The sequence below is a fragment of the Diabrotica undecimpunctata genome, chromosome 9, assembly GCF_040954645.1.
Source record: "Diabrotica undecimpunctata isolate CICGRU chromosome 9, icDiaUnde3, whole genome shotgun sequence".
Classification (NCBI taxonomy): domain Eukaryota; kingdom Metazoa; phylum Arthropoda; class Insecta; order Coleoptera; family Chrysomelidae; genus Diabrotica; species Diabrotica undecimpunctata.
This window is the reverse complement of record NC_092811.1, coordinates 19,395,216-19,467,304: the sequence shown is the minus strand read 5'-3', so window position 1 is coordinate 19,467,304 and position 72,089 is coordinate 19,395,216. Positions and strand designations below refer to the sequence as shown.

Below are 72,089 nucleotides of genomic sequence, written 5' to 3'. Positions count from 1 at the left end.
AAAACAAATAATGAAAAATTAATAAATCGGTAAGTTATCTAAGTGTCCCAATGTTAGATTTGGCAACAGTGATCTATTGCACAAGGTTAATGAAATGTCATCTGCAGGAGGGAGGCATATATCGTAATATACATACTTATCAATATTTTATACATTTTATATATTTTATCTTATTATTATCCATAGATTTCATAAAATAATAAAGTATTTAATTTAATGTTTATAGAATTTTTTCCTTTATTTGCTTATTAATGCAATAAATCATAATAATAATGAGTAAAAAACTATTCATAATTATATTCTTCACTAAGAATAAATGCGCCGCTTGACCTTCACTTCCCGATACAAGTGTATAACGTCTGGAACTACATCCAATGTTGCTAGATTTCCAGTAGCTACCTGTAATTGCGCAAATGCAAACTTTAAGCCGTGTTAACACTACAGGGTAAAAATTATCCATTGAATATTAAAAAATAATATACTTCATATATAACACTTGAGTTAAGAAAAAATATAAATACGTACTATTTATATAATTTAGTAAGTATAAATATATGGGCTTGTAAGCGCATAAAATAGGATGTTTGTTTATCATGTAGAAGGTCTGATTTTGATTCTTGACATCGAGGATAAGATCGAAGTACTTTTTAACTGTATTGAAAGAGCCCAGGTTTAATAAAATGCATCTGTTTCTTCTAGTACTTATTTTATTTGGATTTTTAGAAAAGTTACTTTCGATCTGTACATATTCTTCTTCTTCATCTCTATATGCAGTTAGGCTTGTTCATTAACGGATTGATAATTGTATGAAAGGTTAGCACTTTAACGTTTACGTGGATGATCAATACTTCTACATTTTTGTAATTTGTTTTTGTTGTCTTGACTTTAGTTTATCATATTCTACTTATGCAATCGTTATATTCTTTTTTCGTTCAGTGAATTATATTTTCTTCTACATTTTCGATCCTACAGAAATTTACTGTATTTCGTCTTAATAATCTCATCTCCGGTCACTCCAATAGTCTTTGTTTTTGCGTTTTTGGGTTTTTTGTCTAATGTATATGTCATTATTGGTATTCTAAAAAGGGAATTGAGCAGGGATGATAGCAGGAAGATAATAATTCTGATAAAGCAACTGTAGAATGTAGCGAAAACATTAACAGAATCAAGCGAAAACCAGAGTTTCGCAATCAACGCATCAATAACCAAAGTTCTTGATTAAGTAAAAGCAATAATCATATACCAACAGCAAACTTTCACATAAATGAATGAGATTTGATCAATGCAAGCATTATATATAGTAGGTTTTGCCAGATGGAGTTAACATGACGTCTTGCTGGTCTTCTGTGGATGTGTAGTAGATCTTTCTTTTGTCTCACCACGTATTAATATCTTGACAGTGTATTTATACTGTCTACTGTATTGCATGTTTTGCATTTTGGAGGTTCACTATTTGAGAAAAGATAGGCGTGAGTATATCTACAGTGTCCAAGTTGTAGACGTGTAATAATAGTTTGGCATCTTCTACTTCTGGCTGTGGACTTCCATGAAAAATGTCACTTTTGATGGTTCTGAGTTCCACTCCCGATTCCACTCACTTAACACCTTATTTTTGAAATAAACTTTTAGATCGCCTGCGACACTCCGACACTCTGTTTCTAATGCGTCACTGGTGATAGCGTTACGCGCACTAGTATCTGCTTCTTCATTCCCTTCTATGCCTATATGAGATGGTATCCACAGGAAGTGGATTCTTCTGAAATTTTCTTAAGCTTTCATTAATTCGGCCTTAATAATTTTCTCAATGGGGTGTTTAGGGTATACATTTTGCATAACTTTGACTGCGCTGAGAGAGTCAGAGAGGAGTAGACAACAAGGGATGTTTTTAATATTTACTTGCTTGATGGCTTTGAACAAACCAAATAGTTCTGCAGTATAGATGCTGGAATTTGGATAAAGTTTAAATTGAAAAGTGTCATTTGGGGTTAACACTGCTGCTCCAAAGCCAAGGACTAGTTTCATGTTTATGATATATACTAAACGCTGTAATGACTTTGGGCTGTTCGATAGTCCAAGGTAGATAGTTATTGGTATTCGTTTTAAATACTGTTGGGATGTGAATGTTCAGTCTGGAACTATATAATCGGATTCTCTCGTAGTAAGGTTTGAGGGCACGGGGCTTATTATTGTAATAATTGATTTATTTGTTATTAAAAGTATTACAGAAGGGTTTTTTTATATTTGAGGCTATAGATGTAGCATGTGCTAGAGCTTCGGTAGTTTAGAGGTGGTTCGACGGCTTCGCTCAGTATGCTTTCGAGGGAGTTGTCCGGAAGGCTCCAAGTGCAATTCTAATACCGGCGTTGTGTATGCTGTCAAGTTTTTTAAGTAGTGTTTTTGAAGCAGATGCATATGCAATTGATCCGTAATCTAATTTAGATCTAATTAGTGTTTTATATATATTCTCAACAGAGTTTCCTGATTTGATTATCAATTTCGGTTTGCTAAGGTTTTCATTATGACATGTTAAAATTGTTTGTTTTATATGTTCTTGCGAAGTAAGTTGTTGATCAAACCACATACCTAAGAACTTTGCGTTGGTTTAAATGGGAGCATAGTATTGTATAATTTTAATGTAGGGGGCATTGATGAAGATATTTTTATTACTGAAAATTTGAATCCAGTCGTTAGAGACCATTGTTTTAATTGGTTTAGAAAATATTGCAAAGCGTTTGTCATTGATGCGGTGTTATTTCCTTTAATATAGACAACCAGGTCATCTGCGAAAAGTCGAGCCTTTAGAAGTTTAGTAAGGTTGTTAATAATATTATTTATTGCCACTAAGAATAATGTAGGGCTTAGGACTGATCCTTGGGGTGTTCCATTTTCTTCACTTTTCTCCTCTGAGTGTATTATGTACTCTCTAGCAAAAAGACCGGTTCTGTAAAAAGTTTTTAATAAATTTCAGGCAATATCCACGAATATTCCATGAATGTAGTTCTTTCAGAATATTGAATTTTTTCAACAAGTATTAAATGCCCTTTTCAAGTCGAAAAATATTGCAATATAGATGAATGTCAGATTCTACAAGTCAGATTTTAGATCAAGAATATTGTCAATGCCCGAGCGATTTTGTCTGAAACCGTTTTGTTCCGGAACTAAACGATTTGATAATTCTAATGTCCACGTTAATCTAAGATTTACCATTTTTTCCATCAATTTGCTCATAGAGCATGTTAAGCTCTAAGAAATTTATTATTTTGCCAAATTAAGTTAAAAAGTTGAAGAATAAATAATTTTGCTGAGTAAGGAAGATGTTTTAGAAATATTACCGGGATATCTGGGACAGGGCTACTGTTTTTTAATTCGGATAAAGCATTTTCCAGTTCTTCAAAAGTAAAAGGTAGATCTAATGGATCATCTAAACTGTCCTTTGCAAAAAGATCAGTATTTTCTGTTATTTTCCTTTCAATTAATGTATCATTGTAGTTATCTTTTTTTATAGAAGAATATAAAAATGAAGTAGAAGAATAAGATAGTTTATTTTAATTTATATGAAATAGTATCTATCTATATATGTCTAAAAATAATATATATACAGATTTTTTATTTCCACACTTTCAAGACTTTTCAGTGTGGACCACCCTTAACGCTGGTAACTATTATCCCGCGATTTCCAAAAAATGGCGCAAAATTTTTAGTATGCAGTTAAAAAAGGACAAGAAGCTATAACATACAAAGTGGTTTGTTTAGTCTTAGTTTATCATTGAGCGAGACAGGTGTATTAGTTTTTTACAACCTAATTTTCGGTATTCAGTTAATAAAAAGGCAAAAAGCCAAATTATAAAAGAAAAAGATTTAGTTTTCAGTCTATCGTTGAACGTAACAGGTGATAAAACAACGCAATTTTTAGTATTCACTTAATAAAAAAGTGATAAAGCCAAAGCCAAAGAAATAAATTCAGTTTTCAGTGTATCAGACGCAACAGGTAATGTAACAACGCATTTTTCAGTATTCAGTTAGGGTAAACTATAAAGTTATTGGCCAGTTAAGAAGGTGATTGCAATTAATTTCATTATTTTAAATAAAGTAGCACTTACAGATACCTTAATATTTTCTTTTGGTTTTTTGGATTAGTCCTAAAGGATTTAAAAAAATATTTTTGCCATTTAAATCAATGTTTATTTGTAATTTTAAACATATTGTTGTTCGTAAAATATTCAAAGATTAGCCAGTTAATTTCAATTGTAGTTGAATACGAATAATTGGCATAATCAAGTCATATTATTATAGCCCAGTCTGGTTAAAAATAAGTCGAAAAATGTTTCGCAGATATCTGAAGCTTTTAAGACATAGGTACGTGGGGTTAATAGATGACGAATAGATGAAAAGGTACTCGTATTTTTACCTTGCGTTTTTTTTTAAACAATAATTTATGGTCACAATTTGATTTTTTGTCTATAAGTTTTTTCCTATCATTTTTTTATATCAAGAGTATCTTCCCGTTTATTCAATTAAAATTGATAAATAATTTACGGAGATATTTGCAAAAAAGCAGTTTTTTTTGCATTAATGTATAAATTTTATTATTTTTTTTATTAACAAAATAATATGTTATTAATACATTTGAGCATCGAGACATTACCGTCTTTTAAATTTGTGCGAAATTTCCCCCCGATCGGTCAAATACTTTAAAAAGTTATTTAATTTATTTATCCCTGAGGCTAATTATTTAAACTATTGAACTTGCCCTATGAATGGTGCTAAACACATTTTTAGCCTATTTCATAGGATTCTTTAAGACTTAAACTATCTCAGAAGTTAAATGCAATATCTCGTTTTCATCCAAATTATTTACGAAATAAACGTTTGAAAAAGGGGTATGTTTTTTACTTATAAACAAATGTAATAACTTTTATATTTTTCAAACTACAGACTTATACGTACAACCATTGGATAGCTGGTAAAAAAACTCACATTAAAAAAATCTTCTATGACCAATAGGAACGAAGTTAGGGACTATTTTTTAAAAAAATCATATCTCCATTGTTTATAAACATTAAGAAGTAAAATTTGCACAAATTTTGAATGAAAATCTAAACTTTATATTGAAACTTATAGCTATAAAATTTATCAAATTTTTCAAAACTTACAGCCCTTCAAAACGAAGGTACTTTCGAATGATCGACATAGGAAAGTGGAGTGGATAACTGTTTCAGCTCCGTTTTTTTTTTCGGCATCGGAATTTCAAATTGAAATTCACCGCAAAAACTTACTTTTTTTAATTTGGCTGGAATAGTCTGTCGCAGTATTAATAATGATGACATAATTTTCACCTCCCCGAAAATCTCGGAAAATCCCGGAAAATCAACATATATTTTTTTTCATTTTATATCAACGTATCATAATATGTACTTATATATTTTATAAATTAAATTTCAGGTAATTTTTTACACATTATATTATTATATTCCTTATATTAATTACAATTGTTTGTATTTTTATAATTAACAATATTGATTTTTATTCTATTTTTCGTACAAATTTAATATACAATATTATTCTAATCTGCGTTAGTGCTTTGATAAAATTTTTTCATCACTAGTCTTAATAAATTTTGCAATGTTTATTGAACTTTACTTTTTTTATTTTCTTTACAAACATTTGTTTAAAAGTTAAAATTTTTTTCATTCATTCGACTTTACTGTCAGCTCTGAACCTTTTTGTTGCAGGTTGTTTATTAAATCAGTCTCTAAATATACATCTTCATTATCACTGTCGTCAAACGTAACTGTACCGAGGTTGCAGCATATTTTCTCGTCTACTTTTTCCTCAGTAAAATTTATGCTCAAGTTCGTACAATTCAAACCACGTTTTCTGCACCCACATCTAGTAGTTTTGCAACCTGTGGTGCATTTGGATGTAATGCACCACAGAGATCACCACACAGATCTTTGTCTAGAGTATAAATTGGTTCAAAACCAGTGGCACTTTGTCTCCAACCATAGGCACAAGCATCTAACTTATTACCTAACCACATTTGTAATTGATAGTAAACTCGAAGAACATGCAGTTTGGCTGCACCTTCAGTTGGTGGCAGAGTTTCTAGTTTAAAAGATGATTTACCGATATTTCTGTTGAATTTTAAGTATCAAATCATATTCATTCAATAGTTTTAAATATTACTTACAATTTTCAATCAAAAAGTAATTAAATACGTTTAGTTAAAAATTTTTTTTTCAAAATACACAAAATATTTTACTCAAAGAAGTATAAGTATATTTAGGTAGGTACCTCCGTCTCGAAAGGCTGTAAGTTTAAAAAAATTGGATGAATTTTATAGGCATAGGTGTTTCCGTATAAAGTTTAGATTTTCATTCAAAATTTGTGCAAATTTTACTTCTTAATGTTTATAAACAATGGAGATATAATTTGTTAAAAAATAGTCGCTAACTTCGTTCCTATTGGTTATAGAAGGTTTTTTTTAATGTGAGTTTTTTACCAGCTATTCAATGGTTGTACGTACAAGTCTGTAGCTTGAAAAATATGGAAGTTATTACAATTGTTTATAAGTAAAAAACATACACCTCTTTTCAAACGTTTATTTTGTAAATAATTTCGATGAAAACTCAATATGCATTTATCTTCTGAGATAGTCTAAGTCTTAAAGAATTCTATGAAATTTGCTAAATGTGTCTAGCATCATTCATAGGGCAAGTTCAATAGTTTAAATAATTAGCCTCAGGGATAAATAAATTAAATAATTTTTAAACTATTTGATCGATCGACGATAAATTTCGCACAAATTTAAAAAACGGTAATTCCTCAATATTTAAATGTATTAATAACATTTTATTTTGTTAATAACAAAATTAATAAAATTTATAAATTAGTGCAAAAAGAACTGCTTTTTTGCAAATATCTCCGTAAATTATTTGTCAATTTTAATTAAAGAAACGGGAAAATGAAGATATTCTTGATGTACAAAAATGATATAAATAAATATTGTTTATTTAAAATGTAGGGGAAAAAAATTATAGACAAAAAATCAAATTGTGGCTATAAATTATCATTAAAAAAAACGCAATGTAAAAATACGAGTACCTTTTCATCTATTCGTTATCTAGTAACCCCCACGTAGGTCTTAAAAGCTTCAGATATTTGCGAAAAATTTTGCCGTGAAATCGATTATCTTGGCATACCAGAGTGGTTACAACAATAGGTAGTTACCTAGCTGTACTATACAAGTAATTTATTTTTAATAATAGAATAAAAACAATTTTTTCAGAAATTTTGTTTTACACAAGTCTTACAATAAAAAATTTTATCCTTATCTACAGAAGGACTAATTTTTATAATGCATAAATTATGATATGTTCGGCTGCACTAGTGGCATCGGATACCTTTGTTTGAATTTATAATAACTTTATTACAATTAAAACAAAGTTTTTCGACAGCTATTGAATTATAAGGTCATTCTGTTATGGTTCATTATCACTTTCAGATCTTCTTTTTTTTTTTTTTTTATTATATTAACGCATCAACCACGCAGGGTCATTAGCGTATTTAGATTAATACAATATAGATACAATAAGTAAAATATACATTAGTTTACAATAATAATAATAATAATATCTTTGTATGTTACAATGTTCATTTTAGATCTTTTGAAGGAGTTGGCAGTCTTTAAGATAGGAAAATATTTTTCGGGTGTCTGTATTTTCTTCTAGGGCATCTCTTAGGGAGTTGGGTATGTTATATTTTAGTCGTTCACTATTATATTTGGGACACTGTATTAAAAAATGTTTAACCGTTAGAGCACTGTTGCACACTTCACACACTGGTTTATTTTTGCGCTGGAATAAATAGTCATGAGTAAGTCGTGTATGGCCGATACGGAGACGGGTAAGTATCACTTGCTCTCTCCTGTCTTTTATTTTTGGTTTCCAAAGATGTGAATGTTTGTTGACTTCGTATAGCCTTGATGGAGTGTTGTTCCAAGATTCTTGCCATTTTTGAATTATTTTTTGTTTTAGGTATGGTTTTAAATCGTTTTGTACCAATATATTACTTTCTTCGGACATCGGGTTAGTTGGTGCGTTCTTAGCCAGTTTATCTACAACTTCGTTACCTTCAATTCCTATATGAGAAGGCACCCATAAAAAGTGAACTTGGATGTTCTTATTTGCAATGTTTTTAAGTTCTTTTTTAATTAGAAGTAGAAGGGGGTTGTCACAGTACAATTGAGTCAGTGAGGATAATGAACTTAAAGAATCTGTGATTATTATATATCTTTCTTTGTTTTTGTTTTGTATTAACAGTAGTGCTTTTAGGATTGCAAATAATTCAGCCGAAAAGATGGTTGTAATTGATGGCAATTTGAAACTAACTGAGGAGTCTTCCGAATAAATTGCTGCTCCAACTCTGTCTTCATTTTTTGACGCATCGGTGTATACGTTGTAGGTATTGCCATATCTGTTTAATAGTGTATAAAACTTTTGTTTAATGACGGTTGATGATATCTCTGATTTTCTTAGGCTTGTTAGACTGATGTCGATATCAGGAATAGATATTGTCCATGGTGCTGGGTTGTAGATTGAAGAGGTATCATAGGTTTTTGGAAATTGAAAATTTAATTTGGATAAGTATGATTTTATACGAAAGTAAAAAGGATGATCAATTTGATGTGTTTGTTGGAATTTATTTGTAAATCGATCAGCAAAAACGTTATGCAGTACTGGATTATTTCGGTTTGATGACACTGCCGCTGCATATGTTAGGCTTAGATATTGTCTTCTGAAAGAAAGAGGAAGTTCTCCACTTTCCCAATAAAGACTTTGAATGGGACTTGTGTAGTGAGCACCTAAAGAAATACGTAGACATCTATTTTGGATAATATCCAGTGACTTCAAATGTGTTTTTTTGGAGGAGTTGTAGACGATGGCTCCATAGTCAAGTTTTGATCGAATTATGGATTTGTAAATAAGTATTAAACTTGAATAATCGGCACCCCAGTTTTTAAAGGCAAGGGATCGTAGTAAATTTATACCAGGTAGACAGGATTTTTTCAGCTGTTGAATATGTGTCTTCCAAGTTAATTTTTTATCAAACGTCATACCCAAAAATCGGATTTCTTCTACATAATCTAGTTTTTGTTCGTGTAGATATAATTCTTTTGTTTGGATTTGATTTCTCTTTGAGAAACATATTGCTTTCGTTTTTGTAGTGTTAAACTGAAGTCCACTTGTAGCTGACCATTTCTCAATGTGTGTTAACGCTTTTTGAATGTGATTGTGAATCGTTGCTATGGTTTTTCCTCTACAGAAAATAACTAGGTCGTCAGCGTATAATCTAGCTTTGACGGGGTTTTCAATTTGTGTTAATATCGAATTTATTGCTACTAAGAATAAAGTTGTGCTTAAATTTGATCCTTGTGGTATACCATTTTGTTGAATTTTTGTTTGAGAATATGTTCCGTCAACTCGAACTTGAAATTGTCTGTTTTCAAGAAAATTTGAAATGTATTTTAATATGTTACCCCTTATTAACCAGCTGCTGAGTGTTTTAATGATTGAATATTTCCAAACTGTATCATATGCTTTGCTTATATCAAAAAATATTCCAACACAATGCTGTTTTATTGCAAATGCTTCGTGGATTTCTGATTCTAAGTCAACGAGATTGTCTAAAGTTGAGCGATGTTTTCGGAAACCACATTGTTCTGGAATAATTAATTTGTTTGCTTCTAAATACCACATAAGCCTATTGTTTATTATCTTTTCTAATATTTTACCTATGCTACATGTGAGTGATATCGGTCGATATGTTTGTGGATCTGATTTTGGTTTAGTTGGTTTTTGAATAGGTATTATGACTGAATTTTTCCATGATTTAGGAAATACGTTTCTGGATAAGATTATATTGTAGATTTTGAGTAGGTGTTCTTTAGATTGAGGGCCTAAATTTTTAAGAAATATAAACGGTATATTGTCGGGTCCAGGACAAGTGTTCTTACAATTCTGAAAAACATTTTCTAATTCTTCCTTTGTTATTTGTATATTGAGATCGTTATTGTTTTGATCGTAATATTCTATAGGATTTTTTTCTTCTTTTATTTTTATTTTTAAGAAATTGGAAGTATAATTTAAGTTACTTGAGTTATATTCATAAGTAGATGCTAGTATATTGGATATTTCTTCTGGGCTTTTATAAATAGTGTTATTTTGAGTTAAAAAGTTTATTGATTTATGGGGTTTGGGACAAGACATTTTGTTGACTTTTTTCCATATAGCTGTTATAGGAGTTGAACTATGTATTGTGGTGACATATTCTCTCCAAGAGTCACGTTTGGCTTTTTTAATGGTATACCTAGCGACTGCCCTTAATTTTTTGAATTCTATAGAATTTTCTTGAGTTTTTTGTCGTTTGAATTTATTAAAAGCTTGTTTCGATTGTTTTAATGCTTCTTTGCAGTCATGATTCCACCAAGGTACCGACTGATGTTTGTGATCGTACTTAATTATTCCAACGTACTTTTTTGCTGATTCTGTGATTACGTTTGTCAGAGAGTATATTGTTTTGTCTATATCTACATTGTCATTTAGGTTTTGCAGGTTGTTTTCAACGTAATTTTGAAATTCTGTCCAATTTGCGCCTTTTAAATTCCATTTTAGTTGTTGCGGGGTAGTTGATTGTAGTTCATTGCTTATTATGATAGGGTAGTGATCACTATCATATAGATCTGGTAACACATCCCACGTAAGAGTATGTGTAATTGATGGTTCGCAAATACATAGATCTATACAAGAGCCTTCACCTGTTCTTGTGTCAAAGCGCGTATGTTGTCCGTCGTTAAGAATATTTAGGTTGACTTCTTCTATTATTTTTTCTATTTTTCGACCTAGAGATGTTAGTTTTGCTGAACCCCATAACGGATTATGTGCATTGAAATCTCCAATTATTATCCTTGGAGCAGGTAGTTGATTTAATAAGTTTGAAATTTCTTTTGAATCGGGTTCTTTATTGGGGGGAATGTAAATATTGCAAATTGAAAAAGAAATTGTGTCTGTGACTCTAATTCCAATTGCTTCAATAGTTGTTGTGAGTTTTATCAGTTTAGCGTCAAAGCTATCTTTTATGTAGATTGCTACCCCTCCGCTTGCAATTTTCGAATTTTCTCGATTTCTAAAAAAACAATTGAAATTCTTCAAGTCATGAGCTTTGTTGTTTTTGAAGTGGGTTTCTTGTAAACATATCAGACTAGGTTTATGTTTTGAAATTAGTAATTTTAACATTTCTAAATGGGTGTAATACCCATTTATGTTCCATTGAATTAGAGAGTTGAAAATGATGTGTTATTAATTTTCTATTGATGCGTCGCTTTCTAAGTCTGTTTGAAGGTCTAAGTTGATTTGCTTTAATATTTTATTTTTTATTCGAGTGCATTTGACTTTAATTTTTCGGTCCTTTAGGTAAGGGTATATATTAGTTAATAGATCTGTGACCTCTGCTGTTTCTTCTGTATACATTTTGGTGACACTTAACGGGTCTGGTGAGTTCTCACAGTTTTCAAAAAAGTCTAATAACTGTTTGTAAGTTATAGGGTAGTTGGAATTTGGGTTCTCAAATAAAGGTTTACAGTATCTTAGCATTTCTTCTAGTGTTTTTTGTGGTTTGACATTTTGATCTGATTTTACTTTCTTCTCTTTATTTTTTGGTGTAATAAAAGTAGGTTCCTCTGTAGATGTAGTAGCTGGTGGAGAGACTTGGGAGATTGTGCGTTTGTTTTGTGCTTTCCCTGTGTTTATATGCGTTGCCTTATTTTCTATATCTATTTTTGGGTAGTTTGTTGTTTCTGAATCTTCTTTGGTTAGCTGCATGTGTGGTTTTTCTTGTTGGCTATTTTGTGGTTGGGTTTCTTGTTGTGTGCTTTCTTCTTTTGATTGTTGTTGTTTAGTGTTTGTCTGGGTTTTTTGAGTTGATAGATTAGTTGTATTTTCAATTGGGTTTATATTTGGAACTGGATTATTTGATGTTGAATTATCTGTTGTAATCGCAGTAGACATTGGACAATTTTTTGTTAAGTGGTTGGTTTGTTTACATGTTTGACAAGCTTGGTTATCTAATGAAAGGAAAATTCTGTATGTCGTTTCCTCATATGTGATAAGAAAAGAATCAGGTAAGGGCTGGTTATTTAGTGGAGATATGTATGTTTGGCGTCTGAAACTCAAAATATGTTGGAATTGTGGTGTTGATGTGCCTATTCTTAGGAATGTTATAGGTGACAGAAGATTTAATCCATGTGATTTCAATGCGGATATTAGGACTGAGTGTGGGATTGAGGGACAGACATTGGACAATACTAATCGCTGACTGGGGCTAATTAGTCTACGAGCTTGTAGGAGTTGATGGTTTATTTGAAGTTTTTCATTTCTGTTTATGAAATCCTCAGCTAGTTTTTCGTTTGCTAAATAAATACATACTCTATTATTTGATAATTTTGAACAGAAGGATATCTGGGTTGGTTGTATCAGATGACTCAAAGCGGACAAGTAATCATCTAGTTTGGTATTTTCAATTGAATCAAAAATAATTGCTTGTTTTCTTGATGGAAATATATTGGATTGTTGTGTTTGATTGGTTACGGAAGAATATGTAGGTGATCCATTAAATTGATATGATGAGGAGCTGTTTGGTGTATTGTTAGTTGTAGGAATTTCAGATTGAATAGAACTATCCATTTTAAATTATCATTTGTAACTGGAGTACGGTCCTGGCAAACAACCTTCTTAGTCTGCAGTGGAACAGGTTTGGTATAAATACCTGTCCTAGATTTTGTAGGTTATCCAAAATAATATTTGATAATAGTAAAAACTGTTATGTTTAAAGTAACTTACTATCTCTGTTGTGTTTATTTTTGTTATTTCACTGCTGGATCACTAATTAACGAAAATATTTTTAGTATTTCACTAGTTTTTAAATTAATTATGAGAGCTCGATTTAAAACACGTATTAGCTACTATGTTCAGAGTCGAATGTCAGATCTTCTGAAAACTCTTCTTAAGCGACGTTGAGCTATTTTTGTATTATTTATTAATTCGCTTGTCCCTGCTGCAATATGATGTTTTTTGAGTCTTGAGTTTTATTTTTGTTTTCTTTCACTTTATCGTTTTCTTGCTTTCCAATTTTTGTATTTTTTCTTCAATTTTTTTATAGCTTTTTCTTTTTTTTTTGGAAAATCTTTCTGTTTTACGTGCTTCTTTTCTTTCCTGTTCTTGTTTTTAAATCGCCAATTTCTCCATCTGATTTTTTTCCATCTTGAACTAAGTAGTTAAAACAAACGGCAATCTTTGACTATTTTTTTTCTTTTTGTTGTTGATGTTTTAGGCCAAATGACGAAATCCCGAATGCTTCTATTATTTTGCACATTTTATTTATTGTCCTCTATAAGTGATTCTTCTTCTATAGACACCTTTGAGGTTACAATTTTTTGTAATATATCACTTGTCTGCACTGATTCTTCTAAAGGCTGAGGTTAATTTTTATTCTCTTCTATAAGTAATTTTTCTACAGATCCTTTTTGTGTTATATTTTCTAATGATTAATGATATAATGTGGATCCTTATAAGAACAGTCGGAATTTTAGATATGATAGTTGTTTCTCTACATAATTAATAATTTTATTCAACACCTCAGTTATCAGGATAGAATCACTTTCTATCTTTCCTGTTGGTTTCACGGGTATTGGTGAAAACAGCTGTGTAACAATTAGAAACAAGAGTTAAAACTATAGGGCTCTAAATGTTTTAAAAGTAGTTAGCCGTCACCAATGGGGCGCTGATCCTAAGGTTAATTTAATGTTTTATAGGGCATATACCAGGTCAATTTTTGAGTATGGTTGCTTTTTATATGGGTCTGCTACAAACACTAGACTTAAAGAATTAGACCGAATTCAGTACAAAGCTCTACGTTTGGTTTTAGGTGCACTTAAATCTACAACTACTGAAAATCTATTAGCCGAATGTATGGAACCTCCATTACATTTAAGACGTCTTTTTTAGCTGAAAAGTTTATCCTTAAATGTCAAAGTAATAACCAATCCTACCTATTGCAAAAAATATCCGACATATCTGTGTCTAACTTAGATAATTGTGTAATATTGACAAATGGTGGAATAACAAAAATTCTTCAACTTTAGCTATAGCATTTCCTAATGTTTCTTCCTAGTTAGAAATCCCAGCTGAAACTAATTTCTTCCAATCTAATTTCAATATTCTTTATTCCCAAACCAAAGTTTATTTCCCTACTGTTGATGATAACAACGCCATTCAGCTTCAGAAACAACTTACCAAATTTGATAAGCCACATAGGATTTTCACAGATGGGTCAAAATCCATTTTGGGAGTTGGTTGTGCGGTATAATCCAAAACAATCAAGAACACGTTATGTTTAAATTAAACCAACAATGTTCCATTTATTCCGCAGAACTGTATTCTGCAATATATCAAGCTGTGGAATGGACTATTGAGATGAGAATGTCTGATCAACAAATAATAATCATGTCGGATTCAAAATCTGCGTTGTCTGCTTTAGATAATTCGCATAAGCATTTATACAAAAACAGTATTATCGTCAAAATTTTAAAAAATCAACTAAAGCTACTTGAAAGAAATAATTCAGTCTCTTTCATTTGGGTAAAATGCTGGTACAGTCTCTCAAGTAACACCAAAGCAGATTATTTTGCTAAAGAAGCGGCTTCAAAAGAATTAGAAATTAGCTGGCTCAATAGAAGTGATTTAGTCTCGCAGCGTAAACAAGAATTGAAAGAAAACTGGGAAATTGAATGGAATGCTTTTTGTAACAGAAGTAACAACCTTTATACAAAAATTCACCCTGTTTTACCTACTGCGCCTTTTGCTGCAAGAAGTCATCCCAATAGAAGAGTATATTCAATGTTTGTTAGATGCCTTGTTTATCATGTTACCGTGAAAGCCTATCTTCATAGATTTAATTTAAGTGAAACCGAACTTTGTGATTGTAATGGTAACACTGACGATATCAATCATTGGATGTTCGGGTGCATATATAATGATGCTGCTATTAAGTGTCTATTGGAAAATCTGATAAAAGAACAATTACCTCTTCCTCAGTGTCAATCTTCCATTTGATATATCTCTCGTCATAATATTAGGTTTAACCAAATTTTTTGGGAATATTTAAAAGGGACTAAAAGAAAAATTTAGGATGGAATGTGTAATGTGAATGTATAAATCTAGCTTTGTTCCCTCTGTCTATCATTATGTTATATAGTTACCTCCTAGCCGTTGCCTGTCTTATATATACATATATAGAAGGATTTCCACAGTTTCCACTGTATTCCTTCACTCAACCGTTTTCTCCAATTTTTCTTGTTTAGCCAGTCCCCTTCCTGTAGGTTTCTTCTACTCATTGCTTCGTCCACTTTATCTCTGAAAGATCTTCGGGGTCTGCTTCTCTTTCTTCTTCCTATCGGGCTCCACTCTGTTATTCTATTTATCCACCGATTTTGGTCTGCTCTTCTGACATGTCCGTACCAGGTTAACCTCTTCTGTTCGATGTAGTCTATTATGTCGGAGTTCATTCCCATTCTCCTCTTAATCTCCATGTTATTTATTCTATCTCTTCTTGTTACTCTGCAGCTTCTCCTTAGGAATTCCATCTCTGTTGCTCTTACTTTGTTTTTGGTTTTCTTATTTATTGTCCAATTTTCACACCCATAAGTGAGGATACTTCTTGTCATGGTATTATATATTTTTTTCTTTGTTTTCATGCTGATGTTCTTATCCCATAGTACCGGGTTCAATTTTCGTATGCAGTCTCTTGTTTGTCCTAGTCTATTTTTTATATCTTCCTTCGTTGTTCCTTTATTTGATATTATGAAGCCTAAATACTTATACTTGTCTGTTCCTTTGATTTGTTTACCTTCGTCTATTTCCAGCTGTTTTATTTCTGTATTCTCCGTTGTTAGGTATTCAGTTTTCTTTAGGTTTATTTCCATCTCATTCTTTGTATATTCCTGCTCCAGTTTTCTCATCATAAAACTGAGGTCATCCTCGTCTTGTGCGATCACTATTTGGTCGTCGGCAAAACTTAGCGTATATAGATATTCGTTCCTTACTGGTATACCCATTCCTTCGCACTTTCTTTTCCATGGTTTCAGGGTTTTTTCCAGGAATATTTTGAACAGGGTGGGGGATGTGGAGCAACCCTGTAGTAGTCCCTTTGTCGTCTTAAATGGACTGCATATTCTATTGCCCGTTTTGATAGCTACTTCGTTATTCTTGTAGAGTGCTTTTGTCGCGTTTATTAATCTTCGTGGAACTTCGATGTCTTCCATTGCTTCCCATAGCTTGGTTCTAGGTATTGAGTCTTATGCCTTCTTAAGATCAACAAAATCCAGATGGACGGATCTATTTTTGGCCATTCTTTTTTCTATTAGTTGTTCGACCGTGTAAATGTGATCTAAGCATGCTTTCCCCGCTGTGAAACCTGCCTGGTCTATTCCGATTTTATCTTGTATATTATATTTCTAATTTTTCCTTTATGGTCTTTCCGTACAGTCTGCCTATAGACGATATAATGGTGATTCCCCGATAGTTTTCGCAGTTTTTTCTATTTCCTTTCTTGTATATTGATGTCATATATGCTTGGGTCCATTCTGCCGGTAAGTCTTCTCCATTCAGTGCTCTCTCAAACATTTTATGTATCATACGGAATAACTTTTCCGATCCGTTTTTTATCAATTCATTTGGTATTCCGCCGGGACCTTCTGCTTTTTTGTTCTTTAGAGTTTGATCGTTCTTTTTACCTCAGCTAGGCTTAATTCGATTTCGTCATGTGTGTAGATTTCTATTCCGTCTATTTCTGATTCTTTGAATTCGGGGCGGTCTTCGGTTAGCAATTTTTTATAGTATTCTTGCCATTCGTTTTCTTTGATTTGACCGATCTTGATTTTCTCTGTCTTATTTCTTTGGAGCGACTTTAAGATGCGCCATGACTCTGAATTTCTCGTTCCTCCTATGTGCTGTTCTATCTCTGTGCATGTTTTTTCCCATTATTCATTTTTTTCATTTGCCACTTTTCTTTTCACTTCTTTATTTTTTTTCCTGTATAGTTCCAAGTCCTCATAGTTTTTTGTGTTCAGGTATTTTATATGGAGTTCTTTTTTCTCTTTTATGCATGTTAGTGTGTCTTCGGTTAATTTCGTAGTTTGGTGGGTGTATTTTTTGTCCACTTCTCCAAGAGTTTCTAGGGCTGCTGTCTTCATGCAGGTTTTTATGTGTTCGTATGTTTGTTCTAATGATTCATACCGAAACTCCTCTAGCTTTTGGTCCAATCTTCGCTTATATAGGTCTTTTATTGAGTCTTCTTCTAATAAATTGATTTTAAATTTCTTTTCTTGTGTTGAGCACGTATTGACAGGTGTAGCCGGAGCCGTAACTTGGTCAGACTCTCCCTGGGTCAGTTTCTGTTGGGTCCATATGAAGGGGAATTCCATCCAAGCGATTACTAGTTTGTGATCTGTGCCGCATTCTGCGCCTCGCTTTACTCTCACGTCTTTTATTTTTATCGAGCTTTCGTGGTTTACTATAACATAATCAATAATAGACTTCAATTTTCTTGTTTCTTGTGTCCAAGTGTATTTGTGTATGTCTTTATGTTTGTAGAAGCCGTTTGTGATCTTTAAATGGTTTATTTCGCATAGCTCAATCAATCTCTCCCCGTTATCGTTCATTATATCTTCTCCAAATCTACCAACTGTTCTGTCGTTTTCTTTTCTTCCTGTTCTTCCATTCAGGTCACCGGCGATAATTATTTCTTGGTTCTTCTTTCTCTTTTCGATTTCTTCTTGCAGTTGTTCTATGAATTGTTCTTTTTCTACAATTGAGCTGTCTTCTGTTGGACCGTATACTGCTACTAAAATAATTTGTCTTCCTTATATGCCTGTCTTGTGTTGTAATAAAGTCGCTATGAAAGGCACCTTAGCGTGAAAAGTATCACTATATTATGTAATACCTTGTTGGCTCTAAATATTCACTTTAAGTTGGTTAGGGCATTGAATGGAACGAATGAATGTATGGTTTTTTATCAATCCACTGATTCTTGTGATACTGATGTTTATATTATACTTTTAATTTACTTCTATGCGAAGTACTATTTTGTTAACAAATGCAATAGGTCAATACATCATTAACAAATTCAAGTAGTCAAATACATTATCGTGGCTAAATGGATCAAGTTATCCAAAGCCATTAATTAAATAAAAAAACTACATATATGGCTCTTGAACTATATTTCTGATAGTCATAAGAATTCAGATATAAACAATACCTACTAGGTATTAATAGCTTTTATGATGGTAAAAGGAAATTTGAAGTGCTATCAAAGTAATAATATGATTGCTTTTGTATCTATTCTTATCGGGGTCAGGTTGTTCAATAATTTTTTTAGATAACTCCAATATTTGATTAATTTGATTCATATTTTAAACTTGAAACAATCTTTACACAAAGCCTAAGCAAATATTTATGTAGGTGCATAACCTCAAAAAGTTATTCACGAAAATGAAAACAAGTCAATAGTAATACTCAAAGAAGACACATCACTATCTAGACATTTTGCAAAGAAAGCTGTAGTCACTCAATATACGACAAAATTGTTTAAAAAATATGATGATTATGCAGCGAAGATTAAAGTAACTCAACTTAATGCAGTTATCGTTAAAAATATGGTGAGTGATTTGAGAGACTATAAAACTGAATAGTGTATTTTAAGTTGCCTCTACAGTCGCTAGAGTTACAATATTCTATGTTAAAGCTGCGTATCGAATAATTCAGAAGAAGGTAGCAACTCCATTTATACAAAAATTGTGTTACTACAGTTTTCGTTGCATGAGTCGAAAACATACCTTCTAAAATATCCTGCTTTCCAATACTGGCTCTCTTTACGATTCTTAAGTATTTTTGCTAAAAAATGTTGTAGTACAATAAAATGAAGTTAGATACTATTTGTACAGGGTTGCCACTGTCATAAAATAATATCAGTGGTCAGTATATTACTCTATATTCTTAAAATAATGTAAAAATCCTACAAGGTGCCAATAGCTGACAGTGGCCAATCACTATAAGTAGTTTACCCTAATAAAAAAGTGAGAAGCCAAGTCATAAAAAGATCAGTTTTCAGTCTATCCTTGGACGCAACCAACAGCTGTTACAACCCAATTTTCAGTAATCCAGTTAATAAAAAAGCAAGAATCCAAATCATACAAAGAAGTTCAGTCTATTGTTTAAAGCAGCAGGCGGTATAATGGTTTTTTCTGGCAAATTTGACCGCATTCGAAGCGAAAAAGAAATTAATAATAAAATTCAAAGAATATTAAAATATCGCCCGGAATATACCATACTACGCCAAAATGGGCAAAGAATCTATACCCATTTGAATTATATAGACAAGGCTTCGCCACGAAAGTGTGAGGTGTTCATCGGCAATCTCGCAAAAACTGTTTATGAAGACGAATTGATTCCACTGTTTGAAACAGCTGGGAGCTTGTGCCAATTTCGATTAATGCTAGATTTCATGAATAAAACTCGAGGATTTGCTTTTGCAAGTTACTTTAAATCTGAAGACGCTGAAAACGCAATAAAGACCTTGAACGGCGTAACACTAAGGTCGGGTTTAAAAATTATCGTTTCGAAATCTGTCGACAATTGCAAGCTTTTTGTAGGCAATATACCGATGGACAAAACAAAGGATGAGCTCTTCGAAGCTATTAAGTCAGCAATTGATGGTGTTGTGGATGTAATTATGTATCCTGAAAATTTTGATCCTAAGAAAAATCGAGGATTCGCGTTTATTGAGTTTGCAACACATAAACTAGCTAGCTTGGCTAGAAGGCAATTAACTCCCCACAATCTCATCCTTTGGAATCGAGAACTGTATGTTAATTGGTCGGAACCTATTCCAGACGTTGATCCTGAAACAATGGCAAACGTAAGTTTTTATTTAGTTTTTATCTTTCATAATTCAATTAAAATTCAAAGTTAAAATATGGATATTTGAATAATTTGGCTTAAAAGATTTTTATACTTGTTTCCTATTGAACTGTTTTTATAAATCTAATTTATTGACTTTATTTATTAAAAAAATGTTCTACATTTTACAACAATTTATAAGTTTATTTACATACACTTATTTATTTAATCTACATAGAAACACTTAAATAATAATTTATTTACACTTATATAATTTATTTAAAACATTCACACCGGTTATACTTTTTCCAATGTCAGTTTGTCAAGCGTCGGCTTTTGAGATTCTTTGATGCCAATGCCGACCATTGGCGTGGAAATTAAGAAAAGGGATCAGTTATCAAACGCATATTTCAAGAAAAATCATATAATTTTTATTAATTTTTACATAATTATATTCAGGAAAATTTCTCAATTTTTGGGCAGAAATTGTTTAAACAATTTTTTAAACAAATTCAAAATATCACCTTTTGTGCTCCAAAAAATATTTTTTAGGTTTTTGGGTGACTCTAAATAAGATCTATGTCATTTTTCTCAAAAGTTAATAGTTTTGGAGATATAGGCGATTTAAAATCCGAAAAATGCGATACCTAATATGCATTTTCGAGGCTTGAAAAATATGTAAATGAGTATTTTTGAGATTCAAGAGTATCTAAACTAAAGTCTCAACATTGATTTTGGTGAGAAATCGGAGCAATATTTTCCGTAGCAGAAAAAGGTGATCTTTTGAATTTGAATTGTTTCCGGCTCTTCAATTGTAGTCAGGGTTCTAAAACGGACAGCTGGCTGTCCCGAGATGCATCTTTAGACAGCCAATTGTAGATTTAGGATCGAGATTACAAATAATACTGAAAAACTAAAATTGCGAATTTTTCATGAAATATGGTATGTGCGGCTACAATAATTGGAACAACTTTTCCAAATAATTTTTTCCGATTTCTCTAACGCGAAGCAAAATATCGAAAATTTACCCTGTTTGTGGATTCGCAGTAAGCCGCGTTTAAAATTTAAATTTCAGATGACTATCTTAAAAAACTGTGCACTATCAACATGTATGACTGTGCAAAATGTCAAATCTGTATGTATTTTAGTAGCTGATATATAGAGGTGTCTTCATCTTAAATGCGACACACTGTATAATAATGAATACTAGTGTTCAAGATGCATCGCGATAGCTGTAAAGAAATTAATTAGAAGGACTGAAAAGAATCGTCAGAGTCTTCTGAAGTCGAATCGTTCCCAGGTTGGATAACTATTGGTGCTATTGCCGGTAAAACAGGATATTCGTTTTCTATTTTTACAACATGAGCTTCGCAATTTTTCCACACATCGCTATTAATGCCACTAATTATTTCTCCAATATTCTCAATGGCCATTGCGCTTAATGTTGGTGACTGATTATATTTTCGCAATCGTTTTTTTACGGTACCCCAAACCAATTCAATTGGATTATAAATGCAATAGTATGAAGGTAATCGCAAAAGAGTATGGCCGTGCCTGCTGCAAATGGTGTCAATAACGTATTCGTTTTTAAAATTCCGACTTTTGATCATTCTAATTAATTCTTTCTTTACTGGAATCTTTTTAGGAACAGTGATGTTTTTAAATTGCATAAATTTTAAAATTTCGTCCTTTTTCGTGTTATTATTAGGTATTTTATTTAATATGCGGGAATGATACGACGCATTATCCATAACAATCACTAAATTCGGCGGAATATTGGGCAAGAGTTGTTCAACAAACCACTTTTTAAATAAATCGGCTGTCATATCTTCGTGATAATCGGCAGAAGACTTTGTTATATTTTTGGCCGACAATAGCAATGCATTAGATACAATTAGAACAATTGCATTATCAGCCATCCCAATATTTTCTTTTTTCAAACACTCATACATATTTAAAACTATTCTTTGGGATTGTATGTGCAAATCTTTATTTTTTAATTCGGAGCTGTCATTAACATACTTGTCATTATTTATTGATAACACAGAAGTTGATGTATCTTAAAAAATGCCACCCTAGAAAAATATTATTACTTACCTTATTATCCTATTACTTACATTATAATAAACCTCCGCCTCTGCAAAAGGAAATATTTTAGGGTGTCACACAGCGAGACAAACAGGTGTTCATTAAAAATTTATAGCTTTGCGCTTCGCTATTGCCGTAATGCATGAGTTTAAAATTAGTGAATATAACTTTAATACCATATTAATATATTTGCAATTTTTCATGTTTCCACGTAAGGTATAAAATCAATGAAATTTGGAAAAAAATAATACAATTCTTGAAACCGTTTTTGAGAACTTGGATTCTTAAAAGTTGTCTGATATCTTAAAAGTCGATCATTATATCTATAAAAGTATTACCGCTAAATTCACCAACATGGCAACGTCGATATGAACGGAATGTTCAAATTCTCTCCAGACTACAATGTTGCCGATATTCGAAAATTACTTAGAGTATAAGTAATAATACAAAGTTCACGGTTGCTTTAATTCATTAGTGAAGAGTCCATGGAAATATTAGTACCTAGTTAATTAATTTATAGATATATTTTTTGAGAATATGTTCATATTATTTTTTAAGAGTGTCGTTCGTTGACTAGCAATTGAATAATAACGAATAGAGAATAGAGAATATTTTTTAAATATAACCTTAGGAATTTTAGGAAATATGTCTGACAACCTTGATTTGAAAGGCGGTCTCTTTGATACCAGAATGAGGCATGTTTATGTTGGAAAATTATTAGTGGATGTACTATACAATGTAAATAGCCGCGCGAACAATTTATTAATCGACACTTGTTTTCGCCTGTCCTTTTAAATCTCAAATCGTCCGTTTTATACCTGATATGTTTATCCAGAAGTTTTTGCCTGCTTCTTTAACCTTGGGTCGGGACGTTAACGATATTATTCGATCTTCATCTGGAAAGTTCCAATAGCAGGTATAAGTTGGGACCCGATTTACAGTTTATGGTGTGACTCACATTTATCGTAACACTATTGAATAAAAACACGGTACAATGAATTAAGTATATAAGTATATTTACTTTTTAATTCCAAGTATATTTTAAATGTAAATACATAATATGTACATAATAATATTATTATAAAAATGAAATTCTCAAAATGATTTTTTTTAGATTTTCCTTAAAATAGTGATTGTATTTACATTTACCTATGTACTACATGTACCTATTTTACATTTTAAGCCTGGAATAGTGTATATTGCTTACGACTTTTCTTCGAAATTGTAGACTTTTCTGTTTTACCCTTTCTATAGTTCATCTACCTAGTATGAAAATTTAAAAAACACATAAAAATTATTGGCTTATGATTCAAACTTCTTCTTGGTCACTGTCATTTTCAGTCGGTTTAGATCAAAAGGTCTTTTCATCATTAGACCAGAGACATAAGCAAAAAAGTACCCTGTTTGTGATACTGAACTGGCCAGGCAAACGACAGTTGTTTTGAGTATAGTAGGATCGTTTTAGCCTGTCGCATAAGTAATAAAAGTGTCTGCTCAGATTTGCCTCAGGTAGTCAGCGGTTCTCAAATTAGAAATGTACGGTTTTCTTAATTTGATAATACGACATTAGGGATTTTTTTAATAAAATAACTTTGTATTATGTTTTATAATAATTGAATATCATAATGTAAATTGATAAACATTGAGTATGAAATATACAGGGTCATTCTCGCAACATGTCGGTTAAAAGTTTTTAAAGTTCTGGTCGTCACTGGTGTCTGCAAACTTGGAATAATGGGTTATGCAAAGCATTCTTTATTTTTTAAATATTTGCATTCTTCTAGCACTTCCGGTTGTACCGGAAGTTGCCATTAAGTTTCTTATTTTAAATAGAAACTGTGCTTTTTGTTACTTTTTTTAGAATCTGCGTAAAATTCTGGATCGATTTTTATTGGGTACTATTCTCGAAAAAATAGCCGTTTTTGAGATATTTAAAGTTTTTGAAAAATTTTTCATATTACACATGCAACTTCAAAAATTATTGTTGTGGTTAATATTTATGCTGAAAAAACAAAAATTCTTTTTCAGCGTGTACTAAACTCTATTTTTATTTAAGCATAAAAAAATTTGCCAATGTTAATACTGGGTGCTCAAAATTTTGTATTATATTTTTATTTTTATATATTTTATAAATATATCTATAAAAATATATATCTATATAAAACAAAGACTTATTCCTACTTCCCACACACACCTTCCCAAACCCACCGAGGTAAGTTGTCCTCCTGCGGTACAACCAGCCCCGGCTTTCCTTCGCCCCCTGGTCTTTGGAGCTAGGTCTCGAATATTTCGCGGTATTCCCCGTCAGGCAATGGGAGATTTCCGTGTATTTACATTTAAGTGGTAGGTTAGTTAACAAATAGTTAAGTTATTTAATTTGTTTATCCTGGAGAGCGATTATTTAAACAACTGTACTTCCCCAAACAGTGACTCTATAGGCATTTTGCAGATCACAATCGATTCTATGAACGTTTATTTTAAGGTACCTATATTATATAGGTATTGAGAAAACTTTTTTTATTAAATTTGTTTTTAAAAAACAGTATTTTAGTTTATAAACATTTATTTAAACAGACTTTTTAGCTTATAAACATTTATAATAACTGACCTTTTTATGTCTCACTGATGCAAGTAGGCTCAATGAAAAGCTGGTGAAGAAACACACTTACAAATAGAAAAACCGTATGAATAATAGGAAAAAGATAGAATTTTTTTTAAATCATATTTCCACTTTTCATTGTGTTATTTTTGTGTCACAAAAAGGTCAAGTTATTCAAAATATTTAAACGCTAAAGGGATGTTGCAAAATTGGACCGACAATGTTTGTAGATAACTCAGGAAATGATGTTCATTCTTAGGATTTTTTATTTCTTTTATTGTTATTTACTGATTATTATTTACCTGAAAATCTAATCTTTCATCTTTGTCTTGTCCGCAAGTGCCCCCTATTCAAAAATTACTTCTTCCACAATAAGAAATTATGTGCCAAGAATGCCATTTTATGTAGCTTTACTTGAAAGGAACAAAACGAGACGTCTGCCACAAGATTGGTCACAATGGGGTCTGAGAACATCTGTCAAATCCAAGAGAGTATGCCAATGAGATGCGAGCAACGGTTCAGGGCAGGCCCCTTTCAACTTGTTTGACTGAACAAGTATTCAAAATGACAAATCTTTTCTTTTGTAGTAGTTTATTTATTTTGGATTTGAGGTTGTAATATTTATTATAGCAGAAGAGAGTTGAAAAATTTTTTAAGGCCAATTTAGAAAAGAATGATAAGAAACGTGTAATTAAAAATTATTATAAAGTAAATAATTATACAGAATGTACCAATGAGCACAGTTGTCGAGGTACTTTATGTACATAAATTAAATAAAAATAATATATACAGAATGGACCGAAAATTAATGAAAAAAGGGCAAATTCGAAGAATTAGATTTATATGTTGGGAATAATATTTAGAACAATACAAAAAACGATAGAAAATTAAGAAAATTTTCTCGTGCTTGCATATTATGTTAAATCAGAGAAATTAGAGAGAGAGAGAGAGAGAGAGAGAGAGAGAGAGAGAGAGAGAAATATAATAAGCAAAATATGCAAAAGATTAAACGTAATTTTTTACTTATAAACAATATGTACACAATGTAAGATTGCTATTTGATTTTAAATACTAAAAGTGAAGACTGGTGAATTATATGGAAAAATGACATAATTTTACTGAAAAGCATAGAAAATCCTTTAAAATAAGAGTTTATAAAGTTATTTTTCTCAATTTGTTGCTCAATTATTGCAAAAATTGCTGAAATTTGATTTTTGAAAACTACAAAATTTGGCTGTGGTGCTTTGAATTAAGAATTTTGGCCTTGTTGGCGTGAAGTGATGTGCCATCTTTTACGGTTGGTGCTTCTAGGTCATTGTGGATGGTTGAATTGCTCACATACCAAGGGGCGTTAGCTATCATACGAAGTGTTTTTGATCGACAGGTCTGCACAATTTTTGTGTTTGAACAGTTGCTATAGTCCCAGAGTTCTACGCCGTAAGTCCATATTGGTTTTAGTATGACTTTGTAAAGCAGTATTTTCTTCTCCAATGATAGTTGTGGCTTTTTACCAAATAACCAATTCGTTTGTTTTAACTTTATATTGAGCTGAGTTTTTGGCGTTAACGTGTCGCTTCCAGGTAAGCGTTCGGTCCAAATGCAACCCAAGCTATTTCACAAAGTCTCTAGCAGGATCCGAGGCTTTTTATCGGTTCTTTGAGCCTTGTGTTTTTTTACAATGGGTAGGACGCTAACCTGGTCATTTAACCCTCCTCTTTTATCCGGGATTGGGACCGACTGTGGGCATAGACGCGGCTTCTGAGGGCTCAATCCACCCAGTCCTCGCGCTCACAACCCCCAGGAGTACACTCAAAAATAAGAATAAAAGTTCACCAAAACATTTTCTACATGAAATCACCGAGGTAAAATTCAATGTAGAATCACTGTGGAACGACTCTACAAGAGAAATGTATCAAAGGAGGCTATCACAGAATATACAGCTGAAACAAATAGACGAAATCGAAGATATAAACGCGAGCTGAAAGAAAATTTAAAACAGCATTGAAGAAGCAGCACCAGAAGCTCTAGGAAACCGCAAAGTCGTACTGAACAACAGTAATAGAAGAAACAACAACAATACACCATGGTTCAGAAAAGAAATAAAAGAGAAATGTAAAACAAAACATCAAATAGTTCAGAATTCCTAAACACCTATAGAAGAATACGAAATGAAACAAAGTAGTTGGTAAGAAGAAAAAAAAATGAACTCTGGAAACAGTTTACAAAAAGTATGGAAAGCTACTCCTACGGTACACAAAAACAAATTCATAAGAAATTAACGAAAATAAATGGCAGAATTAAAAGAATACCAGCAAACATACCAACATACAAAGGAATAACATACCAGCAAACGAATGGGAAAGATACCTGAGGGAACTGTTTAAAGGAAAGGAAAATAATAATTAACACAATACCGTACCTGAATTAAGACACGAAATAGAAATCAGTTTTCAGGAAGTAGAGATAGCTATAAATTCACTTAAAAATAGAAAGTCGCCAGGACCAGATTGAATAACCAACGAGATTCTAAAACACAGAGGAGAAACTATAACCCTAGAGATGACAAAACTTATACAAAAACTATTGTTTAGTTTTTGTGCAAGATACCAGACGCATGGAGAAACAGCATAATGATACATATGTTCAAGAAAGGAGATAAAGAAGACCCCAACAATTATAGAGGTATAAATCTACTGAACACCGCACTTAAACTTACCACAAAGTCCTAATCAACAACATCAATAAACTAACAACTTCATCAGATGAACAACAAGGATTCAGATCCGGAAGATCCTGCGTAGACGCCGTATTTGTATTAAGACAAATCACAGAAAAGGCCATCGAGTATAATAAACCAGCATATATATGTTTTATAGACCTGACAAATGTTTTCGATCGCATCCACATGGAAGACGTCTTACACCTACTGTATAAAAGTAACATACCAATCAATATTATACAAACCATCGAAAGCATCTACTTACATAATCGAATACAGGCAAAGATAAATGGAAAATTAACACAGTGTATACCAATACAAAACGGAGTCAGACAGGGTGACTCGTTGAGCCCACTTCTCTTTAATATAATAATGAACGAAATAATACAAGCAGGATTAATCGCAGAGGAAGAAGACGAGCTCCAAAGATTAACACATATCTTGAATACAACAGCCAAGAAATGCAATATAATAATAATATCAGCAGAAAAAAACCAAATGTATGACAACATCTAAATACCCACTACGTGTAAAATCGAAATTGATGGAAAAATAATAAAACAGGAAGCAAGGTTTAGATATCTGGGAATAGATATAACTAGTTACAGAGATGCTGAGGAAGTACGACAACAAAGCTTAAAAGCAAGTAAAACTGCGGGATCTATTAATGACACAATCTGGAAGAACAAACACCTAACACAAGACACAAAAACAAGAATCTATAAAGCAGTAATTAGACTTCTATTAACATACACTGCTGAGACAAGACCTGACACATCTAAAATGAGACGACTACTAGAAACAACAGAGATGAAAATACTTCGACGAATATCAAGAAAACGTCTGTTGGATAGGGAGAGAAGCGAAAACATAACAAGAGCATACAATATAGAAAACATAAATGGATGGGTGACAAAACGGAATCAGGAGTGGAACAAACACAGTTGTAAATGCGATTTGGGATGATTTTTCTTTATTTACTTTAATTTTTCATTTTGTCAACCAATTCTCTTTTTTGTCATGTTATCCACCATGCATCCTAAAGGAGACAAACCAAATTCTACAGTGCTTTCCGAAATAATTGATTTTATCGAACCAAAATCGGAGTTAACACATTCGGCCAGCTCGAGCATAGATATACCACTACTCGAAAATCAAGACGTTGGCCTCTTAGAATGTTTTACAATTTAGTAGACCTCGTTGGAAATAATTCCATAGTTCTGTGTAAAGATAGTGATGCCAGAGAAAAGGAATTAATACCAATCAGAAGGTCATTCCTAAAAAAACTTAGTACCGACCTAGTTGGTCTCTTGATGAGAGAACGGCTCGGAATCCAAACTTTGTCAAAAGAACTCCGAGCTGTTATAGAAAAAAAATTGCATATCGAGCCCGAAGTACCTAATGTAGACCAAAGGCAAAGTTCTTCCGGGAGATGCGCTTTTTGTACACGCAAACAAGACAGAAAATCGAGGATAACGTGCAAGAAGTGCAAAAAATACATAATATGTCTGAACCATCAGTCAAAAGTGTGTCCAGATTGCATTAACTAAAACTAATAATTAATAATTATGTTTAACAATGTGAAACCATTGTATACAACAACTTTATCCTTTTCTAAATATATTTGATAATATTTGAAACTGTCGGAAAAGCCAAAAGGCAAAGAAATGCGGAATGGTATGATGATGAATGCAGAACTGCAGTAGAGGAAAAAAGGCAAGCTAGACTTAACCAACTTCAAAGAAACGCAAGAAATAGCAGTGAGATTTATAACGAAAAAAGAATACAAGCGACTAGAATATGCAGAAGAAAGAAAAGAGAGGCTATGAAAAAACAAGTACCTACAAGAAATCGTAAAGCATAACAACAGACGCAAAAGCAGAAAATTCTATAAATGCATAAAAGAAAGCACACAGTCATTTAGACCAAAACTAACTATATGCAAAGACAAGGACGGAGAACTACTAACAGAGAAGCAAAAAATTATAATGAGATGGAAACAATATTTCGAAGAAAATCTAAATGCAGACAACGAAAATGAGCAGAACGAGACAATATATTATACGGCGGAGCTGCACATCGAAAATCCGAGTTATGAAGAAGTAGTTCAGATTATAAATAAACCAAAAAACAATAAAGCACCAGGAACGGACGGAATTTCGGCAGAATTATTAAAGCATGGAGGATCCGAACTCTGGGAAAGAATCCATTACCTAATAACATTAATAAGGACGAAGGAGCAAATGCCAGAGGAATGGACAGTTGGTCTCATACAGCCAATATATAAAAAAGGAGATAAGAGGGAATGCCAGAATTATAGGCCAATTACATTGCTAAATGTAATATACAAAATTCTCTCTGGTATAATCTACAATAGATTATTAGAATACTCCGAAAATATAATTGGTGATTATCAAAATGGATTCAGACCAAATAGAGCCACTACAGGTAACATATTCATACTAAGAACGATACAAGAAAAAGCTTATGAATACGACATAGACCTATATAATATGTATATAAACTTTAAACAAGCTTTTGATAGTGTGAAAAGAGACAGAATGCTGAAAGACCTTTGTAATCTAGGTATACCTAAGAAATACATCAGCCTCATAAAAATGACGTTGCAGGGTTCAAAAGCCGCAGTCAGAGTAGATGGAGAACTGACTCCCCTGTTTAACATCAATATGGGAGTAAGACAGGGAGATGCCCTATCAACCATGCTATTCAACCTAGTTCTTGAGGCAGTCATCAGAAAAACCAATATAACCGGCCATATAAACACCAAATCAGTACAAATTACTGCATATGCAGACGATGTAGCTATCATTAGTAGGAATAAGCCACGACTAATGGAAGTGTTCAAACAAATTGATCCTGAAGCAAGTAAAATAGGTCTCAAAATAAACGAAGCAAAAACGAAGTATATGACAGTCAAAAGAATAATTGACAATGAAAATAATATCACAATAGACAACTATACTATCGAACGAGTGGACGCCTTTACATATCTCGGCACAGAAATCAATCAGAAGACTCCGTAAGTAGCGAAATTAATGCACGTATTTCCAGCGGGAATCGTACATACTATGCTAATAAAAGATTGATGACATCGAAATTATTAGACAAAAGAACCAAAATGACTATCTACAGAACACTGATTAGACCCGTAGTAACCTATGGATGTGAAACTTGGGTAATGACGAAAAAAGATGAAGCCCAACTCAGGACATTCGAGAGAAAAATACTGAGGAAAGTATATGGCCCGGTACAAGAGGAAGATGGCACATGGAGAATCAGGAGAAACGACGAGGTTAATGAGTAAATGAAGGTTATGACATTGTAAGATTTGTGAAAAGTCAAAGACTGGCATGGCTGGGACATGTGCATAGACAAAACGATGCAAAAACAACAAAGAAAATGTTACAATGGAAGCCCATAGGAAGGCGAAAAAAAGGACGGCCCAGAGCGAGATGATTGGATGAAGTGGAAGACGACCTGAAAACAATGACCATAAGACAATGGAGAAGAAGGGCACAAGAGAGATCTGAATGGAAGGACATAGCCAGAAGAAGCCAGAGAAGAAGAAGAAATATATTTGATTTTTTGCTAACACGTGTTTTAAATTTGGGGTACACCTGTACCCCGGGTAGTAAAATATGTCAATTTTTGATGGGTAGTAAAGCAGGGTTAATGATCGGTATTAATATCAGTAAATCCTTACGTTAAAATTTCTCTTATTGTTTTTTTTTAATTCTTATACATACAAATAACTATTTCCTTTTTATTTTTGCGGCATGGATCTAAAGAGTATCATTGCGAATAAAAGCTTACTTTAACCAAAAATAAAAGCTTATTATGTATTCTACTACTACTATTCGTTTCAAATTTACAACGAATAATTCAAAGTTGTTTAAAAAAATAGCTTCGGTTACACTTTATGACAAATATATAAAATGAAAATATACTAAACACAGCAATACTTGTTTAACAAGTATGGTGCAGCAAAACAGGTGTGCAACCGGTTTAAATCGAGTCAGTTGTAATAAAGATAAGACACCTACATTTCTTTATGTTCTGGCCGCAATTACACTGCTAAAAATTAGAACACTCCTCAGTCGGCGTAAATAATACACAAATAAAAAAATCTATTCACAAAAAACAAAAAGACTAGCCCTGATACCTCAGAAGTCATTGATGTTAAAATTTCTTTTTTATTCGTTACTTCATAAAATGTTGTTAATTTATCGTATCGCTCTTTTTGCTTGTACAATTAATTTATTAATTATTATTTATTATTACTAATGCGTTATTGTTTCTTTTTCTTCTTTTCTATCCGTTTCTTGATATATTTCTTCGAAATACTTCTGCCATTTTTCTACTTCTAATAATTTCCTCTACTTTCAGATTTTTTTTTTCGATTTAAATAATTTCTTTGTTTTTTGTCTTTGATCTGTTTATTTTTCTCGTTCCTCTTCTTTGCTTGTGCTTACTTAACCATTTCAATCTTGTTGTATTCTTTTCTTCCACTGCTAATTTGCACACATCGTCAAACTTATTATTTTTTCTTTAATTTTGCATTTTGTCAACCACTTTCTCTGCTGCATTGTTTATTCTTTGTTTGATTTTTTTACACTGTTCCTCCATTTGTTGTCCTCTGAACTGCATCTCTGTATTTACTTATTAAACAACTCTTCTTCTTATTTCTTTCTCATTTTCGCCTTACATTATTTACGGTGTCACTTACCGCTAAGATAGCAGTGTCTTAGCGGTATAAGCAATATAGCAGTATATTAGGTATAGGACTGGACCCAATACACTCCCTTGTGGAACACCTGCTTTAATATCCTTGAGATCAGTGTATGCATCTTCTTGTTTAACTCTAAAATGTCTGTTCGCTAGATATGATTGTAATATATTTGAATATTGTTTAGGCATGAATGATTTAAGATGTGGCACAAACGCCTGTGCCACATCTAGGAAGGTTGCAGAACAGACTTTTCTCTAATGATCTTTCAATTATAGCAGTTATTCTATGCTCCTGGTCAATTGTCGAATGCTTATTTCTAAATCCAAATTGATAATCTGGAATTATTTTCTTTTCTTCAATTATTGGTAGGATTCTTCGCAGGAAGAGTTTTTCGAACACCTTGGACATCACAGGTAGGAGTGATATTGGTCTATATGATGTCACCTCATTGGGGAGTTTCCCAGGCTTTGGTATCATGATCACCTCAGCTATCTTCCATAAATCTGGAACATATTGTAGTCTAAAGGCAGCATTTATTAAATTTGTTAATTTTACAATAGCTTTATTTGGAAGATTTTTTTAGCAGTCTTCCGGTAATGAGGTCATAACCTGGTGCTTTATTTGGGTCGATTTGTTCTTTAATTAACTCAGCAACTTCTTTTGGGGAAGTTGGCTTGATATTCTCATCTATTTGCTTTGGTTCGGGCCAATCCTGGTCATCGTCTTGGTCATCTTGCAACTTAAATGTGTTCTCTAGATGAGTGGCAAATCTCTCTGCCTTCTGCTGAATATTTCTGGCCCAACTACCGTCTTCCAGTTTTATTGGAGGAGAATGTAATATTGGCCTTTTAATTCTTTTTGTAGCTTTCCAAAGCGAGTACTCTGTGCTGCTGTCATTTGTTAGCTCTTCCAGATAAGATTTAATAGATTCATTCTTAATTTTCTGGATTTCTCTTTTAAGTTGCTGGCTGGCATTGTTTAGGTTAGTTTTGTCTCGAGGGGCTCTCGTTTGCTGCCATTTTCTTCTTAGTTTTCTTTTTTATTTTATTAATTCACGAATTTCTTTAGGGTAGTTATTCCCTTTAACTTTTGTTTTCAGTATGGGAGTGCAATCCCATGCTGAATCTTGAATATCTTTGACAAATAAATCTAATTCTTGATCTATCTGTTCAATTTTCTTTAGTGGCACGGCTAAAATGATCTTTTCTTCAAGAGTTACTTTAAAACTTTCCCAGTCTGTGAGCTTATTAGTTAAGGTTGGGTTGTTCTCTTTTCTAATAAGCATATCACTCATGGTTAGAATTATGGGTGAATGATCGGAGTTCATATCCCATCCTTCACAAATGTCCAAGTAATTGGATGAGATATTTTTAATTATGAAGAAATCTATTAAATCTGGTATTTTATTCCTATCAGTTGGCCAATAAGTTGGCTTCCCTGTAAATATTACATCTTCTTTCTGATCTTTGACAGCTGCTAATAGTTCTTTTCCTGTAGTTGTAAGCCTAGACCCCCATTGAATGTGTTTCGCATTGAAATCACCCCAATGATATGACACCGTCGAAGAAGCTACAGAAAAACTACAAAATTCAATAAATAAAATCCATGAATGGACCAAAAAATGGAAAATTAAGCTGAATGAGACTAAATCAGTCCATATAAATTTTACCAATAAGAGAATTAATAATATTCCAATTAGAATAAATGATGTCCAAGTGCCTATTACAACATCAGCAAAGTACTTGGGGATCACTCTTGATGCGAAACTTCGCTGGAAAGCTCACGTGAAGAAGAAAAGGGAAGAACTAGGCATCCGCTACAAGAAAATCCATTGGTTGATGGGAAGATATTCCTCTCTATCCATAAATAATAAACTCCTAATCTATAAACAAATACTGAGACCAGTATGGACCTATGGCTGCCAACTCTGGGGCTGTGCCAAGCCTAGTAACATCAAAGTAATCCAGATATTCCAGAATAAAGTGCTGAGGAACATCGTAGATGCGCCTTGGTACGTTAGGAACAACAACCTTCACCGGGATCTCAAGATGAAAGACGTAAATCAGATAATCAAGAAATTTGCAGGGAGCCATGAGCAACGACTCCATCATCATGTAAACGTCGAGGCTATCCAGCTCCTCGACAATACGAACCTAGAGAGAAGGCTCAAAAGAACAAAGCCTTTTGAACTGGTATAATGAGTGAGTGAAAGGCAGAGTAAAGTGTTGTGCGAGTATGCATGCTAAATTTAATGCTAGTTATTAGAAATAATAGGAAAGATACTAGTGAGTAAACACCTAATTTTAAGATTTCATTAGTAATTTAAGTTAGAAACAAATTGATAATTGGTCTTACTGACCAGATTTTAATGTAAGTACACTTCTGTGTCTTTAGTAAAAAAAAAAAAAAATTTCGCCTTTCATTCTTCGTTGTTTTTGTTTTACATTTTGTAATCACTAGCGTATGGTCCGAATCAATGTTGGCGCCTCCGTGAGATCTAACGTCATTTATCGATGGTTGTTTGTATGTCTTTTTAATCAGTACACACTTCAGTTCTTCGTTTTCTTTCTCCTATTATTTCTCGCAAGATATTTATACGTTTAAAAATGTATTTTATAAGTTTCCCGGTTTATAAACTTAATTTTTATTAAAGTTTCATTTTTATTTAATGAAAAAAGTCTTGCTGTAATAGAAGTATATAAATTTTGAAAACTGGCATTTAAAAGATAAATTTAAAAACATGAAATCAAAAATATAGATTCATTATTAAGCAAACTAAAGCATTTCTTATGCATTTTTTTAGCAATTAAAATTACAAACCTTCAAACTAAAACATGATTTTTTGGGTTGGTCCGCAATTGCAGTCCATGGGCGATAAGTTTTATTCGTTAGATTGGATTTTATTAATCAAACCAGTAATAATTATTTGATTTAACATTTATACAATAAAGGACTTTGAACTAAGTCACAATATTTAAAATTTCTTTATATCTAATCTTGGATAGGCTTTATCGTAAATACCAAATAAAGTTACCCCCTTTGTTTATAATAGAACCACATCTGGGCTATAGTGGAAGATAGATAATGTAATTTCACACCTATGAAGATTGCCGACCGACCGGTTAACGGTAAGATAAGATGTAACTTGATTCTTTACATCTGTAACTCGAGCTACATTGTATTTAATAGGGCACGCGACATAATACAATGTAGGAAATGGTCTAAAACGAATATCACGTTTTATGATACAGCAATTTTAGATTTTTTTAGCCTACCTAATACTACATATTACTTATCTTTTTGTGGAGAGAGTTTAATAATTTTTTCTGATGTTTTTATACGACAAAAATTATCTGTAAACAATTGATAATAATAAGAAACGCTGTACTTAAACTGCCGTCAAACGGTCGTGCACTATACTGCCGTTAACAGCTATGACGTCATTCTTATGATGCGTTTGACGGCATTTTCTTCGGCTGCCGTTCGCTTGGAGGCTGGCTAGCTTAGTATCAATTTCTGATGAAGAATTTATTATCAGAAGATTGATTTTCTTATAAATGAGAAAGAAAACAAAGTGAAGTATTAAAACGTATTTTAATTATGGGTAATGATAAGTACATAATTAAATTAGTCTTTATTTATTGTAAAACCTATTGTAAACTAAAAAAAAAATAATTATAGAAATTTAATCCTTTCTTTGGAATGGAACCCTGGATTTATTTGAAAATGTTTTGGGGTTTCTTTTCTTTTTCTTTGGTAAACTAAGTCCTATTGCTGTCAGGCCTTGTCCTTTTGGGCGTCCTCGTTTCTTTACTGCCACTGGCATTTTAATTGTCGACAAAGCAACATCGTTCACTTGAAGAGTTTGGTGAGTAATAGGAAGTTCATTTTCTGGACTTCACTCCTGTATATTTCCCTCCACGTTATTTACCCTACTTATCTCTTCACGAACCACCTCACCACACAGCTTATTTTCACTTTCAAATACAACTTTATCATTACTTTCAATAATAACTTGCGTGCCATTTTCAAATACAACTTCATCATTACTGTCAATAATAACTTGCGTGTCATTTTCGTCTGTAACATCTATAGGTGTAAGTAGAACATCAGTATCATTAGCCCACAGTGTTTTGAGATTTTTTAATAGATTAAACCTTTGCTCAAATAACATGCCCGTACGTTGTGCAGCTAAATCTGCTAGTTCATTGTATAACAAATGACATTTTTTTCTTCTTTGTGCATAGGAACTTGGTGGTCGATACCCTTGTGTGGTCAATGATATAGACATATTATCATTAAATCTACTTGGTAACTCATATTCTGTCGATTCGTTTTCTTCAATCAAAGACGTTAATGTTCGTTGGGTATTTTTATAATAGTCCATTGTCCATCTATGATTTACAATGATTTTATCAAAAAGCTCTAATTGAATCATGAATTATACAGTTGCACGAAGAAACAGAAGTATTTGTGGAACCCTGACCATCGGTAATGATGTTATCACCCCCTGCAAAAGTTGTAATATCTCTGATTTGTTTAGAATTACGAATTTCTCTTAAAACATGTTTCGAGGCTTCACGTGTGAGCAATGTAAAATATTTTTTTTCATCAGAATCTTCCGGAAACATATCGACGGGTTTCCTTAAAATACCATAACCTGCCCTATGACCCCTCTCTGTCTCTAAACTTGAAATAATTATAAATAAGCTGTTTATAAACTGTTCCAAAGAACTACTTTTGGTTATAACTGATTTTAATTTAGGGTTAATAGATTCCAGGCGGTTATTTGTGTTATGTAAAAAATTGTTTTTAAAATTTTTTTTTCCTAAATTCCACTCGTCCTTGGTACCGTGCCAGTTTTTCATGAAATACTCATACACTGTTTGAGGTACACTATCTTCTAGTCCTTTCAAATATTTTTTGTAATCATCGTCTGTCTTAGCATAGACTAATTTTTGAATTAATTCTAAAGTAAGTGTACGCTCATTTGGGGTGATCTCCATTTTATTGCATGAAATTTCTCGATAAAAGATGTGTGAAAGACACATATAATAAGGTTTGTATTAGGAAAGCAATTTCTAATTATTACTTACCTTTCATGTAAATCCTTGTCTGTCAATAAACATTTCACATTGATCCAAAATGGATTTTCGCGTTTAAATGTTTCTAAAAACCAGGTGAAACTTTCCTTATCTTCCGATGTTAGCATGCAAACCCCCACTATTTCAGTTTGACAATTAATGTCTTCTGCAATAATAAGGAAAACAGGTAGTAATTTATATGTAGCGTCCACTGCAAGAAATTCTGGAAATGCATTCATTGTATTTTTCTTAGTTTAGGTTTGAATAAAAAGGCCTTTAATTATTTTTTTTATCCTGCAAAACAGCTGAATGGGCACCTGAAAATAATAGTAGCTAATTAGTTTTTATCAATTTAACGAAATAGTTCAGGTTACCATATTTTGCTTTGAGCCCATCTAATCAGTTATCCAGACATTCTGTTTTTGTTGAATTATTTCTTCCCAAATTGGTTAAATCTTGTAACTTTACACTTTCCTTCATGTTGCTGGAAAGTTTTCTTTGGCTAGGGGTATGTACATGTAATACCTTAAAATTAGATATGAAATGAAAATATAGAATAACGTCTATCTTTTGCGGCATGCAAAAGATCGCCAGTGTTATTTATGCCTCTCCAGTTCCTTATGTTTCGTAGCCACGACATCTGTTTGCAACTTACTCCTCTCTTGCCTTCAATCTTTCCCTCTTCCTTTCTTTCTTTCAAATGCAGAAACCCAAATAAACTACAATCTGGTTAACAGTGCCGACATTGTATGTATTGATAATCATTATATGCTTACTTTTGAGGTAGGATGATTGTGCTGAGTTTGAATTGACGTTATTTCTAACGCATTTTTATCTAACGATGCCTTGAATCGTACATGTACTGGGCAATCTTCTTTGACTGTCCTAGACTGCCGAATTTTTTTTCCATCGCTCTTGAACTTCTTTCCACCATGATTGCATGCATAAACAAGTTGATAATAGATTAAAGAGCTTTCTATCGGCCTCTTAATTTTACTGCTTGCGTGCATCTCGTTTCCAAAACGTGGTAAATGTACTTTCACCGAGTTCCGAGATGGCTTTTTTTGCATCGGCAAATGAGGAAAATGTATCGCCAAGTTTTAACATAATTGACATACCAATACTAAAAGTACCAATATTTAAAAAACGAACGGGGGAACGGCAGTCGAAGAAAATGTCGTCAAACGCATCATACGAATGACGCCATAGCTGCCAATAAATGTCTTATCTGTAAGAAATTTGTTGGATCATCATCAATCATCATAATCATTACTTTAATTCTAATAATCGTCGTTTTTTACAGGTAACCAATTTATACTTAAGTAACATACCCTCTGAAGTAAGTTGTCGGGATCTTAAACGTGAAATACTTTCGAAAGTTAGCCCCTGGACTGGTTGTCAAATCAATCGTGTATACAAGACACTAAGATACGGGTTTGTCCATTTCAATGATAGATCCAGTGCCGAGGAAGCTTTAGAATTACTGCAAGGTAAGTTATCACTAGAGTTAGGCAAATATGCGAAAAAAAATGAAAATAGGCGCATCAATATGCTCTAATTTACCCAAAAATATGCATTAACTATAGTGTATTTTTATGTATGAGAGAGTAATAAAACAATAAATTATGTATGCAAATCCCTAAACTGTTGATACGGGTGACTCAATGAAAAACAGATATTTGTCAACAAGTTTACAGAAGTATATAGGAAAACAATTTTAAATTGAGTATGACTACCAGGTATAAAGGTTGGAGCAGAATAGAATACAATAGTTGTGAGGGTTACTAATCCCTAAATAAGGTTGCCAGTGTCGGAGTGATGGAGGTTAACAGGTACTAATAAATTTGCAAGAAATGTAAGATGTTTATTTTATTGGTTATATATAACCAATAAAAGTTTAATAAGTACCTACCTATTTGCAAAATAAAGTTTAATTCTTTAGATAAAATAAAACGTTTTATTTTATCTGAAATGAGTGCATTCCACGAAGTAAGGGTTTCAACAATCAAACATTTAATTCTTTAATTCCAGGAATCTACGACAGTAATTGACTAGATAATTACCTTCTAAACTTATTCCACAGAAAATGTGATAGTGGGTTTTTCCATTTTGTATATAGGAAGGTCCAAGTGGCGTATTCAAAATTCTTAACAGTTCACTAAAAGTAGGTACTTCAGTTGCAAGGTGCAGTTTATTGTGTATACTAGTGTTATGGAAAATTTGGAAGTCCGTGTAAACGCCGAAAAATTGGTCCTCTAACAGTTAATGAAAAAACATTAATGTTTAATTGTTTTAAATCATTTACAGACAAACGTTTATGTGAAAGTGTTGATGAGACCGTTGAGTTAGTTAGCAGTACACTTGGTGTTGGGAAATCTACGATTTACAGAGTTATTAAAGATGAGAAATGTGGTAGTTTTTAAATGCCACGTAATGCTCCAGGGAAACCAAAATTTCAAATAGAATATCATTTTAAAGAAGGACTTCGACGAAAAGTGCATGAATTCTTCTTTAGACAAGAATTTCCAACATTGGATAAAGTTCTTGTCTCAGTTCGAGATGATAAGGATTACCCAGAAATGAGTCGAAGTACGTTATGGAAACTTTTAAAAGAAATAGGCTTCCGCTGGAAAAAGAATCCCAGAAAGTCTATTTTATTAGAAAGAAGCGATATTGTCATATGGAGAAGACATTTTCTAAGAACCATAAAGGAAATGAGAAACCAAAAAAGAAAAATATTTTATCTTGATGAAACATGGATCAACGAGGGTCATACACCAAATAAATTTTGGCAGGATGAAACTGTTACAAGTCAAAGGCACGCTTTTGTAAATAACTTATCTACTGGTTTAAACCCATCATCAGGAAAGGGACGCAGGCTGATAATAGTACACATTGGCAGTTCAGACGGTTTTGTTGAAGGTGGTTTATTAACTTTTGAATCAACTCGTACCGGTGACTACCATGAAGACATGAACGCTTATGTCTTTCAAGAATGGTTCGAACAAATGATAGATCTTCTTCCTAAGAACTGTGTAATAGTAATGGATAATGCAAGTTATCACTCCAGACTTATAGAAGGACTGCCCACAACCAAGTTGTTAAAAAAAGACTTGCAGAATTGGCTGAGTTCAAAAAATATTACGTACCATCCCGGATCTATAAGAAAGGAACTTTATTCGTTGTGTGCCCTTCATAAAGAAAAATTTAAAAAATACGAAATTGATGAAATTGCCAAAAATCGTGGAATGACAGTACTTAGATCCCCACCATATCATTGTGAATTAAACCCGATTGAACTGGTATGGGCACAGATAAAGAGTGAAGTTTCAAGAAAAAATACCACTTTTAAAATTCATGATGTTAAACAGTTGTTTTTGGAGGCCGTAAATAATGTAAAACCTGAAAACTGGGAAAAGGCAGTAAATCACACTATTAAAGAAGAGGAAAAAATGTGGAAGCTGGACAATATTACTGATAAAATGATCGAGCCAGTTATTATAAACCTTGGTTCTGAAAGTTCATCTTCTGAATCTGATTTGGATTTGTAACAAGTAGCTGTAAGTTTTATATTAATATTTTTATTCATCTATTTAACATACCTTAGACGGTTTTAAAAACTCTTTTTCTCTTTTGTAATTTTTACAAATTAAAAAAAATGTGAATTTTTTAAAACCCTTTTTAATGTAGGCCAGTCAGTTCTAATATAGTGTGAGATAAAAGAGGTCACTTTTGTTTACATACACATAACACTTTATAACACTGAAATAATTCATTTATTTTTTACAATTATTATTCAAAGTAATTTTTCAATTAATCTTGAGCACGCCCATGGAGTGGTCGGAGCTACCAGTTAAAATTATGCTAATTACTCTCTCGTTCATAAAAATAAACTATATGCATATCTTTTAGAAAATATACATTAAATGGGCATTTTTTTAGAAAATATGTGTTAAGTATGCATTTTTTTTAGAAAATATGCATACTGGCAATGGAAACATAAATTTAATAATGGTGTAATAATAACTGTTTATTTTAATAATTAGAAAAGAATATAAAAAAAATTAAAAAGCCAAGTAAGGTACATAATTGTAATGTACTAATTAATTGTAATAAAACTCGTAAAAAAGTAAAATATTAAATTTTCTATTAAAAACTTATGGTTTCTATCTCTGTTAGAACACTGTGTTAATGAGTTTAAATAATTATCAGGTTAAAACTATAAAAAAAATAATATAAGTTGAATTTTGTACGAGACAGAAACAAGACCCGACGCAGCCACAATGCAAAGGCTACTGGAAACGGCAGAGATAGGAGTACTGTACTGAGAAGAATTACAGGAAATACGCTGCGAGATCGAAAGAGAAGTAAAGACATTAGAAAAAAATGTAACCTACAGTGTATAAATAAATGGACACAAAATAATCATAAATAAAATAACCAGAATCCGGGTTGTCCAAATCTTAGTAAGAGATAAGTCACCAATCGGCAGAAGTAGCGGACGACCACGCAAAATATGGAGTGACAACCTTCCATAGAGGTATTAATCCGCCAATGAATAAGGAGACTTGCTTATAAAGAGGAGGAAGAAGAAGAATTTTGGACACTTCCATTGGTGCTGAGGATTTTCAACAAAATAAAAAAAGAGATGCTTATCTGGATTGCATTTGTCAGAAAGAACAGGAATGCGTCTGCGGTCTCTGCATCCAAGATTTTAACAAGAGGTGACGTGAAGTAGGTATATTATATGCATATCCATAAGTTTGTGCTTTCATTAATTCCAAAAATTTATAAATCCAAAATTCAAAACAAAATTTTTATGGCCAAAATTCGTAAAACCAAAATTCCACCAGAAGAAATATTAGTGAAAATAGACAAAAATGTATTGCATTTTTTCATCTGGTGGACTTTGTAGCGACTAAATAAGATCTTAAGATCTTTGTTATAAACAAATACTCTTAAACTTTGTTTATTCCATTGTGTCAGAACTAAAGTTCTCCGATAAGAAGACTTTGAGATATTTACAAAAATCATTTTTACGAACAAATAGGTGCAAGTCGCAGAAAATCTCAATTTTATATTGGGTCAGATAAAAGTATTAAAATAAAATAATTCAAGTTAAAGGATTTTGATTTTTAACAAAACTAACTCTTGAAAAAGTTGAATGTAGAGTACGAAGTCAGGGGGACTGTCTGAACCTTTTAAAACAAATAACGGACTGCACCAGGGAGACCATCTCTCCTGTGTACTGTTCAATCTGGCTCTGGAAAAAGTAATACGTATGTTACAAATCACAACCACTGGTTCATCAATTAGCCTATATTTGTCCACTGCTGAACGTAGGCCTCCCGTAAAATTTTCCACCTATTTCTATCTTGAGGTTCTTGCATCCAGTTTGTGGTGATGTGCTTGATATCAGATGTCCATCTAGTCGGTGGTCGTCCTCTGCTTCGATATGCCTCTTGCCTTGGTCTTGGTCTTGCCTTGGCCCATTCCAGAATCTTTCTGGTCCATCTACCATCCGTTAATCTGGCAATATGTCCGGCCAAGCCCATTTAGCCATGGCTATTTTTTCAACTGCATCTGTGACTCCTGTTCTTCTTCTTATTTCTAATTTTGGTACTTTATCTCTGATGGTAATACCTAATATTGATCTTTCCATAGCGCGTTGTGTAACTCTTATTTCATCTATTGGTCTTTTTGTCAGAGTCAGTGTTTCTGCACCATATGTAAGAGCCGGTAAAACGCACTGGTTAAAAGCCTTTCTATTTAAACAAACTGGGATAATAGACTTGAAAATGTTATTCAATCTACCAAAGGCAGCCCATGTGAGACCTATCCTTCTTTGTATTTCAGTTGTCTGATTATCTCGACCTAAGCAAATCTCATGCCCTAGATATTTGTAAGCTATTACTTGGTCGATGCTATGGCTCTCAATCAGAATTTTACCGCTGGTCATAAATTTTATCTTTAAGGTGTTAATTTTAAGACCAATTGTTTTTGACACTTTATAGAGCGTGTGCAGCATTTTTGTAGCTTTATCAACTCTATCAGATATTAAAACGATGTCATCGGCAAATCTTAGGTGGTTCAGATCTTCCACATTTATATTAATTCCCATGTTATCCTCTCGTTCCATTTGCTTGAACATATATTCAAGAACAGCCGTAAACAATTTAGAGGAGATAGTATCACCCTGTCTAATTACACGTTCTATTCGAAACTTCTTGGTATCTTCATGAAGGCGGACACAAGCTGTACCAGTTTCATAAATACTTTTAATCAAGGCGATATATCGGTAGTCAATGCGGCAGTCAGCCAATGTTCAAAGCATTTTATGATGATCTATAATATCAAACGCCTTTTCATAATCTACGAATATAAGAAAGATAGGCTTGCTATACTCTGTACACTTTTCTATTAGCGTTTTTATAACTTGTAGATGATCATTTGTTCCGTATCTAGAGCGGAACCCAGCCTGTTCACAATGTTGGTAACTATCCAGTTTGTTCACAAGCCGTTTTGTTATTATCTTCATGAATAGTTTGTATGTATGGGAGAGCAAACTAATAGGTCTGAAATGTCACCTTTTTTGTGCATTATGGTTATTATTGCATTATGCCACTAGGAGGGGGTTACGCCTCTTGTCAAACAAGTATTGAACATATTTTTCAACACATTTACTAACGTGCCTCCTCCTTCTTTGATTTGTTCAATGACTATCCCATCTTCTCCAGGTGATTTATTGTTTCTCATCTCCGAGAGAGCTGATTTTATTTTCTCTGTTGTGATATCTGGGATGTCTTCTGAGCCTACATTTTGAACTTTTGGTATTTGATTTTGATCACGATCTGGAAGTTCTTCTCGCTTATACAATTCTGAGTAAAATCTTGAGCAATTTTTAAAATATCTTCCTGATTTGTTGTAGTTTCTCCTTTTTTATTTACAAGTTTACAAATATTTTTCGATCCTTCAGTCATTTGTCGGTGCAGAACCTTTAAACTTTTATTTTTATCAATGACTTGAGTTATGTATTCAGTGTTGTAATTTCTGACATCTTTTTGAATGGATTTTGTGATATCTTTGTTTAGCTATCTAAGTGTTATAAAATTATCTATGTATTTGTCTTTCAATTCTCTTCTTTTGTTTATAAGATCTTTAGTAGCTTGAGTGAGTTTTTTTTTTCTATTTAGTATCTATTTTTTTTCCTTTTATTTTCTATGAGCGTTTCCAATCGCACTATTTATTGGCATGTTTGTCACCTCTATATCTAATGCATTTTCATTTAGATGTTTTACTTCTTTCAGTTCTGAAGTTATGAGATTCTGATAAGCTACTCTATCTTCTATCAATTTCCATTTATTAGAATGCCTCCCTGTTATCATTGCTGTCCTCGGTCGTCTTCTTCTGGTTTAATATATAATAAATCAGTGCAAATCTCGGTATATGCTGATGATATAAATATTGTTGGGAGAACGGAAAACGCTGTACGAGACGCGTATGTAGCATTAAAATAATCAGCTACAAAAATGGTTTTAATAATAAACACCAACAAAACGAACTATATGAAAATACTGCAACCACAAATCCTACAACCACTTGTTATAGAAAACGACGTCATTAAAGCAGTAAAATAATTTGTATTGGTACCTGAGAGCGCCCCTTAACGCTGAAAATAATACTACATTCTGTCCCAAACCCTTCTTTCAGTGCGTTACTAATTTTGACATAATATAGGATTTTAAGAATGTCGAGAATTATTGCATGTCATTTTAGTTAAATTTGACAGTTGCAGGATCGTAATCCCTCTTTTTCTAATTGAAAATAATTTAATAATTTTAATATTAGTCTTTGTTTTTTCTCGATATATCTCGGCATATTTAAAATATTTTTATGATAATAAATACAAAATTAAATTTTCACTGTAAAATGTCTGATAATACTAACCTGGAATGACAATTATTTTATCAGTTGACGTTGTGAAAGTACTGTCAAGATCGAGAACTTCTGCGTCAAATTATATTTATGCGCATCATCGATTGGATATCTATTTAGCGTATTCTAAACTCCAACCAATTATACACCCGTAAGTAGAATTAGCTTTACGATAAATAATTTTCTAAGTTCTATGTATAATAATCACAGACTCACGTTTATTTTCTGTCACTTCTAGCTTAATGTGTTAGAGAGAATTCGATCAACTATGACGCACTGAAAGAAGGGTTTGGGACGAACTATACTATAGAGATAAATCGCAGAATTTGCACGGCCAACAGATGCGGATGGAACAAAATGATCCAGCTAGAAAAACGCTTCTTGATAGACCCATTGCCAGAATGATGATGATGAAGGATTTTAAAATACTCGAACTAATACCTACAGGATTTTTGATTCCTTACAACTTTAAACTTTAAATTTCTATTAGAAAAATTTTGGATCATACTGATCTAAACACTTTTAATCATCCCATACTTTAACTGAAAAATTAAACAGTATCACTTTTATATTAATGATTTTATATCATATTTGTCGACTCCAAAAAAGTCAAGTGTTCCGTAATGACATCAATTCTTTCAAAAGAAATAATAATGTTAATTTACAGATTGCCCCCTACACAATCAGCCATAATAGAGTACAATGTAAGATCTATTTGGCAAAGAAAAGAGTGGAAACAAAGCAATTATTTTATTAAACAATATCAAACAATTTAACTAATTACTATAAAGAATTCAGTTTTATTTTAATTTTATTTTACAGATTTTACCATGAACGGAGAAAAGATCAATGTTGAATGGGCAAGACCAAGGTCTTACAGCAAGACTAATATGTTGAACAGCACACCAACCAATTTTTGCACGTAAGTATCTAAACAGAACTATTAAAATGTGGTTGTTAAAACATAAAAAGTTTAATCGTCTTGGGATATTTTTTGGAACCATGAAAATCTTCATCCCTTTCCTTTAACTGCTCACACAACTTGTTACAGCAATAAGCCGTATGGTTTTAACAGTATCGTTGACGAACCTTGGTGAATTTTTAGATTTCTTTTATAATTTTTAAATAATAATTTTAAACTTCGCGATAATAATATTTGTTATGTACCTACTAGATAGTATACAACCATTTTCACCATCATTTTCTGTTGTATTTTCAGATCTGTGTCTATTGAGCGCAGAAAGAAAGTTTTTGCAATGAAAAATGAAAAACAAAAATTGGGAAGTGTCTCTCCTGCTGAAACGCCCACTAACAGTGAGGGTTCGTCCTCACCCCGTTCGGTAAGTAACTTTTAATCAAAGATAGATAAAGTCTAGTGTCTTTTTTGCTTCATATAAGAGTGATTGTTTCTATTTAGCGGACGGTTATAGACAAGTGGATATCCTGGCTTGCCTCCTATTTAATATTGCCTTGTACAAGGCAGTTCGAGGCACACGAATTAGAGACGGTGGTACTATTTAAAATGGATCGATAAAATTCTTAGCACACGCTGATGACATAAGAGAGATATTAAGCAATATTTCCAAGCATTTTAAACGGCGACGTAATATGTCCAATAAGCAAAACCCAGTACAGGTTGGTTAATAAGGATTCTATAGCAAATGACGAACGAAACACAGTCTTTGGAAGTCATATCTTTGAATGGAAAACAGTCTGTGGAAGTCATATCTTTGAAAATATTCGAGTGCCACATTCTCAGCAAAATATTTGGAGTTATAAACGACCAAATGCAGTGGCGCAAAAAATATAACTTCAAATTATACTAACTCTAATAAACCAGACGTCATCACGTTCATTAAAGCAGTGACTTAGATAGACTGGACACATAATACTAGTGCCAGACAACAATTGATAAAAATCTAACCATAGGAACACTTGTAGAAGGAAGAAGCAGACACCGACCGAATGCAAATTAGGTGGTTAAATGGAGGTGAGACTGGCTTAGGGATATTGAACGAATCTTAGAGCATGCCAGGATCCACAAAGAATTGTCAAGCCAAAGAAATACAAGCAAACGTTATTCGTCAAAAATTACCGAAAACTTTTAACATTTTATCAAAATTGTTATTAAAAAAACCGTTTGAAGAAGTACTGAATTTTTAACTCATAAAAATTTATTATAACTTATTATATGATATTTTTGTCACACCTTTGTAAAAGAAGAACCTTTTATGACCAATACGAAACAAGATAGCATTTTTTTTAGTCTTAAATCATATTTCCATTGTCTATTAACATTAAGAGTTGAAATTTGAACAAATTATAAGTGAATATCTAGATTTTACATTTCAATTTATATATCGCATATGCAGAGAAGGTATAAGAGGTTATAACTCCTTAAAGTAGTCGTCAACCAATGACCAGATCAATCAAGATCAAAGTTTGACCCATACTCAGAGACGAAATTACCACTGAACCTCTAAAAATCATAGGAATTAGATGAATTTTACTGAGAATGTCAACTTTGGGATCTCAAAAAAGATGTAAAAAAATTAACTACTTTTACCCCCGGGCTTCTATCTAAAACCTACTTTATGGAGGGAAAAATATTTTAAATAAAAAATGTAGCCTAGATAATTTTAAATAATGCTTAATAGCAGTTTTTTTTGGGCATAAATGTGAGGCATTTGAAATATGCCTAAAAAATGATAAATTTAAAAGTTTAAACCTGCTTCTTTTTGATTACACAAGTACGTAGTTTAAAACAAAACAATTTCAGCTACAAATTCCACCTAACAACGTTTTCGTGTGCAAGTATTTCCCGTGACTTGCGATCATTTGTGATGTGAATGTTTAATCTCAGCGTTTTTGGGCATATTTCAAATGCCTCACATTTGTTGCCAAAACACAAAACCGAAATTTCAGGCTATGTGTTTTGAAGATTGGGCTCTAATAAAAATTTCGTAGTGACCAGTCATTCTAAGTGATAAATTTTACTGATCTAATGAGAATCATAAAAAATGATAAAAATCGCTAAACATTTATTTATTTAACATCTTGGAAATAAACTAACTTCATTTGCAGCAATATACAAAAATTATATAGAAAGCTGCCCTTTGCACCTTTAAAATGCACTTTGATTTTTGTCGATAGGACAATCTTATCAAAAGATATCGAATTTTTACCGTCGAGCAAATTTTTCGTCGCTTCAATCGTTATTCCTGACAGAACAATTCATTATACACAAAAAGGCTACATTTTTTATTTGAAACGTTTACAGATTCCTGTTAAATCGATTTTTTCCGTTTTCTCCCCCTACATCGGGGGCTTTTAGGGGGAAGCCTTGGGGTAAAAGTGGTAAACTGTTTTGCATCTTTTTTGGGGTCCCAAAATTGACATTCTCAGCAAAATTCATCTTGTTTGTATGATTTTTGGAGATCAAATTTATGACGACTAGACTACAGTGAACAAAAGAAGTATGTACGCGATCACAAATCGACCCAAGCTCGCGAAAATCGTAGTCCCTATACTACGATCGAGAATCGAAACGATCGCGTGACCTAGCGGGAAAGATACGCGGAGGAGCTGCCTTTGCCCGCGAAAGCCGTTGTCAGCGGCCGAGAGCGCGGGAAACCGATCATGTGCCGGTAAGGTGAAGTTTTTTGATCGGATAGAGATGTGTAGTAACGGATTTATAGTGAATATAGTGATTTCAGTGAATGAAAAAGGAAGCAAAGAGTGGTTCATATGGTTTATAAGTGAACCGCTGGGAATAAGGAGAATCTACAGATTGATGTACATACAATTCAAATTAGTGTTTCTGTGTTTTAAATAAAATTTAGATCTTCGGTTATAAGCTGTTCAAATTTCTGGTCTTTATTAATTGAATTTCCAACAAGTCTCAACAATATGAACGTAAATAGAGATGGGCGTGACCATTACCAAATGATAACGCTAGTCGTTCATGGGTTAATAATGGAAATATGATTTAAACTAAAATTGCTATTTTGGTTCCTATAGGTCATAGAAGGCTCGTTTTTAAAGATTGTGTTTTCACGATCTTTTTAATGAGCCTAGTTATAAGCGCGTGAAATAAAAAATATCAAAGTTATTACAGGTACATGTTTATAAGCTAAAAAGTCCTTTTTCATGCGGTTTGTTTAATAACAATTAACCTGTTATACCTTACGCCAGTACAGTTATATTTTTTTTTCGAATTTTGAGAAACTAATAAGTATTTTTATTGCATGGCAGATTACATTATTATCGAGGGCCGAAAGTCCCTGAAAACTTCTACATTCTTCTTCTGTTTCTACATTCTCCTTTTTTTTATTTTAGTAAGTTACAGGGGTGAAAAAGAAGAGAAAAATTAGGGGTGATTTTTAATTTAAAATATCTCATTTAAAAGAGACTTTTTGTTTATTCTAAGGGACCTTCGCCCTCGGTAATAATGTAATTTTTCATTCTTCGTTTAAATTTTTTAAAAATATTTATTAGTTTTCTTAGGATTAAAAAAAAATAAATGCATTTAAAAAGCATTGGCTCGAAATTTTGCGCCTACACTCTTAAGAACCTTCAAAAGCTTCAAAAACCTGTATTTGTTTAGCTGATTTTTCTTTACTGGCCTAAAAGAAGATATTTTAAAGAAAATTAAAGACTTTGACTTTTACTACTAAAGTACAAACAAATATATTTGCTCCTTGGACAATTATATAAGAAGTTATTACTATATAATCAAATTCCAAAGTCCGTCTTTTTATATGGCCTACACCTATGGAGATGTGCAATCAAAAATAGTATAGATGTTATTAAAAAAATTTCAAAACCAAGTGCTGAGCGATGCATAGTTGAAATGCTGACCGAACATGATTACATTTAAAAATTGTGGTATATTTATATTGCCAAAAAAACACGATAAATTAACAGTCCTGAGGATTATCTTTAACAAAGATGAAGTTCCAATCCAGGATTATCATTAAGATAAAGGTTCTATTCGCTGGTACAAAGATGGCATTATTTTAGAAAAGTTCAAAATAAATGTTCAGTGTTAATGGAATTTTTATTAGGTACTGCAGAAATTTGGTCATAAAAATAATATCGTGAGAACCGGAGAGAAATAAGTCACTACACGGGATATCTCACGAAATCAAAAATTTCAGAGATAATAAATAAATTTAATAAAAGTTAAGAATTTGCACCCTCTTCTTCAACCTAACAATAATAAACATACACTGCCCAACAGAAGAAAAACATACAAAGAAAAGCTTCTACCAACAGCTGGAGATAGTAGGTATATGACAATGCGCCCAAAAATGACATCCAGATTATAATGGATGATATGAATGCTAAAATAGACAAGGAGCTGCAGTTCTATGGCACAACAGAAAAACACCCACTGCACAATGGAACAAGCGAAAATGAGGAGTTTTTGATAAATTTTGCCACCAGTAAAACCATGGTTAAAGTTCCACATAAAGACATACACAAAATGACATTGATTTTACAAGATAAAACAACAACCAATTAAATTGACCATGTGCTGATAGACAACAGGGCATCCAGTAGTATCTCAGATGTAAGAATACGACGAGGAGCATGCTGTGGATCAGACCATAGTTTAATCCAAACCAAATTTAGATGAAAAGTTAACAAAGAAAGAAACGAAAGACCAAAAAAAAAACCAAACAAACTGGACCTGGAAAAATTGAAGATTTAGAAATGTAAAGAGAAGTTCGAAGAAGAAGTTGCAAATGAGGACGCTAGAACTGCTCTCCATAGAGGGCAAATGGAATAATATCAAAACAGCAGTACTGGTAGCGGCAGCGTCCACTCTGGGAAACAAGAAACAGGCGAGAAGAAGAGCATGGTCGATGACGAGTAGAGACAAGCAATAGAGGAAAAAAATAAAGAACACAAAATGTATATAATAAGAAGAACACGGGAAAGACGAACATCATTTGAAGACGCAAGACGGAAAGCAGACAAGATATGTAGAAATAATGTTATTTATGTACAGATGAAAGTGGGCAAATAATCAGTGACCAACAGAAAGTCACAGAAACCTGAAAGCATTATTTTTGATACACAAGTAGACATGGAAGATGAAATGGGTACGAACTATGTAGAAGAGAATGGAGTAGAAGCTCCAACCATAGAGGAAGTTGTTGAAGTTATTAAGGTTCAGAAAAACAGTAAAGCTCCGGGAGTTGATGAAATACCAGCAGAATTATATAAGGTAGGTATAGACCTTGAGAAAGCATATGATAGTGTCCCGTTAAAGAAAATGTTTGAGTTCCTCGAAAGGTCCGGATTGGATTCGACGTATATCCGAGCGATATATAAATTGTATAGAAATGCAGTTAGTTGTGTAAAAATTGGAACCAGAACCTCAAATGAATTTAAAGTCACTAAAGGCCTAAAGCAAGGCTTTCTCCTATTGGAGAAATAAATGTAGATTTATGGGCATCGAAGTGGGACAAGAAACTCTGTATACATTGTTGTTTGCAGATGATCAGGTGGTGGTTGCAACCGACGAGGAAGATATAAATTATATGAATCGAAAATTATTTGAGGAATATGCCAAATGGGGGCTTACTGTAAACATAAGCAAACCAGAATATTTAAAAATTGGAGGAAATACCACAGATCTGAGGCTTGAAAACGCAGTCATAAAAGGCTGCAACCAGTATAAATATCTAGGAAGCATCATATTAGCAGATGGCAGAGTTAAGATAGATGTACAAAACCGAATAACCCAAGGGAAAAAATGCATCCGAATACTGAATTCATTACTGTGGTCTAATAAAATAAGGATGCATACCAAACTTCGCGTATACAGAGCAATTGTAGAACCAATTACCACATATGGTGCCGAATGTTGGACGATGACAAAGAATGAACGAGATAAAGTAGACGTTGTGGAAATGGATTATCTTAGAAGGTCATGTCAAGTATCGAGAATGGAAAGAATCAGGAATGAGGAAATACGAAACCGTACAGGAATTAGAGATACTCTTTCAGATAGAATACAAGGAAGGCAATTACAATGGTATGGTCACGTGATGAGAATGGAGGAGCAGCGGTGGCCAAAGAAAGTCTTAATGTATGTTCCGCCAGAAAGAAGGAAAAGGGGAAGACCACCAAATTCCTGGAGATGAGAAATTACAAAACAATGCAATCGAGAGGCTTAGAAGAGGGAGATTGGAGAGATAGGAAAAGATGGAGGCTGAAATGCGGGAAGCGGCAATCACCGTAGGACCCCAGTTATATGATGATGATGAGGTAGCGACCACCTAAGAAGTCACATCCACGTGCTCATCAAAGACATAAGGCAAGAAGAGAAAATACCCGACGACTGGAAAAATGTATAATATGCCCGATCTATAAAAAAGGAGACAAACTCCCGTGCAAAAACTACCGTGGAATTTCTCTATGTACAGCATATAAAGTCCTCAGGTATATTATAAACCAGCACAAAACATTATACATGAAGATGACATTGAAATGGTTGGAAAGTTTACATACCTGGGAGTAGAAATATATGCCAACGGATCAGAAGATGGAGAAATACGGAAGAGAATAACGCAGGCAAACAGAGCTTATTTTGCCCTCTCCCATATATTTTGTTCTAAAAATGCCCACCAAAATACAAAGGCGAGAATCTATAAAACCTTAACTCGACCAATAGCATGCTATGGCAGTGAAGCATCGGTCCTGAAAGAAACATCCACAAGCAAACTCGACACATTCGAAAAAAAAAAAGTACTAAGGAGAATACTAGGACCTGTGAGGGAAAACGGAATCTTCAGAAATCGATACAACGAGCTTTATCAACTTTATAAGGAAGCAACACTGTCAGACTTCATTAGAATACAAAGATTCCAATGCGCCGGGCATGTGATAAGAAGGAGAGAGAATAGGCTACCAAAAAGAGCACTGAATGCTAGAATGCAGGGAAAGAGACCGGTTGAAAAGCAGAGAAAGCGCTGAGAAGACACAGTAAACAACGACGCACAAGCCCTTTTAAAAATTCGTGTATGGAGAAGATCAGCCACAAACGAGCAAGGGTAGAGGCAAAAAATAAAGGAGGTCAAGGCTCCATTTGGACTGTAATGCCGTAGAAGAAGAAAAAATAAATTGAAACGTGGATGCATTTTCACACGCTACGTAGTTTACTTTTTTGATTGCTCATCTTATATAAAAACATCCCGATAACTAACCATGTAAGACAAAAATACGAGGTTCCGTTGAGAAGATAAATAGATAGTTTTAAAAATGGAATATCACACGATACCTCTTTCAGTTTAAGATTTTAGGAATGAAGGCCACCTTCGTTTTGGGGTTAAAATTTGAGAATTATTACATTTATGAAATACGAGCCCCTTTCCATATCAGTTGTGCCAACGTTAGATTGATAAGAAAATTAAATTTTAGAGAACAAAAATAAAAGCACAGCGTAAATTTTAGAAGTTTTAATGCAACGGACAACATTTTTGAGTTTCCTAATTATAGAAAATATTTTATAACGCAATTAAAACTGTTGATTAAACAAAATAATAATAAATTTAATGACATAGGACATTACCACAATTCTTCGAGGCATAGTTTTTACCAAGTTGTGACAAAATTCTACTGTAACCGAATCCCATATTTGATCAACTGTGTTAGGCTTTCACGGCCATCGTCTAACTTGGTAAACTGTTTGTTCGGGCTGTTAGGCCGTTGTCTAGGGAAGTTGGCATCTTCTGGAGATGTTACTGCTTAGCTTAAAGATGTTACTATTCGTAACCTGAAAATGTCATTTTTACACGCTAATAATATGTCATATTGCCAATAATATGCCAATAATAATGTCATTTTCAGGTTACAAGCGAAGCAGTAACATCTCCAGAAGATTCCAACCCCTAGTGTTGGCGAAACGTCGAAAACTAATATCAGAAGACAACGGCCTAACAGCCCGAACAAACAGTTTACCAAATCCCATATTTCTTGCAATTTTTCCTTCAATCCGTTGACGGATCCGGCATGATGTTTTCTCAAACCTTTTTTCATTTCGCGCCATAAAGTCTCTATCGGGGACAAACCCGTTATCGGGGACCGTTAGAAACTCATTCCAGAAGTAGTATGCCATGGTCTTCAATTCATACTCTTTTTTGAGGTAGGTATGATAACCTGCGCCGTCCTGTTGGAGTCCAAAACCTTCCGCCGGTGTTAACGGTGTTCCATAATCGGTAAAAGAGATTCTTCTAAAATATTCAAATATTTTTCCGTGTTGTAGACGATATGCTGCCCCAGATCATGACAGATACAGGAAATTTGACTCTTCTCTTCAGATAGTCGGGATGGAAAGCTTCATGTTTCCTGCGAATGACGCGACTTCTACTGTCTCCAACACACACTTCAAATCTGGACTCATCACTTCATTATACTGAATTTCATTGCGAATGTCCAATCTTTATACTCTTTTAACCATCTTAGTCTATTTTTCTTGTGTTCTAATGTTAAAAGTGGCTTTTCCTTAGCCTAAAATAAATTGTAATTTAATAAAAACAGTTCGTACTCATTTTTTCAACTATAAAACTTACTTTGTAAGTCATCATCAACTTGGTGCTACAGCCCTTAGAGGGCCTCGACCTTCTCAAGCTTTCTACGTCATTCTGTTCTGTCCCTTGTTTGCATTTTCTAGTTGCCGACTCCGATCTTCTCGGCATCTTGTGTTACCCCATCCATTTCAGCTTTGGTCTACTCCGTCTTCTCATTCCCACGAGTTGCGCTGTTAGAATCATTTTTATTATGTTCGATTCATGGGCCCGGGCTACATGTCCTGCCCACTGCAGGCGGTTTCGCTTAATTATAGTGGTAATATCTTTGTGATGACTAGAAATACCAACATCATTTATGGCTTTAAAACCAATAATAAAATTTTTGATTTTCTTTGATAATAGGAACGCTGTTTCGAACTCGGTTCGGGTCGCAGCTGTAATATATATCATGTTCCTTTTTCTGCATAATGCCGGTTCCTGTAAGTACCAAATCCTAATTTGTGGGCCGCTCGGTGACATGTTGATCTAGAAACGTGTCTTATAATAACGTCACGCAATAAAACGCTTCTCTCTCTCTTGTCGTTTCCTCATTGCTGAGGATCGTGATTTCCTACAATGCGGGCTGTCAATTCTCTCCATCTCTTGCGATTTTGGGCTGCTCTTATGGACTCGGAAAACGTCTCTCCAGTGGCTTTCTGTACTTGATCTGACCATCGGATAGGTAAGCGTCCTCTGCCTCTACGTCCTTCTACGTTTCCGCATACCATTAGTCTTTCTAAGTTGTCATTGTCTCTTCTCGCAATGTGGCCAAAAAACTTTAAAACATTTGCAAGACATTGAGAGGAGAGTCTGGTCTGAATGTTTAGCTCTTCGAGAATCGACTGATTGGATCTGTGCTCCGTCCACGAGACGCGTAGCATTCGTCTCCAGCACCACATTTCGAATGCGTCAATCCTTTTCCTATGCTCTGATTTTATTGTCCATGTTTCGGCACCGTAACTGAAGATTGAAGTGAAATGAGTGTCCGTACCAGTCTCATTTTGAGTTTTTTGGATAAAGAGCGGTCCATATTTTTGACAGTCGACTCATCGCGTTCTTGGCCATCCCTATTCTTCTGCGAATTTCCGTATGGGAGGAGGCTGCATTGCTTAAGGAAGATACTAGATACGTGAACTCGTCTACTTTCTCGAATTGATTTAGGGCGCCTGTTGTTTGGAGGATATTCGCGTGGTCCACAATCATGATTTTTGTTTTCTGATTATTAATCTTGAGCCCACACTTGTTGCTTTCGGTTTCTACTCTCTTTATCAGTCTCGACATCTCCTCTTCAGATGTTGCTATCAGTGTTGTATCGTCTGCGAATCTTAAGTTTGAGATCTTTTTTCCTGCAATGGAGATGCCGCCTCTCCATCCATCGAGTGCGTTCCTCATTATGTATTCTCCATATAAATTGAACAGGTCTGGAGATAGTATGCACCCTTGTCGTACACCTCTGCTGGTTTTGAAGGTATCAGATTGCTGGTTTTTAATTCTTATTTTAACTGAGTTATCTTCGTATAAGTTTTTAATTAATATTGCCAAATGATCTGGGACTCCCATCTCATGAAGAACTGTCCAGAGAACTTCCCACTTCACACAATCAAATGCCTTTTGGTAGTCTAGAAAACAGATTATTATTGAAATTTTAAATTCGCGGGCCTTTTCTATGAGCTGCCGCATATTAAGGATTTGCTCTCTCGTACCCTTCCCTTTGACAAAGCCTGCTTGTTCTTGGGGAATTTGTTTGTCTAAGTATTGTTGCAAACGGCGTTTAATGATTCTTAGTAATATTTTGCTTGGATGGGAAATCAGTGAGATGGTACGATAATTACTACACTTTGTAGTTGTTCCTTTTTTATGGATTGGTATGCACAATGATGTGCGCCATTCTCTGGGCCACTTTCCGCATCTCCAAATTTTATTACAAAGTTTCCACATTATGTAACATCCTTTGTCTCCCATGTTCTGAAGGAGCTTTCCCGTGATATCATCGCAGCCAGGGGATTTATTTTTCAGGTGAGTTACAGCTTCTTCAATCTCGGACAGCAGAATTTCAGGTTCAGGGTTGTATGCGATGTTTTCGAGGGCTGAAGTGTGGCCTAGATTTACGTGTTCTTCCCTGTAGAGCTCTGAACAATAGTTTTTCCATGTTTCTAACACTCTGTCGATATCACTTATGATAATACCATGTTTGTCCTCTATTGCATAGTTCTTGGGTTTAAAACGCTTAACTCAATATAATTTGCTCGTCGATTTTTCACTATAATGCATCTTAATGCCCTATGATTTGCTTCGGTTATTCTACTTTTTCGTACATTTCTAGGTTTGGTGACGACCGAATCTGCAGTTTTGTATTTTCTACCTATATTTCTTACACTATAGCGTGACACTATAGCGGCAACATATTCGCGATTTCCGAATTGGATTTTCCAGAATTAAAAAATCTAATAATGATTGAACAAATTTTCTCATACCTCGACCCATTGTACAATCCACAAACGGCAAAAAGCTTTACAATACAACAAAATACATTTAACATTAACTGACAATATTATTGTTTTGAAAAATCGGTAAGATAGTTTCGAAACAAATTCAGATTTCTGCTTTAATCTGGAGCCTTCTAAAAATTGCAAGGCATAGCCAGACGTTGATATATAAAAATTGTATTTCGTAAAATTTGTATTCCACGACATGTCTCCTTCACTAAGCAGAAATCTTTAACGAATTTGTTTCTTGTACTTATACAGAGTAGATCCGAATAAAATGAAGAAGACAGAAAAGATTTGATTTCACGTACAAAGCGTCTAGCGAACGGTCATGAATAACTGTTCTGATGAGACTTATTAAGTCGAAATACGTATCAACAGATACATAGACGCTTTGTACGTGAAATCAAATCTTTTCTGTCTTCTTCATATTATTGTTTTGATGTAATTTTTCCATAGATACCTTTGCATTTAATGTAATTATGAAAAAATCAACGTATGTTGACATAAGTGAATGCATAGCCAGGGTTTAGTGAAACTTTTTTTATTGCTGGAAATAAATAACAAACCATAAGAGTGATGTTTTTAATAAATTTTAATAACAATGGCATATTAATTAATATGGAAACTTATAAAGACATGCAGAGTGTAATTTGTTTATGGTAATCGACTTAAAATGCAAATTCCATAGGTGGGCCAACTGATATGGGAAGGGCCAACTCGTATGTCCGCCTAAAAATAAAAATGGTCAATATTTTTTTACGTTTACATAAATATTTCTGTATTATTTTATGTTTTAATTTTTTAGGATTATTCCAAAGAAGCCAAATGGAAATAATATTTTATGCAGCTGTCACTACTTGCTCTAAATAATAATATGTAATGTTAGATATACCAGCCCATAGTAAATTATTTCGTGATTGTTATCTTGCTGTTGTAAAGAAAGTTTGGAAACTGCATTTAATCTAGAATTTTAAAGTTATGTTTAATTTGACTTTTTTACAAATTTTTTACTTATCATTAATTTTATATATCTTGATTGATCGGCTTTTTTTCGTTCTTTCTTTTGCATGAATTAGCCCCTAGGTGTTAATACTCTAATTTTTTTAAAATAATTTTTCAATTAAATTTCTGGAATAAAATATTTACGGATATTTCATAATTTTATCCGTAAGTTAAAAAAAAATTAATTTAAAATCTCGAAATTTAAATATTTTTAACATTGATTTTTACATATCGTTGCCATTGTCATTATGTTGTGGGCATAGGTTTGCTTTTATTTCTATGGATAATTCTAGCTTATTTACAGCTGTTTATTTTTCCCTATGCCTGTGATTCGTCTTCGTCTGTCCAAATTTCCGACTTATTGAAAGCTATAAGGAAAAAATTCGGTTTAATTCCATTAATTTCCCAAAAACTTTACAAGTATAAATTACTTGTTCTCTAAGTTTTATCAAATCACAATTTTGGTTATTTTTTGACACTGATCATTTTGCTTATGTGTTTACTAAAAGAAAATAATTCTTGTACGGTCATTCTTTTGCGATGCTTGCACATTGTAGTTTAGAAAATTTAGAAATAAACGGAGTAATCAGCAGATTTTGATTTTGAAAAAAAATCAAATCTGCCTTTTCTAGAAAGCCTTTTTTCCCTCCTGCATGAAGAATGATATGTCTTTTGCCTTCGCTATCTGTGTGTTTTATTGATTTTATGCTATTGTCGTACCAAATTCTTTTAATTCCACCCTTTGCAAATATCCATCCATGTATCATCTAAGTATACGAATGCTGCATTTTCATATTTAAGTCTAGTATGTTCTCTCAAAAATTTAATCCTTTTGTGAACAACACTACCCCTTTCGCATAAAAGTAACCTATTATTTTCTTATTTGAATTTAAATCCTAAACCATTTTTAAATGCTACTCCTCTTAATTTCAGAAACTTGTCTTATTTTGGCCAGTAAAGTATCTAAACTGACATGTTGATTGTTTTTACGCATTCGATACAAAATATTGCGAATTTCAAATTTTTCTCCATCAGGTAAGTCAAGGCTCCTAGAATGTTTGCGAGTTGTTTTCTAGTCTTCGTAATACTCAGTCATAGTAAGATCTTCTTGAGAATCTCTGGCAGTCTTATTTACAGTTTTTAGCTTACTTTCACTTATTCTGAGTGCATCACAAACAGATTTATACATAATAATGACTTTAAAGGTCCACCATTCTCTCTTTCCATGGTAAAGTATTTATGCACATTTGCAATTAATTCATCAATATCCAACTTACGTCTAGGCATGATGGTCACTTGAAACTACACGTTTGAATTACAATATACTGAGTTTAGATCAATATGACAGAAACTTTCTAACTGTTGTGCTTGAGAGGTAAAATATAATATAACCGCTTACAAAGATCGTAAACACATTAAGCAAATTAACCTAATGATTATTAGGAATGCCGATGAAACCGTACATAAACAAATTAAAATGTTTCCCACAATTATTTTATTTTTAGTACAAGTATTTTCATTTACAAATAAAAAGTTAAATATATTTTCCAAAACCCCAAATTTATGCTGTAATCGTAGACGTCTCAAAAACGGTACACTCTAACAGACATGTGGTCAATCTAACCACCACTATTTAAATTGACAAAATGTTCTAGTTTACTCCGAAGTATTTTTCAACAAAAATTAAAAGTGATATTTTAGTACTTTGTTTATCTACTTTGAATATAAATTATCCTTAGTACGTCAACCTTACCTCAACCTTACCTCACCTCACCTTAATAAAAGTAGGTGAAAGAAATTTACGTTAAATAACATTTTGCAAGAATACTATTTATTAAAAAAAATATAACAAAATATGCCAAACTATGAACAACGGGTTAATGACATATATATTTATTTTATACCTAAAATTTAGCAAAGTGTTAGAGAACACCAATGCAGTTTACCGTGCCTTTTACTACAAGGAAAGGTTTTCCTCTAATTCCGTTAATCGTTTAAAGGTGTAAGTTGGTTGAATGTACAGCAACTCTTATACTGTCATTCTTCTGCAACTTTTGCACATTGTGACGAAAATTTAAAAATAAACGCTTCTGGGATTCTCCGCAATCGTTTTGATCGGTAAAAGTCTGTTTTCTATGGCAACGCGCAACCGGTTTTCTCCCCGAGAATATTCTCGTTCAGGAAAATCTTTTTCTGAGAATATTCTCTCCTCGAACTATTTCTGATTTCTATGGTGTTTGTTATTTAACCAATGTGACTTATGTCATATTATAACATGTTCTTCATCATTTCGTTATTTTATTTATTTAAATAAAGCATGTTGAGTAAAACGAACGGACTAGATGAGAGCGTTTTGGATTACATGATAGAGTTTCTTTACATAATTAATTTTTATAAGACCTGACAACATGATTTGATGACATGGAATAATTTTTATGATAATTAATTAAATATCTATTCGGTATAATGTTATGAATTTAAGATTTATGGAAATTTATTAAATTAAAAATTTTAATTGTTCAATTGCGTTTTCTGAAATTCTCGCTATTAGCGGTGATAAGTAATGTAATTTAATGTAAAATTGGTGCTGAAGTGGTTTCCAAACTTTATTTATTTTAAACACGAATTATTTACTATGAGTAAACTTCAGAAAAATCTAGATATAATACACAACAGCTAGATTTATACAAATCTAGGTTTGATATTTGTTGTTCTTATTTGTTGTCAAATAAAAAGTGTAATAAACGGATGAGACGTTCGTAACAAAATACACCTTTAGTCTTAACTAAAATATATTTGATACATAGTTAATGAAAAATACATACAACAAAAATACCAATATAGTAGAAGGCTTATGTATTTTAAAACATCCTCATGTGGGTAAATCCTAGTTTAGAGCACAGTATCAAAATTGTAAAAAGTGACTCATATTTACAATGTAGACAAATTATTGATGGACTTACAACTTCTAAAAATTTAATTTATCCGTCTTTTCATAACACATCCTAAAAAGGCTACATGAAAAACTACATTTTTGGACTTTTGCCTTTGTTTAAAAAAATAGGTCCAATCTGACAGTATTTTGATACGTATTTTTCAATAACTATACCTACCTTCTTACTTAAAATGATCAGATATCTGTTATACTTTTTACCACTTCTAGACTTACGTGACAAGGTCGTCCATTTTAAGACATTTAAATTTCTCAACTCTGTGAATTAATTGTTTATTTCCAATTATGTTTGTTCTTGCAACTTTTTTCCAGTCTTAATCGTATTCACTATCTCTTGTAGCTCCTTTATGTTTATACATATTGTGAGCATCCCGTAATACCTTTGAGTTATATCAGTGATATCAGTGTTGAATAATTACAACACTTTCTCAGATCTTTAGTTATTTCTACTTATACTGATAGAGACTGTTGATAATCTTTAATTATTGCCTTTGCATTCCAATATAATTTTTTCATCATTATCATATTCTTGACTTCCTCTTCATTGTTTTTAACAAGTTAGATGCTTGTTCAATATTTGGTATGCTTCTTACACTATTGGCGATTCCCCATTATATTATATGATGGTGTTACACCTTGGAGTTAAAAAGCGCAGTAATCGTAGTACAATTCCAACTCACTATATAATGAGTCAGTTGTGGTGTGACTGTCTGCTCATTTGCTTAGGCGTGGTGTAGTTGAACTTGTGTGTAATATAATTTTGTGCTCACGTGAGTGTCATATGCCATGTTCCCTGCGGGTATTTAGTTAGTTATATCTCATTCACACTTTTTCCTATATTTCTATGTACATCAATAGCATATTCTCTATTAGTCATTGGAACGCACTGTGTCGGGTATACGAACTTGCCTGCCAAGTTAGCCTAGCGCGATGTTTCTTAAAATAACATTTGGTGGTTCAAACCTCATCGAATCGAATACACTTGTTTCACCATGCCTAACATCCATTGGTGTCAGATTTTGATTCTTTGTGGCATTTAAAGTAGGGATCTTTAAGATTACCTAATAAGTTACCGATCCCAACTTTCCGTGCAAATTCCTTAGCCTCCTTAATTTCAATATTGTTGATTTCTTATGTGATGACCTCTTTTTTGAACGTAGTCGTGTTTAAACTTTTTGAAATTTACAGACGTCATTTCGTGCCCCTCAATGTTTCGTAATATAACTTCCATTAGATTTTTCTGACGTTTCAAATTTAATTTTACTATATACCCTTTTAGAATACTTTTTTATCTTAAAATTATAAAGTTGTAAACCGTATAACTTTTAACTGATACAAGAAATATGGTGTTTTCAACTTTTTTCAAATATGTATTTAATAATAACTAACAGTTTTATATATTTCAACAATAAAATTTTATTCAATATTTTGGTCTTTTATTTGGAATCAAAGCAACGTCCAAAAGCTTTGATAAAACCATCACTACGTACTTTATATTGATTTTAAACAGTGCTACGACTCCATCTCACAAAACCAACTATACGAAACAGTGAGATCACTAAGAATACCAGTACAGAGAAACGGATATGTTTGGATAAAATACGCTAATAGGGTCAATAAAGTCATAATAAAAGAAAGTTTTTCAAATTTAGGAAGTAAAAATTTTTTTTGCACTTTTTGAATGGGAAAATGACATTAAATACGCTACAGATTTTTGCAACCGTCACCGTTACTCAAATTGATCGCAAAGTCGCACAGCTAAAGTATCTAGTACCTAAAAGGAGAGGGTATCTAGTACAATGACGGGAAAGCAAAGATAGTGGCATTGCCAAAAGGACATTACACTATATTATATCCGTTGTTATTGCTCCGATTAGAGCGTTTAGTGCGTTAAATAAAAGAAGAGGGGATAAATAATATAATAAGATAGAAAAAACAAACAAGGCGAATACCAAAAGGGTACTACATAGCATCTTTGGTATTATGAACGTTTTATTATGGTTATCAGCTCTTTTTCTTTTTAATAAAACGTCCTAATTACGTGGTCGGTATAGGACATTTTCATAGAGGAGAGGAGAATATATAGTTAATACTCGATGATAAAGCCACGTTGCAAAAGCCTCAATTATCTTGCAGGTAGCGTCTGCGAGAGTTCACGACAACTCCGAGGATTATAAGAAAGATATAACATCCTAATAACCTGATTTTTATGGGGATTAATAAATCATGCCATTTAAATAGCTTATCCATTTTTGACATTTAGATCTTGCTTTATCTATCCTACATTTGATTTCTAGGAAATGGTTTGAAGTTTTCATTGACGGTCGTACCAAGGTAGGTGTATGTTTTTATTTTTTCTATTGGTTGACCATTCATTCTAAATTCTTCTAAATTGCTGTTACTTCTGAACTGTTTTTATTAATCTAATTTATTGTCTTGATTTATTATTAAAGGTTCTATTTATAACACTTACAAATTTATTAAAGTCTTTATTACTAATTTATTTCACACTAATAATTATATAATTTATCTACATTTATTATAATACGTGCGTTACATTTTAAAAACTCGACGCGATGTTCAAAAACTAACTGTCCTGTTTACAACAAAATTCCTTTTTAAATATACAATGCCGTTAGTTCCGGAATCGCCGCGATCTCCCATCGAAGAGCAAAGAAGGTCGCTCATACTGGTTTTATTCGGCCTGCTTCTGGAAATTTCAAGTCGTGGGTGACTCATCAGAATTCAGGTCAACAGGTCTTTCAACTGAGCGCCGAAATAACTAGAATAGAAAAGAATTAGTCATAATGTATTTACAGTTTTATACGCCATAATATTTATGGTAAAACTTCTTAGAGATCACCATACATTTTGTTGTCTTGATGTTTAGTGAAAGCCATTTCTATGACTCATTTTTGTGATCCTATTCATTAACTCCTGGAGGGCTTTATAATTGTCAGCGAATACCACCGTTTCGTCTGCATATCTGATGTTATTGATACATTCTCCGTTAACAGGGTATACATCCCTGTCGGACATCACTTTGGATTTTGATTTCATCAGATTCTTCTGCCTCTGTACGTATAGGCGATGTTTGACAATAATTACGGTCGAATAACTCTTCTAAATAGAGCATACAAGATATTGTCAAACATCTTGCATTGGGGATTGAAGCCTTATATCCAAGCATTTCTAGGAGAATATCAGGCGGCAGGTTTCAGGCGTGAAATTTCAACTATTAAAAAGATCATCACACTACGACAAATTCTCGTTTAATATACACTAGTGGCCAAAATTCTGGAAACGCCGAAAATTCGGAATTTGTGAATGGTAACATTAGCAATACTGTATTGCGTCAGGGTTTTGTTAGTCAGTCAACGACCCAATTGGAAATGTTTAGCACAGTTTAGTGCTACTTGCAGTGTTACTAAGTAGTTGTTACTAAGGAGATATTGTTTAACTGTCGAAGAGGAATAAGTACATTAGTCTCGATGGCACCAAGAAACCCAAAACGTGTTGACTGGTCGCCAGGAAAAAGAGACAAAGCAATTAGGTACCCTTCGTGAAGAAGGTTACATATATCAAGAAATAGCAAACAAATTGGGTAAAGTTTGTAAACGTTATCATAACACTGGAACGACAAAATCAATAGAAAAATAGGCAGAAAACCGAAAGTTTATCAATACGATCCGCAAAAAAAAATTGATGCTATTGTCAAATCAACTGGCGCTCAAATATCGTACCGCACTATCAGATGAAAGTTGTGTGAAAATGAATTGCGAGCATGAACTTCTAGAAAGAAGCCGTTCCTGAACAAAAAAAAAGTGGCAAAAAGGCATTGATTGCATTGGGAGTGACGGAGCGAAGTTTGTTCGCCACCGACCGGGGGAAGACCTTTTGCCCCAGTCTACTACGGTCACTATGAAGCATCCTGTGAGTATCACGGTATGGGCTTGTATGACCACTAATGGATATGGATGTTTGGCAGTATTATAGGGCAAAATTATTGTAACAATTATCAGGAAGAGATACTACTGCCGACTATCAAAGATTTGTTTGAAGGGGATGTCCAAAAATGCATCTTCCAGCAGGATGAACCACTTTGTCATACGACTAAGACTTCCATGGAATGACGTTACTGTCCTGCCTTGGCCTTTAAATAGTCCCGATCTAAATCCAATAAAAAATTTATGGTCAAGGCTAAAAGTATTAGTATCACGCCGAAACCCAAGTAACAAGAGAGGAGTGATAGAAGCCATTAATCAAAACTGGTTTAGAGTTATTACACCAGAAGACTTGGCTCGTCTCGTAAAGTCCATGCGTCGCAGAATCGAGTCCTAAAAAACAAAAGGGTATCCCATCAAATACTAATTTTCTTGATAATAACCATTGTATCATTTTTTAAAAATATGTATATTAACTAATACCTAACGGCTGTTGTTTTATTTATTTTTAAATTTTGAAAAAAAAAATTAAAAAGAAAAACAAATTTTTGTGAAGTTTCCAAAATTTGGGCCACTAGTGTAGATATGCACCATCTGTATGTCAATTTTACCGCGGCATATGACAGTGTCACAAGACCAAGTCTTCACAACGGTATGGATTAGTTTAGAATTAAAAAATACGCATGATAAATGTGACGATAGGCAAGATGCTATTAGCAGTCAAAACTCGGCAACAAAATATATGAGGAAAACTATCAATAAATCAAATGAGAAAGTGTAATCCTAATTCCTTAGAAAAATGTAAACATAAGTGACCAGAAATTAATTAATTAAAAAATTAGTTAATTAAAATAAATAGTATTATTATTATTATCTTGAAATTTAGTAGATCTGGCTCCCCTTTTAACTATGCTGGATCCGTCGCTGCACAGACACAACAAAAGAATCATGTCAATAATCATATTCTTTCTAAAATTCAGAAAAACATCTGAATGTAATGGACTTGGCGCCTCGAGTCCTGTGGAATATGCAATAAATGATTATTTCATTTTACTTCCAAATTGACAAAATAGAACTGCTTGATCACATCTGTTTTAACATTGTAGAATATAAGCGGTAGCTGGTAGCGCTTTTAAATTATCTTTAAGATAAACGAAATTTTGAAAAGGTGTTAATATCACGTAGGTACTTGGTTAAAGTTAAATTGTATACAAAATGTAATACAATGTAAGTGGTCTTTAATTTAAGCCAGTAGTAGAAGTTTTGCTTTATTTGTCGTAAAAAAATTTTTGAACATTCGCTAAATATTTTCTTTAACAACATGGATAGCAATTTTCCACAATGCTTCTTATACGACTTACAAAAGTTAAAAAACTTGCCATTGCCAATCCCAAACCCAGATGGGAAAGAAGGAGTGTAAATGGCTAAAAAATGGGTGTTGGTGGTAAATGGGAAATAAATACCAAGTAATGCTCAAATCGCTTTAAAATCAATCAGGCAAAAACAAAATATATGCATGCGAGTAAAAACGCAGGAATAAGAAAGCTACCAAATCTAACGATAGGAGAATACAACCTTGAGGGATAAAAAATTTTAGATACTTAGGATTCTTAGTTATTGGTCTTAGTTACAATTGGAATTGATAACATGGCATGTTATCAATTCCAATTGTAACTTAAACATGATAGCATATAAGATTAAATAATGTAACTTTAATTCAAATTAAAAATATTTAAATACATGTAATACTCAAAACATGTACATTTAGATCCACTGATGATGGAATATTGATTCCGGAAACTTCCGGTCATTTTTAAATAAATTTTTTGTGATACATGGTATACAGACAGCTACAGGAACTTAGTTTCCTTGTGGATCTTTAAAACGTTCTCGGGCCAGTCGGAACATCATCAATGAATAATCTTAAGAGTAGTTGAAACTAGCTATCAATCTGGGTGTACAAACTAAACCAGCCTCAGTTGGCTGGTATTAACCATTGGACGAAGTTGTTCTTCTTTCGAGCAGTGAAAATCCTATAACATTGACGTTGTGTAAATACAATTATACAATATAATATGATTTCTATGTGATATAAAGTTGTAAGATTTTGTAGCTAGTTTCAACTACTATCAAGATGTTTCACTGATGATGGTACGATTAGACTGCAAATGCTTTGTAGATATTTGTAATTCTTTTGGATAAATTTTAAATACTTTAATAATAAACGTCTTAACTTCTTTGCAAGTTTGTTTATTGCAAAAATCAACAAAATGGAGAACTGGAAAAACAGGTGGAAATGCATGCAGTGGAGTTAGAGCGAGAAGAAATGAAAGGAGTTGAGTGGTATGTCATGTGACACAAATTTTTTAATAAATTCTCTAAAACTGCTAGAATATTAGTTGTAGCGCAAGGAACGAAATGTATATATAATTTAACAAGTATCATGGAGCATAACATTCGTTTTGATTAAGTGCTGTAAAAAGCTAATTGTTAGAGTAAAACGCAAAATATTTTTATATGAATACTGGTTAATATTAATTTTTGTTGTTGTCTTTGAAAATAGTTAGTTACTTTGTGTATGTTTAATAAAAACAGCTATGAATTGTAGATTTACATATATGTAACCGCTCTCTGAAGTAAGTGTCGTTTTCGACCTTAAAAAAAGTATTAATACTTCTTCTTTGTGCGACTAGGATTACTCCTGTTTGTCTGCCTCTTATTCTGTTTCAGTCGTTGTTGACTGTACATTATCTTTCCACCTTTTTGGCGGCCGTCCAACGGGTCTTCTGCTATAAGGCTTGTTGTTTTTACAGATGTTTGCTAATTTATCTGGTCCCATTTGGTTTACATGTTCGTTCCAGTTTTTTTTTCTTGTTTTTATCCACCTGTTAATATTTTAAATTTTGCATTGTTCGCGTATACTTCTGTTGGTTTGTCTGTCTCTTAATGATATGCCCGCTATTGATTTTAATACTTTCATTTCGATATTGTTGATTTGTTGTTTCGTCTTTCTTGTATCGGTCCTTGTCTCCGCTGCATATGTTAGGATTGGTCTTACTGTTATCTTGTATACTTTCATTTTGCTTTCCGTGGTCAGATATTTTTTTCTTCATATGGTTTCTCGGATGCAACCACTACTCTTGCCGCTTTTGATGCTTGCCTTGTGGTCTCTTTTCTTATATCCCTGTCGTTAGTGATCTCTACTCCTAGGTAATTGAATGTCATTACTTGTTGTACAATTTTGCCGTCTATTTCTAGTTTGCATCTACGCGGCTCTTTACTGATCACTATACATTTAGTTTTTTCTACTGATATTCTCATATTAAGTTTGTTTGCTGTGATATTGAAGGTGTGGAGCTTACTTTCTAAGTCATCTTCGTTTTTAGCAATTAGTACTGCATCATCGGCATAGCATAGTATCGTGATTTTATGCGCTCCCATGTGGTATCCGTGTCGTTTTCTTACTTCGTGAATTATTTGATTTATCACCATATTGAATATCAATGGGCTAAGCGAGTTTCCTTGTCGGATTCCTCCTTTTAGTTCTACGCATTCTGTTTCGCCTGTTGGCATTATAACTCTGGTCTTGTTGTTCTTGTTAATTTCATTAATTGTTCTTATTATCTGATGGTCTATTTGTTCGCTTCACCCTGTCAAAAGCACTTTTTAAATCTACAAGGCACATGTATGCTGGTTTTTCATATTCAATAGAATTCTCTATTATTTGTCTGATAATAAAAATTGCGTCTATTGTGCTGCGGTTCTTTCAAAGTAGACATTAAAACTATTATAAAACTATATTAACATCTCATGTACCAGATTGTAGGTTTAAATGTTTAAAAAATGTTTTTTTTCGTTACTTCTTAATTTTTATTTTATAATTTTTAATGCCAATTTGGGGGTTCCACATATCAGAGGCCCGGGGCGGTCCATCCCCCACGAGTTACGAGTCTAGTTACGCCACTGCTTAACGTTACATTTATGTAACACATGTTTTTTGTTAGTTAATAGGTTTTTGAATTAAAAAATTGTTAATTTGTCTATTATTATATATTTTTAATAAAAATATATTAATTTCTTTAAATAATTAAAAAATATAACTCGGGTTATTGTTTAGACGGCCCACGGTGTCTCGAGCCGCCTTTCGCTTTCCTCTAAACTAAGCAAAAGTGAGTTATACAAAGTTTTTCATATCAGGTGCCGATATTAATTTCGTTAATACATTAAAAAAATATAACTTGGGTCATAATGGGTGAAATTGCAATCAGTTTTAAGTATCTTAATTGATGATACTTATATATTCCTACAAATACTATATTCCTACAAATTCTACCAGGACTTTCTTTACCTACTTTTCTAGTTCATTATTTCTACTATTTTTGCTCAGAAAAACTTTTAGATCATCTTAACTTCCACTATTTGATTTTTTGTAGTCCTTCTAATATCCCTGCATAGATAATAAAAAATAATTAAGAAGTGTCCAGTATTTTTGAATGAATACCTCATTGTAATACAGTGACTTTATTGTTTTGACGACCAACGGTGGCTCGAGTCGATAGATAACTACAAACAGAGCCGAAAGTTCGTTAAATAATAAAGACACTGCTATCGTCGTTATTACACAAATTTAATTTGGTCATAGATAATATTTTGCAAAGTAAGATTGTCTTACCTTTTTATAGCAGTGGCACATACAAAATAGTTCATTTGTAAGTTGGTTCGTATTGAGAATAGGTGTTTAAATTTTGGCGATTACGAGATTGTATTATAATAAATAGTGTTTAGTGATTAGTTTGAAAATGTAAGTTTTCTATTTTTTTATAATGCTATTTTCTGAGTAACATTACAATTTATTCACTGATAGAACAACGAGTAACTTATTTTTAAGCTAAATTTGTACTTAGCAGTATTACTTCAATTCCTTTTAGTGCCTATTTACACTAAGCTTAATGGGTCCACTATGATCTGCTTTTATGATATCACTTTATTTCACTAACTCTTCTTCTTTGTGTGTAGACATGACTCTGTTTTCCAGTGTAAGTTATCATTCCATTGTTTTTGTGGCCTTCCCACTGATCGTCGTTCTATTGGGGAACCGTCTCTCGCTATTTATAGATCTGGTTACTCCTCTATTTGTTGTCATATGACTTATATGATCATTCCATTCTACTCTTCTCTTTCTTACCGAGTGGTTGATGCTCTCCAATCTGGTCGTGTTTCTGTGGCTTTGTGCATTTCCATGTATTGTTCCAGTACTCGAACAGGTGCTTTATGAAGTAGCTTTTTAGATCCACACTTACAGATTGCTGTGATATGGGGATACTGTTGTCGTTTATAGCTTCTTTGGAATTTCTGCCTGCTATTTTAACATTTAATGGGACCCAGAGAAATTGGATGCTTGTATCTTAATTTAGTATGGACTAAACTGCTGGATATGACTTTTCCAATTTAACTGTTGATCAAATATCATTCCTAGAAATTTTATTTCGTTTGTATAGAAAATATTTTGGATGTCAATACTCGATACGTCTTTTTGAAAATATTATACATTTTGTTTTATTGGAGTAAAAACTAAAATCTGTACTTGGGGATAAGTACCAATTTACTAGTTTATTTAAGTTTTCTTGTAATATTGACGCCATTCCATTAACGTTCTTGCCTTTGATGTAAATACTTAGGTCATCAGAATATAGTCTTACACATGTTTTGCAATTATTGTTAACATCTTATATCTTATATATGGTGACTTATATCTTGCTATTTTGATAACATGGGTCTTTTTCATTCTCCTTACGTGGTTATACCATCCTTTTTTTCTATTTTGTGTCCATTCATTTATACACTGTATATTACATTTTCTTCTCATGTCTTCATTTCTCTTTAGCTCTCTCAGCGTATTTCGTGTAATTCTTTTTAGAACTCCTATCTCTCCAGTTTCCAGTAGCCTCTGCCTTGTGGCTGTATCGGGTCTTGTTTCTGAGTCATATGTCATTGATCTTTCACTTCTTTGTCCAGGTCTCCATAGCTGGACAGTGTAATTAACAGGTATTTTATTTCCATTACTTGTTCAATACTGATGTCATAATTTCTATTTTACATCTAGTTGGTTCTTTGCTGACTACTATTTTTTTAGTTTTCTAAGATAAAATTGTCATGTTAAATCTGTGGACCATCAATATTGCGTCGTGTGTGTAATAGAGTATTTTTATTTTTCTGTTTCCCATTCTGTATCCTCTTCCTTTGTTAAGGCTTTTGATGATTTCATCTATGATTAAATTAAAGAGCATGGGGCTCAATGAATAAACTTGTCTTATTCCGCTGTCTATTTCTATAGGTTCGTAAGTTTTTACACTCACATACAAGTGCATGTGTTTCGTTTCTAATTGTCTTGTAATTATGGTATGCCTCTTGTGTTTTGGTTGACATGTATTTAAGGTCAGTTTTTTTCTTTTCTTTACATCTTTCTTTTACTTCTGTACAAATCCATGAAGTTCTTCGCTTTGGGAACGATTTATATTAATTTATATTTCTTTTACCAAGAACTTCCTGGCCGAGGCTAAGATAGCAGACTTAATTTTTGCCCAGTTTTCTTCGACTCCATCACTTTTTTCCAATGATTTTTATAATATCGCTTATTGCTAATAAAAATAGATTAGGACTGATAATCGATCCTTGTAGGATTCCGTTTTTTTATTCTTTAAGATGTTCTTTGAGTACAAAATTGTTTATGTAGGACAAAATATTTCCTTGATATCCCAATTTTTTTAGAATGTTCACTATACGGTGTTTCATTAAGGTATCAAATGTTTTAGTTATGTCAAAGTAAATTGCTATACATTTTTAATTTTTAAAAGCTTTGTGAACAGCGTTTTCTAGATCTATAATGTCATTTATCGACCAGTTTGGTCGAAAGCCAGCTTGTTCAATGCTAAGTTG

At 32.9% G+C, this 72,089-nt stretch overlaps 1 protein-coding gene across 1 annotated transcript; it reads left to right on the top strand.

The window, feature by feature from the left end:
* Positions 1-19,283: 19,283 nt before the first annotated feature.
* On the top strand, positions 19,284-58,388 carry LOC140450421 (APOBEC1 complementation factor-like). The gene is made up of 5 exons (XM_072544058.1): positions 19,284-20,028; positions 38,553-38,739; positions 46,007-46,106; positions 46,404-46,524; positions 58,060-58,388. Exons 1-5 carry the CDS (start codon positions 19,345-19,347, stop codon positions 58,087-58,089), a joined length of 1,122 nt encoding a protein of 373 aa, XP_072400159.1. The 5' UTR covers positions 19,284-19,344; the 3' UTR covers positions 58,090-58,388.
* Positions 58,389-72,089: the final 13,701 nt, after the last annotated feature.

Excerpts from the sequence above, each read along its gene's own strand:
- LOC140450421 (XM_072544058.1), top strand. The coding sequence starts at position 19,345 with ATGGTTTTTTCTGGCAAATTTGACCGCATTCGAAGCGAAAAAGAAATT. Across the intron at positions 20,029-38,552 it reads ATCCTGAAACAATGGCAAAC|GTAACCAATTTATACTTAAG; the intron begins GTAAGTTTTTAT and ends CGTTTTTTACAG. Across the intron at positions 46,107-46,403 it reads ACACCAACCAATTTTTGCAC|ATCTGTGTCTATTGAGCGCA; the intron begins GTAAGTATCTAA and ends TTGTATTTTCAG.